Genomic DNA, 72,089 nt, shown 5'->3' on the forward strand with positions numbered 1-72,089 from the left:
ATCAATATTTGTTTCAATTCGCACACAGTTTGTACATCCATAATTATGGAAATAACTTATGTTGCCTTCTCTGATTGTGTGGCAGTTCAATGATGGTGCTTTTTTCATCAAAACCAGCAGCACTTTTGTCTAATTCTGATAAAAGAGACTCTTCTTCGTGCTTAAGTGACCATGGCATTGTGCATGTTTTTTTTGGCACTATATTATATCAGTTCAAGAACAAGTCAAGATCTTGGCAAGCTCCAATATGCCATGGCAGCTGTGCAGATACACAAACAAAGGCTGTGCAAATCAATATCTTTTGAAAGGATTGTAAGCCTCAAGGAGAACTCCCAAGCTGTTCAATGTCCCACTTACTGTATCTGCGTATTTTTATGGCATGGTGAGCTGCAAGAGGCTAGCCGTCTATGAGAGGGTCTGTGTGTTTGTCTGGTGCTAATCTTGCAAACTGCTGGACCGATCAGCACCAAACCAAACCACCAAACCACACTGCTAGTAGGACACAGACATACCTCCACTATTGTTTTGACCACATACTGTATGTTTTAAACGTATAATGGCTATATGAACGCTAAAACCTTGCCCAACTTAAACGTACAGTACATCATAGATATTTATAGATGACTGATGTTACAGGTTGGTCACATGAAGTCCGAAATCTTCAATAGTTACTCAATTGAGCTTCTAAATACTCAACAGAAGCGATATCTTCAATAGTTGCTCCATCATCCGAAATAATCTCCCCTTCCGACACCGCACAGTGAAACAGGTCTCAAAGTCACTCTTTTAGCACACAATCAATGGCAAACAAAGCTGATTCTGCCAATGTATCAAATTGCAAAACCAGACATAGCATTTTGTACGTACTATCATCATTTGTTACACAAGTAATAACAAACGTGATGAGTTGGATTCTCTTAATAATTATTATAAAAATGCTCTTTAGAAACACTGGCACATTGGCCTCCTTTATCTTACATCTTTCTACGTCTCTTACTGGGCTTGATAATGATGTAAAGTGAACACAAATTGATTTCTGGTCATATATATGGGTAATAAATATAAATATGGGTAGATAACATGCATTGCACACACACACACGCACGCCAGCACGCATCCTATGTACGTACGTACCTACATACACATAATACACAGAGCCAGTGCAATCTTATTCATAAATGTTTGTTTTTGTTTCTCTCTCTCTCTCTCTCTCTCTCTCTCTCTCTCTCTCTCTCTCTCTCTCTCTCTCTCTCTCTCTCTCTCTCTCTCTCTCTCTCAGGGAGGCTCCATCCTGAACAGTGACTCTCAGAATTGTCTGGAGCTGGTAAAGACCGGCCAGTCAGAGTTTAGCTTCCATTTAGCCATTCAGGACTGCTCTGGTCAGAAATGGACCATCACCAACATACTGACTGTCCTGCCACAGTGATTGCACTGTGGTCAGCTGAAGCACAGCATATTCTGTTTGTTCGTTTGTCTGTCGAAGTGAGTTCAAATGAGGAAGCACGCTGCTGGACTGAAAAGGAAATCCCATCTGGGTCAAAGACCGACGATGACAAGCATGCTGCAGGACTTGCGAGGCAGACGCCGCCACACAGCATTCATATTGAATATTGACAATGACCAGAGATGAGCATTAGGAAAAGAACAATGACTAATAGGGATTTGATTGCTCTAGTGGGAAATGGGCCATTGCCATCTACATGCTGACAGCTAGTGTTAACTAGGTGTCCGTAGCTGACAAACGAGAATTTATGCGAGATTATATCTTTAATGGGGAACCACACGGGGAAGGAGTCTGCCTCCATCAGAAATGGACCATCAGTAACCTAACAACCCTTTTATCACAATGACCTGAGAGTATAGGCTCACGGAAGGGGAAATTACTCACATCAGAGTTCTTAATGCTTTTCCACCAGGGGTCTAAATATGAGAAATATAGCATTCTGTCACAACGTCATGTAAACCACTGGTTCTCAACGTCGGGTCCGGGGACCACCAGAGGCTCCAAATGGACCCTTACAGGTCTGTAACTCTGAGAGGGTACAAATGGAACCAAATGGATGCTTACGGGTCCATTTTGTTCTATTTGCACACTCTCTGGCCCTATTTTGCGTGTCTTAAGTACCAGGTCTTATGCCTTAACTTAAGACCTTGAGGTGTGGCCAATGCTGTTTGGCCACTCAAAACAGCCAAACAGCATTGGCCAAGTTAAGTCATAAGACCTGGTACTTAAGACATGCTGAATAGGGCCCTCAGAGTTAATAACATTGACTTGTACAATGTAAACCATGTTTTATCCCGAAGATAAAACATGGTTCCATTTGAACCCTGTCAGAGTTACAGACCCGTAAGTGTACATTTGGAACCCTGGTGGGCCCCAGGCCCAGACTTTGAGAAACAGTGATGTAAATACAGGAGGAGGAGCTATTCTGGAGTCCCGGTTTAAGCGAAGATGTACAGAACAATTTATTACATTACATTTGCAGAGGGAGACATACTGTACTGTGCAAAGTATACTTTGTACTAAGTGTACTTTTATTCATTTCAGTGGGAAAACACAAACTGTTTGTGTCCTTAAGCTATAAATGTCAGTAAATACACTGGCACAGCACTGTGTGTGTGTGTGTGTGTGTGTGTGTGTGTGTGTGTGTGTGTGTGTGTGTGTGTGTGTGTGTGTGTGTGTGTGTGTGCGTGTGCGTGTGTGTGTGTGCGTGCACGTGCGTGCACGTGCAATGAACAAAATTGTCTATAATTATCGTATTCTGCTCTGTTTTATTCTATCAAATGTTTCCAAGAGGTTTCTTCCCAAAAACAACCTGTATTTACTGAGGAAGATTCACTGAGACAGTCTTTAAATAATGTGGATCCAGTGGGAAATTTGCACAAAATTTACATGGGGGGATTGATTGTTGGCACATAAACTGACATTTCTTTCCTTCAAAAGGCTGTAACTAACCAGCGCAGTGCTTACTAAAATGTGTCCTTACAGAGGGGTGGAACATCTCCTCTGATCCTGGTTGATTAATCCACTGTGTGCATCCCATGTCGAATCTGTGACCCAAAGACTTTTAATGTCCTATGAAAGAATATGGGACTGAATGGGTATTTGGTTGTGAGATTGGAATGTCTGTGTGTAGGTTTTGCTGATTTGAGACTTGCATATAGTGCACACTATTGGTAAATGATTGATTCTACATTTACAGTGCTTCAAAGGTTACCAGAAACTTTTTTAAACTAAGTCCAATGCCTAGTTTATGCTGCGTTGTATGATGGCGCCACGTGCTGAAAATAGCTGGCCTACAAGCTCTCAATGCATCACATGCGCGATGCGTTGTGAGTTTGTAGGTCGGCTATTTTCGGTGCACGATACCATTGTACGACAAAGTATAAATGGTGCTCTACCCATCCACACTTTGTTTAATCAAACTCCAGTCTTTTATCGGCTATATTAATAATTCAATGGAAAAACAGGAAGCCAACTCATAATTAATCCTATTATCACATACTCGCTTTTCCTTTTCCTGCTACAACTCATTCTCCATGCAGAGAGGTTCCGCAAGGACATCACACACTAAAGCCTGATTTATACTTCGCCATACGACGCTGTCGCATGCAGAAAATAGCAGAGCTACAATCTCAAACGGTGAGCTAGTGGATTTGTTATTTTCACCAATCCACTAGTATGTATGAGTATAAATTAGGTCTTGAAGTAACACCTGGAGCACTGGAATTGTATAGCTTGCATTTAGCTACTGTGTAGCATTTATTACCAAACACTCTGTTTAATTTGTGTTTTCTTTTTTTGTGGCATGGATTTTCTGATCCAGAAATCTCAACAGTATCTCAATTTATGAGAAACTGTTAACATTGAGTTATGAAGATGTCTAAGCTGTTTTATTAGTTTATTTAAACGTAATTTAAAATATTTATAAGCCCTTACAGTAAAAGGAATAATAATAATAAAAAGAACTGTTGATGACAAACCTTATCGTGTGACTATCTGTCTTTTCTGCTGATAATCAAAAGTAGTTTAATTTATTTAATATTCTGTTAAAAGCTTCCGATAGTAATCATTTGTATAGAGTTTGTTGTTCACTAACAGGGGTCTCCCCATCTCTCCAGATCTTAAAAAAAGAAATTCATAATCATTTTCTAGTCTTTGGGGGTAAGAAAAAAAAATCTGAAGTACTGTTGCCAAAAAGTTATTGTGTTTACAGATTACAATATTTACTTTGTGGCTGAGCCACAATGTAAATATTAGTAGTGTGTGAGTCTAATTGTCTGACCGGGCTAATCTCGCATAGCGATGGACTGAACCAAATTCGCTTTTCACATTCTATATCTATTAATGAAATTAATCTGCCCGGGCATAACTCTGGCACCATCCGAATGGCAATTCGGTCGAGCCAGCGGTTTCCGAGAACTGAAAAACCACGAATATCTCTTATCTGTCTGCCTGGGTATGCGAAGGATGCACCGAATCTGCGTAGGAGGCACCGAATCTCTGTGTTGCTGTTTTTTCGGGGGAGTGAAAGCCATTGGCTTACCTGATTAGCCAACTCGAACCATCGGCATCATAGATTGGTGGGCCCTCGCAAATATAAGTGGTAGTGTGTATAATAGAACTCCATTCGCGTATGCCCATGTACGTCATCAAGACGATATTAATAGACGCTGTCTTGCCCTCAGCGAGCAAGAATGCTATTACCTTTGAACATGTACTGCAGAGAGCTTGTTATTGGTCTAAACATTTTCTTTGCTAGGCATCAACAGATGACTTAACGGAATGTTGATTTCACTCTTTTGGGGGATGGGTGGAGGGGGCTAATGAGCTTAAAAACGAGCTGTGTCAAATTATACTCTTAACTTTCTTGCTCTGATACAGATTGGTTCATCCTTGAACGAATTTGTGTATTATCTTTCCTTCTGTTTAATAAAACTCTCATTAACATTCAGTCAGGATTAAGAGCTTGTTATTTCCATGACACAGTCCCAGTCTTGTATAAACAGGTGTTGCAGGTGTAATCTTGCACCTGCCATTTGTGACTACGGTATGTAATGTGTGTCTGAGATAGAGTGCAGTTAATGTCATGACAGACATCTGAGAGAATCCAGTAATGAGCACTCTGTGGGCAACATTTCCGACTGTCCTGTCAGACCTCTGAAGTGTTGGCTCCACTCTCTCTCTCTCTTTCTCTGTCTTTCTCTCTCTCTCTCTCTCTCTCTCTCTCTCTCTCTCTCTCTCTCTCTCTCTCTCTCTCTCTCTCTCTCTCTCTCTCTCTCTCTGTCTGACTGTCATTATTATAGCTTTTCCCTCCCATTTATTCTTCCTGCTTCATTCCCCCTTTTCACTTCCTCCCCTCTCTTTAATTAACTCTGCAAATCTTTCCTTCTGCTAAGATACCCGTATAAAGAGAACCCCCCCCCACACACACACACACACACACACACTTCACTGAAACCTTACTTAATTTTCTGCAATTATCGTCCCAATGTTGAAGACTCCCTTGCATCATCAAGTCAAGTAATTTATAGCACATTTCACACAAGGTAAACTCAATGTGCTTCACATAAAAATACAGCAATAAATTATGTTCAAACAGATACAACAATATAACCCCTGACCCCATCCACCCACACATTATGAAATGCTTTTATAAACACTACCCATCTCTACATTAGCATGAACTCCTACACCACCCCCGCAACAACTCACACGTACATATACAGAAACACAACACATGCCCACAGAGACTGAGAGGTTTGATTGGTTTTATTGCTTATAGCAGGTCAGAGATACGTATTCAGGAGCTAAACCATTAGGGCCTTGTAAACAGTAAGTAGAACTTTTAAATCAATTCTGTATTGTATTTGGGAACGATTGAAGTGATCTGAGTATAGGTATAATGTGTTCAGTTATTCTTGTCCCAGTGAGCATTCTGGCTGCTGCAGCATTTTTGAATGAGCTGGAGCCTACTAACAGCAAAGTCCAGCAAAAAAGGGCATTACTGTTATTTACAGTAAAAAATCGGCAGCACTGGTTCTCAGCTCCACTTGTTTATTGCTGTTCAACGATCCAACTCAAGTGCATGTGCCAGTTTTTCAGTGCCAGAAGGAGACAGGAAGCTTCTTACTTTGGAGATGTTTTTTAACCACATGAACCTTATCGTCCCTATTTTGGAGTGAACATTCAGTGAAAATTCGGCAGTTCTACAAACTCACACCCATTGCAATGCATTGTGAGCTTGTAGACTGGCTAGAGGCTATTATGCAGAGGGAAAGGATGAAGGGCCTTATGGACCCTTGGGGGATTCAACTACGTACAATATATAGGGTTTAAGTGGTTAAATGAGAGACAGTGAAGTCAAATGGGAATGGATCTCCTCTGACCTTTAGCACTTACTACAAAGAATTCAGTTAAGCTGTAGAAGGTTTTTGGACATGCAATGCAATTAACACTTAAGTATTAACAGGACTACCGTGGGAAAGTGAGATACAAGTTTATATAATCAGCGTAGGAGTGGTAAACTATATTGTGTCTCTGTATCAAAAACGGACCCTTCTGGAATCCAATACATTTGAAATGACCAAAATACAGAGAAAGTCTTTCAGATGTAGGAGGAAAACCATGAAGTGTTTCCATCGTTGGTAGCACACTACAGCTGAACCAGGATCACCTCATAAACATGTCACTTTGACTCTCATAACCTCAAAGTTATTGTAATGCAGCACATCTAATGCGCTATGTGGATAATAAACACAAGCAACCACAACAGTACATTAACACAATATAGTGCTAATGATGCCTGAGTAATAAGGGTAGCGAGTCACTCTGGGACTTTCAAAGGAGCTGTAATGATGCTTTGCCGACCCTTTCCCCGTGGCTTGTACATGTAGGCTCTCTCTTCTGCTGAGTAACCTCAGCCGCTTAATTGACGGGTAACGCTTTGTTTGCATGGTTGCTGGGTAACCACAGGAATCAAAGGGTAATAATAGCCTATACAGTATTAGAGCTGAGCACAGCCATCAATCATGAGCATTGAAAAGCGTTGCCCTGTGTGGAATTTTGACTCTATTAGTTCTGTATTGATGGGGGGTTTACTGCAAGTGTCTGATGCAAGCAGAAGAGCAGAGAAGGTAATGAAGGAAAGGAGACAGCCAGGGAGAAGGGTAGGGTGGGGAAATAATTAAGAAGAAAGTAGGGGTAGAATGTGGTTGAGAAAGGGGTCAGGGGGAGTCAGGGGGCGGTGTTACAGGCAATGGCATATTTTGGAGGAGACGAGCAAGAAAAGCAGAAGGGTTGGGAAGGAAGGGCAGGAATAAAAGAAGAGAGAAGATAAGGGGTGCAGAGGAAAGAGCAGAGGGTAAAAGGCAGGCAGATTAGGGGTGCAGGGGAAGGAACTCGAGGTCTTTTGGGATCTGATTATCAGAGGGGAAAAATGCTGGATCAGCAATATTTTGCCATGGAAATGAAAGCTCCCCTGGCAGGAAAGGCATAATCTCCTGTTTCTAATTGGACAAAATCTAGCCTCAGCAAGAAAATGATCAGAATTATGTCCAGGCTGAAATGACATTGAACTCTCATTTGAGCAGGCAGTTCACTCATTTTCTCTTTTCGTTGATACATTCCTGTAGGCCATATAAAACTACTGGGACACATTATGTGAATGTTTTATTCTAATTTTACGTGTAACACATGCTTAAGTAAAGAGTTTTAGTAATCAGTACAGTCAACAGATTGAAACTTCACCATAGTGTCCTCAGGCACAAATTAAAATGGACTCTTACTTGCCACGCTTCATTTCTGCAGACAAGATGAGCACTGTAAACCATGGTGGTCCAGATAGTTGTGTGTGTGTGTGTGTGTGTGTGTGTGTGTGTGTGTGTGTGTGTGTGTGTGTGTGTGTGTGTGTGTGTGTGTGTGTGTGTGTGTGTGTGTGTGTGTGTGTGTGTGTGTGTGTGTGTGTGTGTGTGTGTGTGTGTGTGTGTGTGTCACTTACACACACACACACACACACACACACACACACACACACACACACACACACACACACACACACACACACACACACACACACACACACACACACACACACACACACACACACACACACACACACACACACACCACTATCCATTTTCTGTTAAATTTGATATAGTCTATTAGCTCTGTTCATATTAAAGTCATCATGACACTGATGAAGAAGCAACTGGATGGTCTGTATTTCTATTTTGCCTTTATCCAAAGCGCTTTACATTCAGTGGTTACATTTCACACACCAAAGATGGAGGCAACCATACCTGGTGTGGTTCCAACCTGCAGTTAGAAGTTCAGTGTCTTGCTCAGGGACAGTTAAACACTAAGGCAGGAGGAGCCAGGGACAGCTACTGAGCCACTGCCATCCCTAGATGTTGACCATGGGATGGAAGATGGGAGAAATTAAAAGATTGTCAAATACCACCAGGATCACGAAGTTCTTTCTCTGTGTTGCCATTGTGCTGAATGTGTTACTGGTTGTTTTTTGTACATGTTTTCTCCACACAGAAAACAAAAGCTGGAGTACAATACATGTCTAGAAGCAGCAAGAAACTATTTCTTTCAACCATTTAGTGCTCAGACTGACAGGCCACACTTTCAGCAGTTAGTGAAGGTCAGTGAAAGGTTAGATGATGTTTGGGGTTGATAAAAGATCTGTCCGTTCTCACCAGGGAGTGGTGGAGTTGACAGAATATTTATCAAATGTCACCAGGAAGTGAAGGCCCTCTCGTTGTCTTTTTTGCTGACTGGGTAACTATCATGCTGTGTTCCAACTATCTCTTCTCATCAGATCATCAGAACTGCATACATCTACAAGAAAGGATATTTATTTATTTATGTTGTTTTGGTTGTTGTCGTCTACTACTAAACTCATTGTTAGCTGCCCAAGACAGCTACATCTCTTGCCAGATTGAATAGCTTGTTGGAATACAGTTTTCATTTTAAGAGCATAGCATCCTGAATTTCAGTCATGGCCCTACTGGACCCTATACAGTATTTTAATCAGGATGCTTAATAACCGAGGCACTCCTTGACAGATTGGGATTTCTGGCCATGCTACCTAAGGCCTACTGTATGTAACTTGCTATCTAGTAATGAATGAATGATTCACCTAAACATCTTTGACTCACTACTATCCACTTCAAACGGCTGCAGGCATAGTATTCAGGGCCCAGCCACACAAGATGAGACTGGATTTATACTTAAGAATGTTAGAAAATGTATAATTTAAATGTAGTACAGTATGTACTACGTGGGCTATTAACCAGGGTACATAGAATACATGAATTGTCTTTCTCTTTTTAAAACGATTTCAGTCTTATGTCTCTATTGAATTAGATATCTTCTGTAAGAGATTATGGGTGCTGTTTGTGAACACACAGAACAGACACTCCAAGGGAGTACAAATGGATTATGACGAAATGGTCCCACATTCTTGGAATTAAATTAACACTGAGGGTTTTACAGTGTATAAAGCCTGGGGCTGGAGGAACTATATTAGGTCTGAAATGCACAGGAGTGGAATATTGAAGCTAGGAGCTGTTTTAAAACAAGTTGGGCCTCACTCTGCTATGAAAGTCTCAGAGCAATATCTTTGGCCAGATGGGCAGGGAATATATTATGTCCTGTCTCTGACGTTCTCTGACAATATTTAATATTGCATATAGGCTAAACCTACTGGGAAATCATGTTGAAAATGTCAGCGGCACTTAAATGTGACTAAGATTCAAACAGTGACTGCCAATTGCAATTGACAAAGTCTATCTCCATCAAATGATTCCACTTCATATCACAAGTCTAAAGAGTATTTCCTTTTTAAAATCAATTATCATTTTGTACTTTTCTTTGACAGAAGCTTATTTCTTTAAAAAAATAGTTTTACTATGCCAAAACACAGACAATTTGAGATTTGGTCTATCTAGATCTGAACAGTTGAGACAGTGTAATACTGCCACCAAGTGGACACGTGTAAGCTGTACAATGACCGTCTACGAAGATTTCCAGCAGTGCTAAATACCACTAGTATGAAAATTACCATACAATTGGGCTGGCTCAGGGAGCATAATGATTCATATTGGTGAAGCTGAAAGACTTATTTTGAATGTTACATTATAGCGGCAAACCCTAAACGGAAAATATAATGGAGGAACAAAGAATTTCATGTCATTGGATAGGGGGGGAACTACATTTTGGTTGCACACATCACATGGTTTCCTGTTTTGGAGGTTGACAGCGATATAGAGACACACGGGGACTACAAATTTCACGCCCACTTTTGAGACAGCGCCGCTACTCGAGGTCCGTTAGAACGATGAACTGCAGCTGCCAATGCAATCCCTATGAGAGGATATGAGAATTAGCCTACTTTTGAAATATTCGTACATTAACTGGAGACGATATTGATTTAAATAAAAATATGTTTCCAAATGTATGGAGTGTCTTTGTCAACATATCTTCTTGTTTTCTTAATAGTTGATGTGTTTCACATTTAATTTGCCACTTTAACGAGTTACCCATAATGCTAACACAGCAGAGGGTAGACAGCAGACAGGCATTTCAGTGACATCACTGTCTTTACGAACGCCGAGCGCCGACCGACAGCGTACCCACTGTAGAGGCGGGAGAGGCGGTCGCCTGCCCAACTAAGATCTCGCCTCCCCTAAAAAAATAAATAACCCGAAAATGTGTCATTGCGTGCTTAATGTCCTCAAAGTCACGCATCCAACAAGCTTTGAACTGAGCAGATTGGACCTTCTGTTCCAGAGATAATGACCAAAACCTATTGAAAACGTCCACTTTCGACAGTTTTCTGGGTATTGAAAACCTTAAGGGATGCGTCCGTGATGCGACCACTTAAAGTCTGGATCTCCGATGCTAGCGGTTTTGACATACTGATGGAGTATATTATAGTATATTGTGGGTAGTATATCGAGATGAAAGATATGGGACATTAAAAAGGACAAATTAAACAAATGGGACAGATTATTAGAACACAAAAAAAATCGCTACAGCCTCAGTAGTTAACCAGTGAAATGACGGTATTTTACAATGCCTCTCATGGGATTGCATTGAGAGCTGCAGTTCATCGTTCTAACGGACCCCGAGTGTCAAAAGTGGGCGTGGATTTGTAGGCCTTCCGCTTCCGGCCGTGTGTCTCTATTTTATAACTCTATGGTTGACAGACAGCAGTGACGTCTTGTAGAAGTTTCGGTAATAGTAGGTTTTGGTCATGATTCAAAGTGCTTTGAGGAGATTAGTGAACCAAGCTGCTTGTGTTCAACGATCCCTGAAATGTGCGCCTCCTTCGCATAAGCTTGTTTCATCTGCATTTGTGCCGTCAAACAACAGAGGCTTTTCTGATCATGTGAAGGACGAAGCCCCGCACCAGTTTGACACTTCGTTGCTCCAGTTCCTCGCATGTCCACTGTCCAAACAGCCACTGAGGTAAGTAATTTAAAAAAACATGGAAATGTCATTATTATTGCCTAAATCAGGGGTCTTTAACACGGGGTCCGGGGTCCTAGGGGGTCCTCAGAGCTACTATAGGAGAGCTGCCAAATGTTTGTGTGAAAATAACTTTTTTTTCCTTTTCTGAGGGGAATATTAGCCGAAAATAGCCGATCTACAAGCTCACGCGTTGTGAGCTTGTAGAGGTTTGTTGTAGTGGAAAAAAGAGCAGATCAAGTACAAGTTTTCTAAGTATTGTTGAGGGTTTAAGTGGTTATTGGTTAACTGTCTGAAAATACACATTAACATGAATCCAACACAACGCTACACATTGACAGTGCTGTCAAACAAATCTATTGAACTATTATATGAAATTTATGGAAAAAGTTGAATCTGCAAGACTGCAACACAATTTTATACACGTAGTGGGTGGGGGGGGTCCCTGCTTCATCTCTCTCTCACCTAAGGGGTCCTTGGACTGAAAAACGTTGAATACCCCTGGCCTAAATGGTGTAATTCAGCTGTATCATTTGGTCCCTGCATTGATCTATGACGCATTTAGTATGTTTATGTTAAGTTTCAAAAGGGGTATAGTTGCTGTAAACGTTTAGGCTTTAAATCCCATTGCCAGTTACATACATCTTAAAATGCAGGATATGTTGTTCCTCCGCAGTAAGACTATCTCGATAACAGGCCCATGGAAATGAGTAATGTACAGTATTGCTCTTGTTTTCATCCTTGCTCAGGTACGACGAGAAGACCAACGAGTTGGTGAATGAAGAGCTTGGCATCGCCTACCCCATCATCGATGGCATCCCCAACATGATCCCTCAGGACGCACGTCTCATACAGAAGGACACAGAGGCGCCGACTGAACCCACACAGGGATAGAAACAAAGACGGAATCACAGAGCCTATAACCCAGAAATAGTGTCCTTTCTAATAGTAGGCTGATGTTGACCGACACATTCTGACCACAGAGACATACACATGACCTACATGTAAGGACTTACATCAGTGCAAAGGACTCTCATATACATTACTCTCATATATATATATATAAGGTACATTAGTCTGTTGAGAGGAGAAATTAATGTAGTTTTTGCTTTGGTAGTAGTAGTTTAAATAAGTGTGAAGATGGCATACTGAAAACATTATCTTATCGGACTACTGCCATTTAATTCAGATACAACTATAACACAGGACAGCCTGCTACAGTTATTGTATATATATTATCTGCCACTATGTTCGCCCTGTCCAATCTGGTGGTGCTGGTACCTATAGTGTCGCTGTGTGGCTTGTTCTACTCTGCTGCAGTGGATGAGAACTTTCCCCAAGGCTGTACCAGCAGCAGCAGTCTCTGTTTCTACAGTCTGCTTCTGCCAGTCACCATCCCAGTCTATGTCTTTTTCCACCTTTGGAGCTGGATGGGGATCAAACTCTTCAGGCACAACTAGGATGCTCCTAGTTGACGCACGCCTTGTTCTGTTCATTTAACCCATTCAATCCGGCAACGGATAGATTTCTTTGGCTATTCAAAAATAGCAGATATACAAGCTCATAGCACGGCACCTGCTATTTTAGAAAAATCATGAAACTTTGTGCAAGTATTTGATTTTTTTTTTTTTAATCTGACATTTGTAACTCAAATCTTTGCATCTGGGGGTCCCTGGAACTAAATATTTTACAAATGTTCGCTTAAAAATATATATATTCCAAGATTTACAAATTTTCACGATTTTTCTAAAATAGCAGATCTACAAGCTCATAGCGCTGCACTCGGTGCTGCGCAATGAGCTTGTATCAGCTATTTTTGAATAGCCAAATAAATCTTAAAATGACGCAAATGATGTAAATGGTAATGTGTAGCTTTACGTGTTATGCTTATTTGTAATGGAGGTGGTTATATGAATAAAGATTTCTTTGAATAAGGGGTTGGTGCATTTCTTTAACGTCAGTAAAAGAAATTGCTGCTGTAGTGTGTGTATACAGTATGTGACATGTATAATAATGTAGGGTTGGCAAGGAATTACTCTTATTGTGATTTACTTTACTTAGAACATCAAAATATTAATGGTCACAGCAGTGTTTAATATTATTACTTTTATAGCAGGAGGACACAGTTGGAAAATTGTCACTGCAATAAGAAAGTTGTTTTGTTTTACAATAAATTAACAAATGGCCATTTGTAAGTGGCAAGTAATTTTCTTCTAAAGTGAACAGCAATAATGCACAACATTAATTATGAAATAGTCCAGTATTCAATAGCTGAAACAATAACTTATTTTATCTCAAAGTGTTAACAAAGAACAAAGTTATCACAAAACTATCTGGATAACTTAAAAAAAATGAATCAATCAAAATGAAATGAAAATGAATCAATAGATTGACCATTATACATGAAACCAAACTTCAGGAATGTACATTTAATGTACATTTTGAATCAAGTGCACATTTCAATCAAACTGGGCAAATTATATACTTAATGTTTAGCGTAACTATGAGGCCTGGGTGCAAAGTTTACTATCTTTTTAACATCTAGCTGGTATTCCTCCAACTAGCCCAGTCAAATAATCCCTCCAAATTAGAACCCTTATCCTTTCTAATCCATCTCTATCTCTGTCCATCTCATCAAATACTGTAATTTCAGTGTCTTCCACTTTTCTTCCCCTTGTGAAGTTTCATCAGTGAGGATTTCATCAGTGGGGAGTCAGGTCTGTGTGAATGTCCATCTCCCTTCATTTTGAAGAAGAAGGATTCGTTGAGTCTTGTTTGGACCGCTCTGAGCTGTAGTAAAATGATAATTAATTTGTCAATTTCTGTTAACCTCTACAACAATGTTATATTTATGCAAAACACGCATAAACAACTGTAGTTTTCCAACAGAATAGAATGTAATTTTTAATATTGTGAATCAGATTTGGTGGTGGTAATATTGTGCATCAGATTTGGTGGTTTTCCCCAAGTATAGCTTTGTTATCAGAGCCACAAATACTTCTAGATCTTTTTTTAAACTAATGTTTAAATGTAATAATGATTATGGAATTTCTCACCTGTGTCAGGTCAAACTTGCCAGTGCGCTCACTGTCCTCACTGGAAGTGGTGGTGCCTGTGGACTTGGGCTCTGGCTCTGACTGGGGAGAGGGGGGTGTTTCATCTTTACACCTTTTCTTTTCTTCGCTATCTGTTGGGGAATATATCAGTTCCTCCTCACTTTCATCTTTGATCTCTATAGGTGAAGATGAAAGATGCTGGTTGCCATGCTTGTCGGCTACATCTTTGACACCAAGAGCTGAAGTCTTGCCTGAACAGGACAAACAACTGCCCAACTGTGCTCTTGTTCTTTGCGGCAGACTCAGATCTACAGGTTTCAAGTCCTCTGAGCTCTCCGTCACTTTACTTTCTTGGCAGAACCTGAGGAAAAATGAGAGCTCAGTGGTGAAGAAATTCTCTGTCTGTGTGGATGTGTTGTTTGTTGATATTGGGGGAAAGAGTGATGGTTTATTTGTAGGCTTCAAGCATGGGGGAGACATCTGGTTATTCTGGTTTGGTGTGTGGGTCTTCTCTGTCAGCTTTGTGACATCCTGGTCAGGTTTCTCTTTCTTGGGCTTTCTCATCTGATGTAACTGTGGGAGTTCATGCTGAGCATGCCTCTGCAAGTGCTTCTGATGTCTGTCTGACGCTGCATGATTTAGCATGAGATGTGGTGATGGTGGCCGTTTTCCCCTGAATTGCTCACTGAGGATGAGTGGAATTGAACTGATGCCCTCCTCCATGTTTTCACTACTGGATGGTTCAGACGATGAACATCTGAATGTCTTCTGGGTTATAAAGAGGTCCTGGCTCTGGCTGTATGCATCATCTCCGGTGCATTGAGAGTCATTGTCCTGTGGTTGGCTGTGGCTCTGCACGGTCTGTGTTCCATATTGCAGTTTCTCATCGTCTCTCATCACTTGACTCTCTGAGAAATTACTGTCTTTTTCTTGGGGTGGCTGTGAGATTACCCTAGGGTGTTTGGCAACAATGTAACCAGGTGATAAATGAAATGCCACTTTCTTTTTGGTTTTGGCTGTTTTGGGGGAGATGAAGTAATTAGTTATTGTATTAGGCTTTGCCTGCGTATCACTTTGTGAATCAGATGTGGCAGGTTTGATTGCGGATATCTGCTCAGGCCTTATGCATTGAGCAACAGGGTTAAGTGCACTGTCATCCTGTGTCAATGTAAAACTGTCATCCAGTTCTAAACTCACACTCTTCTTGTCTTTCTTTTTCTTCTTCTTCTTCTTTTTCTTCTTCATCACCTCATCACCTCTTTGAGGTTCTGGGGTTCTGGGCTTCTTCTGTTTCTTTTTCTTCAGGATGCTGCTTTCCTTTTCCAAGGCTGTGTCACCTTTGATTCTTTTACCATTTTTGTCTTTCTTGTATTTTTTCTTTCTCTTAGTCTTTTTCTTCTCAGGTGAAGTCCAGTATGTGTCCCAATCCAAGTCTGAATCTGCCTCTGCAGCCATGATCCTGTGTAGTACAAGGAGAGAGTTAGTGTGTGTGTGTGTGTGTGTGTGTGTGTGTGTGTGTGTGTGTGTGTGTGTGTGTGTGTGTGTGTGTGTGTGTGTGTGTGTGCACAGATCTCATGCAGATCCTTTCTAGCTAATTAAAGCACATTTTTAATTTTGAAGCACTTTTTCTGAATTCAAGCAATGGTGCTTAGCAAACATGCACCACCAAAGAGAGTACATCATTACAGAAAGCTTGCTATGAGATACTGTTCACACTGATCGCACACAGATATCACGTGTCCTGTTCAAATCCCATACACAAACAAAAACACAAAATATTTTTTTACTGGCAACATGTAAGAAGAAGCAGAAATGGACTGGCTTTAGCACTAGGCTGAAGATGTTCCGGTATGTGGCCAGCCAAGGCAAGCCCCATTACTATAACATTGTGAAAGCTAACAAGGTTGGCAATGTGCAAAGTTTTCTTTTACACAGAAATAGTAATTTTTTAAGTTTGTATTTGCTCCACATTACAAATAAACAGATTCAGACTTTATTTTGTCTAAAATCAGCACAGTGCCAGTTTAGAGGTTAGGCTAGTGCAAGAATCAAGAATTAAGAGGATTTATTTGTCACTCATACAGGTACAAGCAGCGGAATGTTGGTGTATTATGCATTTACATGTGCTGTAGTAACTTGATTATTGCCAGTACTGATTTCAGAAACGTCATGTAAACGTGAAACAGCGTTTTCTGTTCCAGGTAAAGGGATTAAGGGAGACCGAGGTAACAGCTTTCTTCTTACATTAACCACTTGAACCCTAGCACGGCACCCCTATCCTGAGGGAAACATTAGCCAAACATAGCAGATCTACAAGGCCACAACGCAGATCGGCTATTTTTGTCAAAGAGGGGGAAAGGAGCAGACCAAGCTACTTTTCTAAGTATTGGAGGTTTAAGTGGTCAACTGTCTGAAAAAACACATTAACATGAATCCAACACAACGCAACACAACACAACACAATGACAGTGCTGTGACTGTCAAACAAGTCAGTGAAACTAGAATATGAAATCTATGAAAAAGTTTAAAAACACGATTTTATACAATATATAGTGGTGGGGGTCCCTGCTTCATCTGAATCATCTCTCTCAGCTAGGGGGTCCTTGGGCTGAAAAACGTTGAAGACCCCTGCAGCAGTGTAAGATTGAAATGTAGCTACCTGGCCTGTCTGACCGCCAGGTCTGCACACACCCCTCCTCCTCCTCCCCCTCAGATGTATCGCTCTGCAACAATGTAGCCCCAAGTCAAGCCACCACTGAGAAATCAACGAAAAGCAACAATGTATCTTCTTGCTGCGGAGTTAAGTTAAGCCTTCGTCGTACGGCGGTGTCGCGCACAGAGAATAGCAGGTCTACAGGCTCACAACGCCTTGCCATGCGTTGTGATGCGTTGTGAGCTTGTATATCTAGTATTTTTTCGGCGAGCAAGCTACAGCGTCGCACTAGAGATTATATACCTGTATATATTAGTCAGATGTATGTGAAGAGGTTTCAGCTCAACACTACTCTATTAACCCCGGCTGTGTTTTTAAGTCGTATCTGAAATGTACTTGGCTTCTGAGCACACCGCGAGCCTTTGATGATGCGTTTAAGTCTAAAACGTCTACATCCCCCATAAAGAGTGCAAGAGAAACAAATGCAGTTAATGCACTAAAAGAATAAATCAAGATTACCTCTGGATTATCTTTTCCGGGTTTTTTGGTCGCAACAAAGTTGACATCAAAGGGACCGCTGTCACCGCTCATATAGGTGCACTACTGATGAACCCGCTCATTCAACTCTGCAACCCAAACATCGCGCCACCGTCACTCCCATGATGCCTCTGTCTTCCTGCCGGAAATAGCCGATCTACAAGCGACTCGCCGAAAAAAGCCGATCTAAAAGGCAAACTGGCTTGAAGCGAGCTTGCCTTGTAGATTGGCTTTTTTTCGGCGCGCGACACCATCGTACATTGGAAACATTCAATACAGTTACAATGTTTCCTTTCCACCAGTGTTAATTGGAAACATTGTAACAAACTGACACTGCAGAAAACAGTCTATCTATCACCTCCTCTGCTTTAGCATGTACTGCACATACTTTGTTTGTGGTTGAATAGTAGTAGACAAGCAGAAGTGGAGAACTTGTCATGCGATTTCAGTAGATGAGTATCAATGAGCCTCAGGTGTAAAGTCAAGAGTGTTAATTAAAATGACTGAGTTATAGTTATTAGGCAGTTACATGTTGGATTTGGCTATGGAAATGTTTAGAAGGGACAATTTGGGATAATTGATTGCAGCAAATAATACTGTAAATGAGTTTAAGTGTAGCTTTTAAACAGCCTACAACGTGGACTGCATTAATGAGTTTAAAATTAAGTTTAAGTAACCCATGGACTGGGGGATTCTTTATTTCTAACAATTTTATGCAAAAACTAAGTGAAAGTCAGTCAAAGTGCCTGACAAAACATAGCCTAATTGTTAGTTAGTTATTAGTTTATAGACCTAGGCCTATATTTAATTAATAACATACATGGCTAAACAAAATAGAGTTGATAAACTTTTGACACCCACTCAGGCAATCTCAAATTTCTCACAGTAGTAGACTGGGAAGTGTGAGTCCTTGGTCACCCATTGTGCTTAGTGTTTTCATAGGCCCTGTCCATGTGCTCCATTCATGACTCCCCTTTTCATGGTGGGAAGAAGTCTCTCTGATCCATCGTCTGAAAATGAAGGCCCTATGAGGTCACTGAACAAGAATGATGTGAGGCAGAGCCCACCAGTGCTCTTCAGTGGAAATAGGATGTGGGCCTGGCTCTTTGCGTCATAGCTTTGTTGACTATGCTTTGTTCCTGTAACGTAGCACCTTATGATGTCACTAGGGGGTGACACTGACAGTGACCACCAGGTCAAAATAGTTCAGTCACAGGGCAGGCAGCAGAACCGTGTTTTGTGGCACATGTGGGAGATGGAAATAATTATAGGCTACTTATGCATTGAGCAACAGGGTTAGGTGCACTGTCATTCTGTGTCAATGTATCCAGTCCTAAATTCAAACTCTCCTTTTCTTTCTTCCTTCTTCTTATTTTTCTTCTCCATCACCTCTTTGAATTTCAGGTGTGCAGACAAACAGTCTGGATATAACAGTAAGGATATCTTAAACATTCAGGATAGGCATAATGGCTACATTGTTGCATTTTGAAACATTGCTGATAAAGCAGAAAACAAAATGTCCTAATTTGTTTTCCAGGATTCCAGGACTCTTTCCAGACATACAATATGATTGATCAGGTGCAAAAACATTGGTCCTGTTTTAAAATGATATGACTCTAAATCCTGGGGAGAATGACTTATTTTACCACAGTATGACCTAGAATTACAGTATTTGAATTTCCAACCACATGCTAGAGTATTGAATTGTAGCCTGACCAAATTCAAACAATGATTAAGTTAATTATGTTATGAGGCATACTTCCCTAGAGCAGTGGTTCTCAAAATGGGGTCCGGGGATACAGGGGTCCTTGAGCGTGTTCCAAGGGGTCCCCAGCAAAATGAAGAACAGTTTAATTTCACAAATCGAATTTTGAGAATGTATAAGAATGTACGTTAAAATCATATTTCACTCTCTCCACTGTTATCTCCCTACCTACACAGTTGTAGAATTATTTACTATATCTAATCTAACAAAAACAATAGAGAGCTGCACCATTATTTCATAATGCATTATTTGTCCTTCTTTCCAGGGAAGATGTTAAACTCCACTTTATGAAAAGGGGCAATAAACTCATTGTAGGACACTCAACCCCCTTTGGACCAAACCACCTTGGACTAAGTTATCAGGTTGGTAAGATGTAATTGTTCAGCCAGACGTTAATTCCTTAATTTGGTCTTTTCCAAACCTATGTCTAAAGGATTTTATTCAGCCCTTGTTGAGTCTTGGGAAAACTTGTGCGGCTTTGGATGCTTAGCCAGTGGTTTGGAAAATTCAGCTCTGTTATCTGGTATCTGGTGGTATCTGTGCCCCCTGTTTATACCAACGATGCTCTCACACGACAATGTTCTTCTCCTGTGAAATGGAAGATTGAGTATATATACCAATAAACAAAATGTTGTTGTTTATTTGACCACAGTATGCCTTTAGAAAACATATTATTAGAAAATGAATCACTAGATGTTTGGATTTTGTTGTCGTTTCTGTCAGTGCACTAAGACTCAATAACTACGTAATGGCAGGTTCTTTGGCACAGATTAAGAGCACTGACCTTAACTGCATTGAACACTAGCTTCCCGACTGTCATAATAGGCAAACATTTGCAGAAAATAGGCAAACATTTGCAGAAAATAGGCAAACATTCGGTGAAAATAGCAGGGCTCACAATGCGTCGCAACACAATGTGTTGACATTTGGTGTAGAAGGAAAAAAGTAGGGGGCCGAGTACAGACCGCTGGGGAACTCTGGTCAAGGAATATAGGGTTTAGGTGGTTATTGTGCATATATTTGGTGAGGTAAAGTTACTCTGGCCATAGTGACTGCAGATTAGGATGATTCACAGAACATTATACACATCTGTAATATGGCTGCTGTGGAGAATCAGATGTATTAGACATATAATAGTCAGTGTCATTCAGTCCACACATAATAATAGGTATGGTGTTTGGATGACTTCCAGATCAGGATTGTCCTCATCTGTTTTCCACTGCTCTTGATGCTCCATTCGTCCGGGGCGCTACATTACTTCTGCCTGCAAATGTTCAACAAGCCTTACCCCTCGGGTTTTAGCTTTACACCTGAGGTGTAAAAAATGAGGAAAACCATCCGGAGTGAGCGGATGTCATCCGCCTCAATCCTACAGTAACATCCCTTAAGGGTTAAAACACATCTGTGCAGCAGGATTGTACAGATTGTGTAGCACCTTTCAATAACTTTATTTATCATGATGGTAGTTCTAAAGTATGCCATGAAATCTGACAGTTAACTTAACAGTAGTTAAACTTAAAAGTAAATATCAAATATTTAACCCATGTTTTACCATTGTGCTTGTGAGAATACAGCTATATTGGGCCCATTCCCTGTAGTTCCCTGTTAAGAAAAGTCGAATTACAACTGTACATCCCCAATGTAAGACCTAAATACGAATCACATTATCACTCCAAAAGAAAACATTTCCTTTTTGTAGAAGTACAATAACAGCCTTACATGCCCTCATAATGTGTTAATCACATTCTCCTATTATTCCTGCTGAGGATATTGAATTCACATCTGAGGAGAGAGTTTTTGTTGCCACGGTAATCGCACGTGGCAGGGAGACAAAGCCCTTAAATCTGTGTAGGCCTAGGTGGGATCTTTAGTGTCTTCCTTCAGGTGTGAAGGTGGTAAAATGTATGAAATGGGCCAAACAATCCAGGTTTCCTGCTTTAACACTCCACATGGTGACTCATTTGGCCATGACTGTATGTATATGTTTATGCGTGCATGTGTGCTTTGCATGAACTCTTTGCCATAGTGGAACGGTGGACAGCAGGCCAACACGAGCACCCACCGGAGCCGCCTTTGAATGGCCACACGCTCATGTTATTGCAGGATCATCAATCTTCCTTAACGTGTGTGTATGTGTGTATATGAAATGAATACGCTTCTTGAAAGATGGCACTTTTGAGACAGTATACACTCAGTCAGAATCCCTCTTCCGCTACACACATACACATACACGTACGCACGCACGTGGACGCACACACACACGATTACTTGCATCCAGATGTGCACTCAAAACCACCCAGTGTGGTGGTTGATGGCGAGTTTCTTCCGGGTCAGTGAGAATGACCTAGTCTGACCAAAACAAGGCTTCCTCTCAAGTTGTTGGACAATACTTCAATCCCCTCAGTCTGATTTATGGAGAGGAAGTGCCGACGTCTTAAGGCATGTCTACTACTCTGTCAAGAATAACGTTTACTCTTCCATATCATGCATGAATCCTGAAGAGACAGCAGCCAAAATGGAGATGGGGATGACATTTCACTCGGATGTACTGTATGTATATACATACACACACAGGCAGAAACATAAAAAACATGAACCCTAGCATCCCTATTTTGCAGTGAACATCCAGTAAAAATAACTGATCTACAAGCTCACATCATTGTGACGCGTTCTGAGCTTGTATATCGGCTATCCTCTGCAAAGAGATTTGGTATAGAGGGGGGAAAAAGGAACAGACTAACTATAGAGCCCGACCCCGGTCAACTAGTATTATAGAGTTAATTAACATGCACTATAGGCAATTGAGCAGGCACATTCACTCACACTGAAGAGAATTTATTTAAGAATGAATTCCTCAGATGTTACGTATTGATGTTTATTCAGAATCTCTGCTCGTCTTCGTTACAAATATGAACCGACTGTCTGCAACAGTAGGGGAAAAACAAACATAACTGACTTGAGTCACACCTGACAAAGACTGCCCGCTAGACTGATCGGCTACCTTATAACCATGAATGCATTAGTAAGTGGGTAGTCTCGTGTAGCCAGACAACTATTCCACAATCTCCGAATGCTATATAGAGTCTGGAACTACACCTCCCGAAATCCGAGAGAGGAAGCTGGCACTTCCGTTCACGAAAATATATTTTAAAATATCTTTAAATTTTATTTTTTTATTTCCATTTCTGCTTAGCATCAAGCTATATATGCTTAGATGATTTTGATTTATATTAGGATACATTTGCGCGACTGTAAAGGCGAAACGGAAGTGGGGAGGAGCCTTCACATCCGCTTTATATTTTAATTAACTCTCTGGCTGCCAAGAACGAGTCATAACGAGTCATTGTCACAACGCCCTGGCTGCCAGGAACGAGTTATAACGAGTTTTTGAAAAAAAACGTTCAGAACCCAAGATATCATGATCTGAAGATTTGCTGCTCCATTCACTTCTTGTTTAACTTATTACTTAAAAAGGCTGTATCTTGCTCTTGTGTACTTTTTTTTTTACTATGTATTTTTGGCCCAGACATGTTATTTTCAAAGGCAGACAATTAACAATTAACGAGGTCGCGATGACCTCGTTGACATTTGTGAAACCACACAATGAAACCCTCAGTGATTAGCATCCATCAGGGGATCGATCATACTGGAGATAAATATTCTGTGACTACTTGAAAAAGGTAAGAAAATTGAAAAATCGCTGGCAGTGGGCAAACGCAGCCAGAAATAAGTCTGGCAGTGAGAGATCATGATCAAAGCTTCCACGTCCCAGACTGTATGACCGGAAACATTTGAAAATTGTGGGAGGCAACAGTCTGGCCACGCGAGACTAGTAAGTGGGTGACTCACTCAAGGGGAATGACCTGGTCCTGGAAGACACAGTTTCCCAGGACTCTATACACAGAACGATGCAGTATGGACTTAAGAACACATCCTGGCGGGTCCATTATTGTTCCATTTACACTCTACCGTAACTTTTATAAACACGCACAGGTTACAACAGGCCTAAATGGATTAACTAACATGGTGGTCACCTTTAGTTTCACACATCCATATCAGGCCTACAATGTATAACAAATTAAGTTTATTACTTTGCACTAAAGATACAGCACTTGCAAATCGCTCCACTCCAGTTTATAGAACAGAACACCCATGGCATTATGATTTATGCATTTAGACTCATGACATGTATTTCTAGAAAGCAGCATGTGAGATGAGAAAGAGATAGAATGTGTCTTGAGGTTTGATGCATTAATAGGCAGTGGCCGACTTAATATAAATTGTAATTTGAAATGTTTGTGTCTGCATTTGATCTTGTCTACCTAAAAGGATATCAATTTCAATTAAACTCAGCTGAGAGTGTCCATTCTTGTCCTTTGAGAGCTAAACTAACAATCAGGAGTTTGCTCTGTAATGTTGCCAAATCTTGGTGCATCGCCTCCTAGGGAACCAAGAAAAGCCAGTGAGCATTTCTGGGAAAAGAAGGATTGAGTTCAAACTGAGCGGTGCTAGCTGTAATGTCAGGGAGAAATGAAGGGTGTACATGAGCTCATACACACGTTTGAGGTCCTCCTATCTGACCCTTGACCATACATAATAAATCCTGTCAATATATGGCTTCATATAGGCATCTCTTACTTGTATCTTATAACATAGAATAAATAGGTATATTTGACACTTTGCCTTTTTGGCAGCTTCTGCATTTCAAGATCAGACAAATATTTAAATGACCTACTTCACAATAATAGAAAAAAAACATGAACCTTCTAAACAAACATCTGTAATGAAATGTGTACTTGTGTTTTACCGTAGGCTATTTCTAATGGTTTGATATGACAAGAATCTATGCTGCTATTTATCTTCTCTGTCACTCACCTCGGGACATGCCGTCACCCTCTATAAAAAATCAAAGGAAAACCTAAAATAGCACTGCCATGCTCCCTAATTACCCTTCTGTTCTATTCTTGTGCCTAAGGGACCAGGTTCACTTACTGATGCACCTGACTTGTAATTGTTCTGAATGCCAAGTTGACCCTAATGTTTAGCATGTCATCCATAACTCAAGAGTATATGGCATACATGAGTTACGAGTTTATAATGTAAGATAATGGATGAAATATCTAACACACAGTCCCTACACCAAGAGCTTGGCCAGTCAGTTTTAGAACTGATAAATCCCAAACCCATATTTGGACTTTCAGATTCTTTCATGATTATGGTGAGACAGAATGTTTATCTGTCTCATCATAATCAGACCTTGTACCAAGAACTAATTCAGTCCATAATGGAGTAGACACAATTCTGTCAATATGCTTTGGCGTTATTGTGTTAGGCTTTTTCTTTTTTGCATTAGGTTTGCAGTCTTTTGCCTTGTCGCATTCCTGTGCACCGTGTTGCCGTTGCATGCCATAGGTGACATGTTTTGCGTTGAGCCAGCATGAGGTAATGAGAACGACAAAGTTAAGGATCCTAAGCTAAGGTCAGAGGTCATTGTGTGTGGTTGGTGTCATCTAAACAGGCCGTGGCCACCGTAGTCCGTAATAGTATCATGGGAAAGCGAGGCGAGGTCACAATCTTTAAGACTCAGGCCTCAGGGCCCCCCCTACAACCATAAATCTTGTAATACTGGTATGTAAACAGATTTAATTGCTAGCCACAAGCCACCTGTGACATTTGTTTATCAGCAGGTGCAATGGTTCAGCTAAGGGGATAATCAATATTTGTTGTCAGGTTCTTTGCTGCCGTGGTACAATTTTGATTGTTGATTTAAGTACAAATGAACAAAATAAGATTCACTCACTCATACAGGTATGTGCAATGTTGGTGTGACTGAATGAGGGCCTACAAAAATAAAATATTTAGCAATTATTAAAAATACAAAATATACTTAGGCCTATATGCTATTCATGCAGATAATTTTTTTTGTATTGGTGCATCTTAAGTTCAGCCTTTCTATCAATCTGTCTTTCATACAAATGTCACAGATGTTCAACTCATCCTGATGAAACTAAGAGTTACTTAAAAAATCCTGGAGCTGCTAGCGAAAATGCCATACCCTGACTTCTCTGACGATGCCGTCATGTTTTTTTTACCCCGGGTGGGTGACAAGGGGACCCACATAAGGAAGAGGATTCTAGAGGGTCTGTACATGGGATGTACGTATGGCTTAGCTCACACTGGACCCAAAATCAAGTCTCAAATTTCCAGGTAGAGCTCACTGTAAGACACCTTTTAACCCCTGAATGCAAATTGCATTTACCTCACTCTCACTGACAAAAAAAAAATCATATTTTGTTTTATTACAGACACCTAGTCCTAGTGTAAACAGAGCCGTTGTGTCATGACATCGCCATTCCTAGCTTCTGCTACATTTAGAAAACTCATGCCCTCACCATTGCCTAATGTGTTGTGGGTGTGACCATACTAAGTAGGACGCTCCTTCCCAGCATGTGGCGTGTGGTTGCGTTGGATGGATCACTGTCAGGACACCTGTGGCTCAACACTGACTGAGGGGTGAGAGGAGTGCTTGACCCTGCATGGTGGCCAAAATGAGTGTGCATATGGGAGGAGGGAGCAGAAACGTTTAACCACTTAAGCTCTGCATACTTTATCATTATGACAAACGACAAATGAGCTTGCGGATCTGCTTTTGCTATATTAAAAAAAAAGGAAAATATTGTACTTATTATTATTATTTATTTATTAGGCTGCTCAGGAACACAAAGATCTCAAATTTGTGATAGTAATCATTGCTATAGACTTCAGGAGGGTGTTTTTGGTTACTGAACCCCTGTTACTGTTTGTTCAGTAACAGGGGTGTCTCTCCAGCTCTTAAACAGACAAAATAACATAATTCAGGGTGGGATACAATTTCATTCAAGCAGGAGAATGAACTCATATACTGTATCAGGAAACAAGTGAAATTGAAGTGATGAAACAAATAAATGAGCAGACAAATTTGGAACTGCAACACTATAAAATCGAAGCTGATAAATGCAGTGGGGTCCGGGGACCCCAGGTGTCCTTGAGGGGGTTTCAGGGGTCCCCAGCAAAATGTGTACTTTCCTATGCACAACAGCTATTTGAAAATAGCTGATCTACAAACTCACAAAACTACACATGAGCTTGTAGATCTGCTATTTTCAAAAAAAATCTTTAAAACATTTGAAAATATTTGATTTTTTTTTTTTACTTTTAAAAATGTTTAACAACACAAATCTTGTGGGTAACATGGATCTTGTCATATTTTCAGATGGGGTCCATGGCCAATTAAGAGCATAGCCTATTGATTTGGGGATCCTTGACATGAAAAAGTTTGAGAACCAATGCCTTAATGGACAATAAATCTTCTGATGAAATTGGTGACCCACACCTGAAGAAAACAAATCTGTTTTAAGTAGGCTACTGAAGAATATTGCCAATGTTTGAATTTCAAAGTATAGACTATTTTTATTTGTATAGGCCTATTTTTTTTATTTTATCATTAAAAGCTATAACCTACTGAATTAACATCCAACATTTTAAAGAAATTACCTGAATCACTTCGTGATTTTGATTGAATACAATATGTCGTGAATCATTCCATAAGTGTTGGCTGTGAGCCGACTGACGCATGCAGACAACTTTTTAAAACATTTAGGGACGATCAATTGAGCATGACGCCATCGCCCTCGTGCGCAGTTCTTTTTTACCCCTCAGAAGGGCGTTTTCTCTGACGTCATGTGTAGTGTGTGCACGTTTAGTTTTGGGGGACTAATTAAAGCAAATGCTAATTCCCGAGTGCGCACGTATGTAACCAGGGAGACCCGATAATGGCGGTCAGGGTCGTAAATTCGATGTTTTGGCGCTATGGTTGAGAGGCAGCATAGCCACTGCAGACTGCTTGAATTGAATACACAGACAGGACCACAATGGAAATAAGCCCTCAGGGTTTTTTGTGTTATCCTTTTAGCATCAATGTATAATCATCACCACTGTATTTGCAAACTGTTAATAAAGTATTCAATCAATCAATCAATCAGATGAAAGGGGCACATGCATCTGAAGTCATATTAACGAAATATTTAAAAGTAATTATTTAAATGTAAATACATGGCTATAAGCATTGATTGTGACTATATGTCCGCAATGATATAACGTCCTATCTCATATATATAAAAAACGAATAGGCCTACTACATCATTTAGGCAATAACTTATGATAGCGACTGCACAGAGCAATTACTTGCAAGGGTGGAAAAAGTAGGTACTCAATTTGTTTTACTTAAGTAAAAGTAACAATACTGCAATGTAGAAATACTCTGTTACAGGTGAAGGTCCGGAATTCAAAATTTAAAAGTACAAAAGTATTGGTACCAAAATATAGTACAACAAGTAATCATTATGCAGAATGTCACATTTCACAAGTTACAAATGTATAAAAACCTTTTGAAAATAGCAGATCTACAAGCTCACAATGCCTTGCCATCATCATGTGATGCATTGTGAGCTTGTAGATCAGCTATTTTCAAATGGCCGAAACATATAAAGGGTTGAAGGGGGTAGCGTATGTTTTGTAATGATAATCAAAATCTACAAAGTAACTGCAGTGGAGTAAAAGTACAATATTTACCTCTGAGATCCTACTGAAAATCGGAAATACTCCAGTAAAATAAAGATACCTCAAAATTGCACTTAAGTACAGTACTTGAGTAAATGTACTTACTTTTACACCACTGATATAACTTGGATGTAGTTTGAAGGTCCATCAGAGCAGAGGTGCTGTCATGTGCTGGCCTAGGCCTATCCTATCCGACCAGCGGCTTGAGGGGTGACCTCAACAGCTAATGAAAGCGCGTCATCAATGGCAAGAACAGGACATATAAAAGGAACGTGGGGATGTCCAGATTACTTAGCAGAACTGATAGAAGCAATAGACAATAGGCCTACGCCTATACTATACCAAATCGGACTATCCACATTTTATAGCTAATCCACACGGCATTATTTTTTATTTTTGAGTTATTTTTACCCTTCAAAAGGTAAGATTTTGTACTTATTATCAAGATCTTAGAATATAAATGTGAGCCATTTAGACTTTATTAGCCATATTGATTTTGCCAGTGGTCTGCATGCTGAATGTTTTGTATACAGGCTACTTAGTGGTTATGATATGGTGTTCACATTTACTTAACATGTTGCATTTCACAGGTCATCATGTTCATAGCCGGACGTTTGAACTGTTTATTCATTTCACTCTGCATTCTACACTTGTCTATGCTCTCTGAGGGGCGATCACTAAGGTAATTTCCCTTATCATTTAAAAAAAAGTTAATAAATTCATATCAGGCCTACAGTTTTTTACAAGTTCATTCTACATTTCAATCCTTAAAATTGAGGCTAAAATATGGCATATGGCATATTTTATATTAACGTGAATCACATTAATATCATATTGTTATTTTCCATTGTAGAAAACGGTCAGTGACTGAGGTTCAACTCATGCACAACCAAGGGGTGCACAAGCACGTGTATGAGCGTCAGGACTGGCTCAGCAAGAGGCTCCAGAACATCCACGCCATCACATCCCGCAGTAACGCCGAGCGCCCGGGGGACAAGGGGGTCCGTGAGAGGAGGCTCCTTCCAGAGGACCAGCCCGAGCTGAAGGACTTAACGCCGGAGGAAATGGAATTCGCTTTGGGCTTTTTGGAGAGGCTCCTCGACTCAAAGAATTGAGAATGATTTTGGATTATTTGACCATATCTTTATGCCATTATGCTTGAATTTGTTTCATGCGTAAAGTCCAAGTAGCTGCTTGACAAAAGTGCTGCCTGGCTGCACATCATGCATTCTAGACTTTCTTTTTTTTTGTAAATCAGTTTGTAATTTTATTTTCTATGTATCTGACCGAATCTTAGCTTTTTGTACTATTATTTATTTATTTAGACATCATGAGAATAGGTAAGAAACAGGCCTATTGCGCCTTACCGAAGGTAGCCTGCCGAAGCCTAAAAGCTTCCACTATTTAAATGCTTGAAGCACTTTATTTATTTACCAGTTGATAAAGCTATTTACAATTTAGGCATTTAGCAGACGCTGTTATCCAGAGTTATCTAGATGGCATGAACCCAAGCAGCAAAATCTACTAAATAGCCTAGTGCATATTTATTACAAATTGAATTAATATCTAAAACGATAGGACCAAAAATATTTTTAATTGATAATGTCAATGTCAGTGTCAGCAGGTGCTTTGCCTTTTTCATCTGTTGTTGCCAAGCCACCACGAGACTAAATGTGTGTTCGTTTTGGACTGTATATAGGTCTGAGAGTTTAAACCCCTTGTCAAAATTTGCTCTTGTACAGTGTTTGCATACACTGGCTGGCACTGATAGAGAACACTTAAATTGCGAGATGTAAGATTAATGATATGCACTTATAGTTGAACCTAGAAGTTTAGAACTAGGTTATTCTTTTTTTATATCGAGTATGATACTTTTATAGACAACCATTGGCCTGAATAGATTGAACATTAAAAGATTTTTTTAAACCTTTGTTCTGCTCATTCAGAGATTTATTGTTAAATGTAGGCAATAGCTATTCTTTATCTGAGTCCATTAAGGCAGTGGTTCTCAAACTTTTTCATGTCAAGGATCCCCAAATTAATAGGCTATATAGGCCATGGACCCCACCTGAAAATATGTTGTGCCAGGAAGAGGGATCCTGTTACCCACAAGATTTGTGATGTTAAAAAATGTAAAAGAAAAAAAAATGTTTTACAATTTTTTTCATGATTAAAAAAAAGAATAGTAGATCTACAAGCTCACTTGTTGCGTTGTGAGCTTGGAGATAAGCTATTTTCAAATAGCTGATGTAGCCTATATAAGTACACATTTAGCTGAGGACCCCCAATGGACCCCTGTGGGACCCCGGACCCCACTTTGAGAACCACTGCATTGAAGGATGTCGTGTTTGAAGGGACCACCACCACCAGTCTCTCCTAAATGGCATCATCTGTAATGATTGGCCACAAGTTACAACCAGAACCGCCCTCTGCGGTTTCCTCCGAATCAGTGTTGCCATGTCGGCTTATTATAAGCGACTTAACCGACTTTGGGCTTCTTTTTCTGTAAAGTTGCTTACAAATTGGGAGTTGCGGGTTTCTAAAGTGTACGTGCTTATTCAGGCTTGCTTCCACATTTTGTAGTTATTATTTAAAATGTTTTGTGCCAGGGAGCATTTATGTATGTTGTTAAAAAATATTCCAAACATTCCACATTCTATTGCAAGAGTTTTTGAAAATAGCAAATATTTGCGTTGTGAGCTTGTAGATTGGCTATTTTCAAATAGCTGACACATATAGGTTTAAAAGTGCTCATGTGTCTTAAGTTGCTTATTTTGGGCTTGCTTTCCTAGACCTGGTTCCTTATTTCGCTCACAACATCTGGCAACGCCGCTCCGAATGTAGCAAATCTCGCGATATGTTCCATATGGAGTCAGCATTCAAACCAAAACAAAGGAGCAGCTGCTCCGGTTGTGTGAAGCTACAAGTTACTCTGGAAAATACCTACAGTTTAGTGGATCCTCTCTCTGTATTCAAGCTGCATTATTATCCAAGTGGTTGTTTACTGCTATAGATACCGGATAAAGTCTCCATATCAGCATGTGAGCAGCAAAGAGGTAAAAAACACAACTGGTTCATGTTTCTTTGTTGTGTTGTAGCCAGCTAGCTACATTTAGCTAACATTACTAGCTCACGGATACTGAGTAGGTCAGTTAATTTGAGTGTTATGTATGTATGTAATAGCTCTACGGGGCTGTCAAAATAGAAATGTAGCCTACCGTGATGCCTGCTTGCAAATGGGCTAGGTGTTGGATCTTAAACGGAGATCAACAATTGTACGTTAATTAGCTAGTTGGATACACTCAAACCTCCATTATGTTCCTCTGGAATATGATATGTGAGTGCAGATGACTATAAATCAAGTGTTTCCCGGGTTCTTGGTGGTCAGATGAATGGGACGGGTTTGACATAATTACGTTGGAGACATGGACGGGTGCATTTGGATACAGGAAAGGTGGGCACTAGGGACATCTGGGGACCTCGATGAAAAAAATGTCTATTTTGTCCAAAATGTAAAACAAATGTTTTTTTTAAATGAAAAATGGTCTTAAGTAAAGTATAGGCCTACATGATGCATGCATGGTACAACATTATCAGACTTAATTTTATCATACAACTTATTGTATGACTGGATATACAGGTTTTGTAGCAATTGTAGAAATATTAGACATTAAATGTCGAATGTTTAAGCATGTTCTAATCATGTGTACACTTTACTTCACTTAAAAAAAACATTTTGGACAAAATAGCCAATTTTACATCGAGGTGCCCAGATGTCCCTAGTGCCCACCTATCCTGTTACCATTAACTATAGGGAACTAATAGGAGGTACGATTATATAAATGGTGCTAAAAGGATAACACAAAACCCACCGAGGGCTTATTTCCATTGTGGTCCTGTGTGTGTCGGTTTTTTTAGTGACTGACTGGAGTATTATATTAAATGTCCAAGTCTGACCCTGAATGTGTAAGTTACTGTAGTGTCTGCTATAGGCAGGATCACTAAACCGTGGAGAAAAGTGGATACTTAGTTATCATAAGAGAGGAACAACTAATGCTCAATGGACTGGTATTATATAGAGCAGGGATGACATACAGCCATCTGGTTCCTAATCCCATCCATGCTCTATTTACAGTCCCATAAGATAATGATTTAGCCTTGAAAACATGAGGATATATATATTTTACCTGACAGCAATTTATCATCATGGCATGGGTGGTGTAGCACATGCTCAAATCAAGCTCAAAGAATAAGATATATTCATTATTTCCCCATCTTTCTTATATGAAAGAAAATGGGGAATGCATTGTCAAGTTGGATTGTGTCTTGTATGTCATTTAATCATATTAGACAGTTAGTTTAAATTCATATTGTGATCGCTATCTGTTTATTTCTTTGGAAGGTATTAGCCTTGCCCTTGGATCAAGACTATCATAGATGTATTTTATCGATTCGGACTTTTACTTTCGTATCGCTCGATAAAATACATCTATGATGATAGTCTTGATCCAAGGCTAGGAAGGTATTAGCTTTGATACAAGACTGTCATAATTATATTATATGACCGTCTTGTGATCCAAGGCTAGGAAGGTATGGTCTTTTGTGAAAGATCTGTAGATAGCCAGATTTTATTTATTTTGATCCTTCCTTCTCAGTGTCTGTCAGTCTGGCTGAATTTTAGGGCTACATAATATTACCATATATTGTATAATGGGGTCCTCTAGTGTCACAAATGCGACATTGCTTTCATTTGCTCTCGCCTGGACACCAGGGTCTACGAATGTGATCATCTGTGTGAATAATTTAGTCATTATTTAAAAAATGTGGGTACATTGTGGCAAAGTGACATGCATTAAAATGGTCGGTGTTGACTTTTCCATTTGTGAAGGATAATGTACCAACTTAACCAATTATTAAATTGATGCTGTAGCAGGTCCATTTGGTTAGATTTGTACAATGTCCAAGTTAAATGATTACTCTGTATTTTCCTGTGTAACTGAATGCGGATCCGGGTTGATGAGAGGAACCAGGACGCGGACAGACAGTTGGGACTTGGGAAGGTGAAGGTTGGATATGTTCTACAGTACTTCGGTCAAATAGACTAGGCAGCAGCTCCGCGCGTGCGTGCTTGCTCGTGCGTGCACGCCTGTCTAGTCTAGTCCAGTGGTTCTCAACCTTTTCAGGTCGCGACACCCAAAAACAATCATATGTGAACTGGGGACCCCCCCCCCACCCTGATAAGCACTTGGAATTGTAGGAGTCAAGGCATTCAATTTTGTTTGACTCTGTTCCACATATAAATATTGTGAAAATAGCAGAGCTCACAACGCGTGTGAGCTTGTAGGTCGGCTATTTTCACAATTGTTGCCTCTTTCTTGTATTATTTGACAATTTGGCCAATGTTTGACCCGTTTTTATAGTATAAAACCCTCCGAAAATCATGCGGGGACCTCCCTGGGGGTCCCGACCCACATGTTGAGAACCACTGGTCTAGTCCATGGATGTATTAGGGTCTAGTCGAGCACACGCGGCCATTCATATTTTCTCGTCCCCGTGAGATGATTCGCGTGTTGTGCGCGCAGTGTTCTGTCGCCTCTAAACCGAGACACCGTGTCTGTCATCCATTCCTCACCCGTATTACCTCGCTCTCCTTTTCGGTGGATGGCGCCTGTGTGTGTTTAGTTTTAACCGCATCGTGTGAGTCAAGTGCCGGGTCGTCAGTGTGAGTGAAATAATGCTGAAGTTGGAAAGTAATGAGCGAGGATGCTGAACGTGCTGGCAAGCCTGCTTTGTTCGGAGGAGCAGCAGCCCTTTGTGCCGCTGTCATCGCGCAGCTCGTCCCGTGCTGCTTTGTCTTTAGTTTGCCCGGTGATACTGAGACCGACTGGTAGGTGCACGACTCTGCGCTGCATGGATGTGTTATGTGATAATAACGAGGGAAATAATGTGATTTACTAGTATTATTATTATGATCATCTCACCTCCGATACGATTTTGCGGTAATCAAATGTATTGTATAATTACATTGACTGAATTGTAATGATTTAGCCAATGTCGTTTATATTTTGGATGCTTTTTTTTGCTGGATTTAAGCCCAGACATTTGCGGCTTACCAGCGTCTCTTCTTTGCCCATCAGTGTAGCGGTGTCAGCAGCCCTAAATAATAGATGGGACCCCTTCCTTAAGTAACAGGGCTTTCACCCTATGTGCTTTTTATAGACTTCAAGTACACACCACGTCTTTGTCTGACTTTTTGTGACCTAGATGGCGTGGCAGACTCAAAACACATTGCAGAAAATCATCTTTGCTCTAAGCTTTTTTGACTTCTGGTGATGATAGGCCATTGACCTATTTAACCGAAGGAAAAAAAACCTGATATCAAGGGGAGTGGTGTTTGGTGGTGGGGGGTATTACCTACAGGAAATGTGAAATGAGCTGCCAATATTTCGGTCTGTTCTATCACTCTGAAATCTTGGCTGCTGTGGATTTGCATTGCTGTGTGAAAGATGAGAGGAGCTGCCCTAAGAGAAATATTGCCTCCTCAGTTCCTTTGTTCCTCTCATCCCTGCTGGCCTGGCAGCCAGAAGAGGCTGATCTAGCCAATGACTGACTGACTGGCTGGCTGAAAGATGTGCATTTTGTTTTTATGATTCCATTTCCATCACATTGGCACCACAGTCCTCCTAATGCAGATAAAAGATACTGTACATCTGTGTTGTTTTTACACATGTAAACATTACACACAAACTAGAACTGGCCAACATATTTATTAGAAATGCCTGGTATGTATAACTACGTGAACAGTCTTGTTCCACATTTACAGTAATGGTGAATGTCTAATGTAGGCTCATGTCTTCTGTGTGTGTGTGTGTGTGTTCCCCAGCTGTTATGGTCACCCCATTTTCAAGGACATATCCTGAGTATGCAGCTGTATTGTGAGCATGCTACATTAGCAAATACACAAACAAGCTCTCATTTAATTTCAATATTTAAATAATCTTGTTCTTTTGATCTGTATACTAACATTAATCGCAAGGTTTTTTTCAACAGTATATTATACTGTAGAATAACGACAACAGTAACAGTATTATGTGTACTCTTTCCATGTTTAGTTTAATTTTATTTATTTATTTATTTTTTGGTTACTGTATTTTTTAATCCAGGCAGTTTATGCAGACATATTTGTTTGTGACTGTCATTTGTGTGTCCAACCAAGAAGACATCTCCTCACCAGTTCGAGATGGAGCCATGAAATTAAAACCAGGATGTTCAATGGAGCTGGGGTCAAAAGTAAATCCATGACCTTGAATTAAAAGGGCTTAGAAGATTTTAGATGTTAGTGGACATGCCAGATGTCCCCTTGATGGGGCTACTTCTTGTCAAATGTTCTGTCGCCTTGCTGCAGCCACTGTAAGCTGTGATGCTGTAGCTTGTCTCAGTCAGTGGGTCAGCCACCCCATTCGGTTCCCATGTCAGCCAATCACTGAGTCAGTATCTTAGCCAAAAAGCCAGACAATCTGTCTGTCAGTCAGCCAATCAGCCATCCTGCAAATCGGTAACCCTGCCAGCAAGTACCCAGAAGGACGTTTCTCATTACAAGCTTTTGAAACTCTGCCAAAACATACATAACCTAATAATTGAACTGGCATCTCACAAAAGACTTAAGATTTATAATTCAGCAGTGAGCACTACACCGTCCATTATGGATGTTATTGAGTCTGCTATGTTTTAGTGCCAGTTTCATTCGCTGAGCAAAAATGATCCATCAATGTATATGTACCAGTCAATGAGGCTGTACCACATGTATTTATTTTTTTATCATTATTTGGTAGGGTAGCCAAGCCATCAGAAACATAAGCCATGCATGATGAGAAATAAGATCAAATAGAAAGGTGACTTGTCTTTGCATTGTACTGTGTTGTGGTTGAAAACTGTGGCAACTGCATCTTTCACATACTACATGGCATATACTGTATACTAGTACATGCAGTACTTCAAGGTCACGGTGTATACACAACACAGATACACAACCAATTGACCCCTCCATCCTGTAGTCCCCTTTTGTCTGTGATGCAATGGTGCTTTAAATGTATACATTCTACAACGCACTGATGTGTCATTTGTAAAAAGAAAAAAAGCTTTAGCATCAATGCAAATAATAGTTAATGAAACTAATATAAAAAAATAATTATCTTAATTAAAAAAAATATTAGATATTGGGGGGATTTATATTTCCCTTTTATTCACCCAAATGTTTTTCAAATGATATAAATGACAGATCTACAAGCTCTATTTTTGTGCGACACTGGTACGCCGAAGTATAAAATAGGGCTTAAGGGGTTAATCAAATAAAACGAATCGATTCGACTTCTTTTACGTCCATTCATTGATACATACATCTTCGTTATGACCGCTGCACTGAAGACCAGGGACAATGCCCTTGTGGCTCAACCAGTTACTGCAACAATTAGTCACGATGTCCTGGCAGGATTTCAGTGCAGGACGCATTATCCAGTCATCTGTCATCCAGCACAACCGTAAAATGCATCCATTTTCATAGAATGGAGCATTTGTAAAATATTTTGTCCCCAGGCACTGTGTGTGTGAGGGTGAGTGTGTTTGTGCATTAATATGATATATTGTGTGTGTGTGTGTGTGTGTGTGTGTGTGTGTGTTTTGAAAAGGGCTAGTATTCAGAAAGAGAGACGAGAAAACAACAACCCTTCCAGGCCTGCAGTCGTGTCTTTGTGGGCATTAGTCAGGACTCAGCGATGAAACCATTACACCTTACCATTACAGTCAAAAGACTAGCATGTGTGGAGCAAAAAAATAAACAGGTCAACTAAAGCTTTCTTTCTATGCGTTATGCTCAGCATTCAACTCCTTTCCTTTATTTCACATGGATACACACTCTAATGGATGTCGGGTGTGTGTGTGTCGGTGTGTGTGTGTTCCAAGCTGCAGTGGGGTGGCTGGCTGGCTTTTGTTCTGCAGCCCTCAGCTCCACCACGGTTCACATGAGTTGACTGCAGACTTTCTCTCCACGGTCCAGCACGCAAAAAAGTGCTGAGCACTATGTGTTTGCGTTTATGGGTGTGTGGGTGTGCGTGCAGTGCACCTAGTCTACATCTAGCTATGTGCGTACCAGTTAATTGTTCTCAGTGCATCATGTAGCCCTGCCGCACGAATGTCACAATCTCACTTTGATTGGTAATGTTGTCCGACTTGTTTACTGGTAAATTAAATGTGTGTGTGTGTGTCGTCTTATTTTCTGTCCCAACAGTGACCAGCAGTGTGGTTTGTCAGTGTTGGACTGTGAACAGCGGCGGCAGCTCAGCACTATGAGTATGTACGGTGCTGGCGGAGGAGGGGCGGAGCATTACCGGGAGCAGCGGCGCCGCTCCAGTGATCGATCCCGGGACTCCTCCCATGAGAGGGGAGAGGGCCAGCTCACCCCCTGCATCAGGAATGTCACCTCCCCCACGCGGCAATACGGTAAGGAGGAAAGACAGGGGAGGTGAAAAGGAGGAAAAGAGAGCAAGAGATGGGTGTCAACTAGAATAGCGTTGGGATCCGGAACCGGATCCAACATTGAGGAACCGGAATCTGTTCCATCACATTTGCAACTGTTTCCGGAAGAGCTGATATGTGGACTTCGTGTCTGCTACACAATTACAATACCGGTGGCTCTCAAACTTTTTAATTTCAAGGACCCCCTATAGGAGTCATTATAGGGAACCGTTAAGAGGGAATTGCTAAGGAAATCGTTGAAATCCTAATGGATGCCAACCCTCGTCAAGAAGGAGCGATCCAGTGGACCATTTAGATTCAATTATGCTGGACGCAAGTGTCTGAATGTAATTGTTTATAGCCCCATTTATCAACTATATCCATGTGTGCACATCTTGTCTGACCGCATGCATGCTTGTGTGCACGTGCTCTTATTTCACATCTACCAGACCGTGAACGTGGCGATGGAGGTTCTTCATCCCGATCCTCCAGTCCCCGTCCTCCACGGGTGTCCCTGCCCTGTTCCCCGATGGGAGGAGCCCTGATGGTCGGGGGACACTTTGCTCGACCCCTTGGCGCTCCCGGATGTGACCCCCACTCTAAGGCCCTGGGCCATGGAGCCTGCGAAATGATCTACGTGTATGACCTTGGCAGTAAAGAGGGGTCTCGTGGTGTGTTGCGGACAGGAGAGAGGGTGACGCTCATCGTGGACAACACGCGATTTGTGGTGGACCCTGCCATCTTCACAGCTCAGCCCAACACCATGCTAGGCCGGTAAGGACTGGGATTAGCACAGCTATATCGGTGGTGTAGTGTCTATTGTGAGGAGGAATGTTTATTTTAATGAGAAACTAGGGATGTTTTACTGACTGACCAAAATGTTGAAGCTTTGTTGTCATTTTTAGACTTTTTTTTATAGATGCAACATTGTAATTGATTTCTGTTAGAGAGTTCCTTTTTTTGTGCTGTGGTCTGGTATTTCTTCTCTGCTTCTTTGTATGGTTGTGATCACGTCCTGGTTGAAGTACTTTTAAGTATTAAAGAAGTCAAGGCAAGCTTTTTATTAGATTTTGAATGTTACATGCTCATCAAATCTATGAGCAACAGTCCAGGTTGAACAGAAGACAACTAAATCCCATAGTTACAGTAATTCCCGTACCATCAATGATCACTCTGAAGACAAGCTCATAAGGCAATTCAAAGAGCTACATAAGGCATAAAAATACATTTAAAAGCATAAGAAGGCAATTGTGTTTTTTTCTTATTCTCGCACTATGGACAATGAACATGTATCAATCGTATATGAGAAATGCCATTGTGTTGAATATGGTTCCCTTAATTCATTTTGTGTGTTTTGTAGAATGTTTGGTTCTGGTCGGGACTACAACTTCACACGACCCAATGAGAAGGGAGAGTTTGAGGTGGCAGATGGCATCAGCTCCACTGTCTTCAGAGCCATCCTGGTAAGATCTGCTAAATGGTTCTCAAACTTTTTCATGTCAAGGACCCCCAAAATATGTATTTGGCTGCGGATCTCCATCTCAAAAATATTTTGTGCCGCGCTATGAGCTTGTATATCTGCTATTTTTGAATAGCCAAAGTATAAAATATGGTTAAAGTGGTTAAAATGATTGTGACACTATATTAACACATTTTGCTGGGGACCCCCTGTTAGGATTTGTATTATATTTTATTTTATCGACCACTAGTTGAGAAACAGTATGATGTATGATGACGCATCAATGTATGATGTATGATGACGCATCAATGTTGTCAGTTACTTGGAAGTCGGATGTCAAAAACTTCCACAGAAATGGGAGTTAGAATTTCAAGGGAAACTGTACCGGTTTACCTGGTTGAGTCATCATTAGTAGGAAATGTGCCCATATCAATCGCATGTGCTTGCTCATACATATGTTGCAATGAATCAGTTAACATGAGTTTAATATGGAAGGTTAAGAGAACAGCATAAGGGCAACCATGGGAAAGGAATGGATCAGTGGTTCTCAATCTTTTTCTGAGCTCTGGACCACTAGCATATCTCAGTTAAATAATGACTGTTAAGGGCTTGATTTAATTCACCTCGAATTAACAAATTAAATTAAGGCCTTACAGTCATTATTTAATTTCAAGCTTTTCCCCCCACACCATGCCCATATCCCCCCTCCCAACACAACAGTGGTCCCCCAGGTTGATTCTCAGTCAGGGTGGTGGTCCCTGGTTCATAATCAGTTGAAAACTGTAGGACAATCCTAAAATTCTTCCATTAAGTTTTCGGTGTGCGAAGCCATTTTACATTAAATTGTGCTATAAAAATAAGTCTTAAAAGTATAAATAGTTTTGTGATGTATTATTGTAGATTAAAACATGGAAACTTGAAGGTTTTTGTCAGAAGCACTCGTCCCAGAGGGAGAGGAGGGGTTATGGGTACAACACTCACCACGGAAGGAATGAGGGGATTAAATATAAGTGTTGATTATTAAAATGTGCATAATAAAACTTATAGTAAATTTTAAATCAATTGATGATGACCTAGACAGATGAGCAATGGGCATGAAGAGTACACATTGTACTATACAAGTACATACAAATGTACTTGATTTACAGTACATTAACCTTTTTTTGTAAAACTTGGAATTGTGAAGTGTCGATCCTCCTCAGGTAGAGGAATAGACCAATTTTTCTTCTATTCACAGCAGATGCTGTAGGCCTACACGTAGTTCCTAACTATCAATCATTTAGCTGGGGCCCCCCTGTAACCCCCTCAATGACCCCTGGGGGTCCCCAGACCACGTTGAGAGAACCAGTGCTATTCACCTGTTTCCTAGGCTGTGTGTTTTCCACTTCCTGTCGATTTCATTGGATATCATTGGTCATCTGACCAGTTTCGTTGGATTTCATTGGATCAAATCGACAGGAAGTGGAAAACACAGCCTAGGAAACAGGTGAATACAGTATTAGGCCTGTCACAATTATTACATAATCTTCCAATCGCAATTATTTGAGATAATCACAATTATTCTTGCATAATCGTTTCCATGTTGAAAAATATCCATACATTTTCAAATATTAAAAAAATGCAGAAATAGCAGATCTACAAGCCTTGCAGCTTTTTTTTGCTATTTTTACATGTATAAAATTATTAAATAGCTTATAATGTCAATGTCTTTGTAGCCTATATTTAAGTTATTTGTCATATCTGCCCTGTGCAAATTTTTATTACGAAGACTAAAAGTCAAACGGTTCCCATGTTCAATGCCAAACACACAATTAAATCGTAAATCGCAATTATTTGAGTGACGATTAATCATCAACTTAAATTTGTAATCGTGACAGCCCTATACAGTATGCCATCCTGTGTGGCATACACACCATTCTTAGTGTCAGCCAGCCATCCCTGTCCTCTCTCCCTGCGTCTGTTGCCGCATTACGCTGATGGCACGGAGCCATGTTTTATGTAAAGGGTATTCTAAGAAGGGAGAGAGCTTTCTTTGTCGCTGCACTAGCGACTCCCAAAAGGTTGGTCGAGGGCAACTTGGCACAGGTGTTGTAGGGTAATAGGGTGTTCCTCTGCACACGCTAAGTCCTCCCAGTGGAGCTCTTCACTGGCAGGTGAGAAGAAGCAGCAGTTGTTTCCATGTGTATCAGAGCCAGAGGAGGCATGTGGTTTTCCAATACCTTTCCTAGGACCATCCAGTAGATATCAGCAGGGACATGTGTGTGGAGATAGCAGGAATTACTACTAAATTGGCGGAAAAGAAGGGGGAAGATTTGAAGCGGGGAAAAATTAATGTTAAACTGTGGGCACAGTCGGCTCTGTTTCTGTGATTACTACATGTGGTCGTGTTGCCGTGCACGTAATGTGTGCACTCTACAGCAGTATTGTTACCAGGAATTGGCTGCTAATACCATGCAACGCGCCAGCACTCTCCTCCTTTTTCTCCCTCCTGTTGTCTTTACGTCTGTTCATTCTGTCGTTCATGGTACGATTACAGCTCGTACAGAGACAGACTGGTTGTATGTAAAGGAGAACAGTAGACGTGTATGGGTATGATTTGTGTGTATATGTTGTCAGGTCTCACATCTAGCGGTGTGTTTTCATTAGAGTTTTAATATTGATGCTTTGTTAGTTGTTGTCTGGAGCTCTGAGTAGTTTGATCTGTGGTTTTGAGACACTGACAGGCGTTATAAGTGGACTCTTGATGTAGGGTTGTAGTATGATTATAGGGCTGAATAATGTGCTGACAATTCGGGCTGCAACTATTGATTATTTTCTTACTAGTGAATATTCTATTGATTATTAATCGAATAATCAAGTATTTGTATTTTTTTTTTAATATATTTTTAAATTGATCATTATATCAAGAATCAACATGAAAAAAAAAAATGTTACTGCTAAATGATAAACCACTTTTTATACACACACTATTTTTATACTGCTGCGATTGTCAGTATTCTTTATTTCATTTATATGATCAAGAGAACAGCAGGGGAGCGTGCACAGTAACATCCTGATTCCCGAGTGTTAATTTAATTTAACAATTGAGAGTGTAGAAATTGACCCGTAAGGGTTTCTGTGCAGAGGCAGAGGGAGGGAGGGAGGGAGGAAGTGACGTTGGCTTTAGCTTTCATCACCATTCACTCTCCACCTCTCCCCCTCCTCCTCTCCACTGCTCTCTCTCTCTCTCTCTCTCTCGCACACACACAGACACACACACATACATATACACACACACACACACACACACACACACACACAGACTTTCTCTCTCTCATTATTTGGTGCCTGTATGTGAGCAGAGCAGCTTCAATAATGGCGTATTGTTTGTTCTCCTCCTGTGCCTGCATGTGCGCGTGACCGCCTGCCTGTGTGTGTGTGTGTGTGTGTGTGTGTCTGTATGTGCCTGCTATTGCAATGGCAGGATTACTACAAGTCGGGGATAATCCGCTGCCCTGATGGCGTTTCCATTCCCGAGCTGAGGGAGGCATGTGACTACCTCTGCATCTCCTTCAACTACAGCACCATCAAGTGCAGAGATCTCAGTGAGTACCGCTGATAGACACACATTCCATGCTGTTGTTTTGTCTTTCATTCTTCATACGTTGTTGGTTGGTGGGTGTGGAAAAACCTGTGCTAGTAATGCTGGACCGCGACACGTTGTGAGCTTGTAGATTTGTCTCTTTCTGGCGAGCGACACTTGTCCTATGACAATGGATGAAGCTTAATGGAGAGTATGGACAGGCATTTGAGCTCAGTCCACCGCTAGAGATGGACTCATGTGATTGACCTGTCATGTTGGTGTATAGTTCTCCACGTGCGTCGTGCGCTAATAATAGGTTGTCTGTGTGACCAAACAAACCGCTCAGCCTATTCGTCATGTAGACACAGCTGGCTGTTTGCATTGATATTGTTTGCGTGTCGTCGCGTTCGCCACAACAGCGACAGTGTTGCGTTTCATGTAAACATAATTTTGTTAGTGGGTTACAGGTGTGTAGGGGTCTGTGTGTGTGGGAGGCTGTCTTGGCTAGCGAGCTGCTGTGTGTGTGTGTTGCATGTGTGAGCTGAGCTCTAAGTAGGTCATGATTAGCTGTGAGATATGAGATATGATGCTTGCTATGTGGTAGCAGCCCATAAACACACTACAGCTACTAGTTGTCATTCTTTTTTCTAAGTACTCTTCTTTTGTGTTGTCCTAGTCACAATCATTACAGTTAAAGGCTATCTAATCGCATTTGGAAACAAAAATGTTTGGTCTACAATTGAATCTTTCATTTGTCTTATTATTGGCATCGTCACTCCTACAATGATTCTCTATAATGCCTTATGCCTATATAGATATTTTAATTTAATTTGGTGAACTGCATTGTTTTTGAGTCAAGAGGGAGGGAATGTGACACAGGTTCTTTGTTCCCATTATATAACTATAACTCTGACTCTGCCAAGTGTGTCAACAAGAAAAAATCTAATAGAAATTGTGATTGTACTTGCCCCCCCCCCCCCTGTCACAATTATTACATGATCACCTACTTGCAATTATTTGAGATAATTGCAATTATTTTGCATAACGTCCTAATCGTTTCCATGTTGAAAAATGTCATACATTTCCATGCATTTTCTCTCAAAAGTAGTGGAAAGAGCGGATGTACAAGCTCACAACATGTTGCACCGTCGTGAGCTTGTAGATCTGCTATTGCCACTATTATACTTCTTTAAGTAAGCTAATAAATATAGCAGTCATATCTTTGTTATTTAACTTCAGTCATATCTGCCCTGTGCAGCTTTTGTTTACGAAGCCTAAAAGCCAAAAATAAATGTAATTTGTATTTATACTGTATGTTCCAATGTTCAATGCCAAAAACCGGACAATCGTTAATCACATTTATTTGTGTGACAATTAATTGTCATGATCGTGACGGCCCTAGCTGTGCCTTGAACCTAACACCCTTTTGCTCCATGACAACCCTCCACCCATCAGGCGCCCTGATGCACGAGCTGTCCAACGATGGAGCCCGTCGTCAGTTCGAGTGCTACCTGGAGGAGATGGTGCTGCCTCTGATGGTGGCCAGCGCCCAGAGCGGAGAGAGGGAGTGTCACGTCGTGGTGCTTACTGACGACGACGTCGTCGACTGGGATGAAGAGTACCCTCCCCAGATGGGGGAGGAGTATTCACAGAGTGAGCCATTAACGCTTATAATATCACTTATTACGCATACTATTTCTTGTAGTAAGCAACCATATTTGTGACATAATTTACTTGGAATTATGTCACAGTATGGTCGCGAAAAGACGTTTCAGCTGGTCCTTAACCCATTAAGACCTGAATTCTAAATCCCAACAGTTTTCTAAAAAAGCGTATGTTTCTATATCGGTGGTTCTCAAACTTTTTCATAATTGTCAAGGACCCCCAAAATTATATGTATTTGGCCGCGGATTCAAAGATTTGCACACATTTTCACTATTTTTCTAAAATAGAAGCTTGTATATCTGCTATTTTTGAATAGCCAAAGTATAAAATAATGGTTTAAGTGGTTACAGCAGATGCGTCCCTGGTTTTAATAGGTTAAAGGATCTACACCATGAATTAAAAAATAAATAATAATATTTAATTTCATATTGTTTATGTCCCTCAAACGTTTTTCAAAAGGTTTGAGCCTAAATCAAGCCTCAGATATACCCGTATTTTCCGTACTATAAGGCGCATCTGAGTATAAGGCGCACCTTCAATACATGTATTATTTTCATATATAGGGCGCACCGCATTATAAGGCGCATCCGCACTATAAGGCGCACTGACGGTGCGGCTTATAGTGCGGAAACCAAGGGAACCAATATTGATACATAAGGCGCATCGGATTAAAAGGCGCATCCGCACTATAAGGCGCACTGACGGTGCGCACTGACGGTACTCATTCCAACTAACTTCTCGCTGGCTTATAAAGCACTTTCACCTGCAATACCACATTGTCCTGTTTGGCACAGGGCGCTATTGAGCCAGTTTGTATGCATGTTATCTCCTGGTTCTGTGTGGAAAAAGTTTTTTAAAAAAAAATGTTTTTTGGGTTGTTTTGGTTGGAACTGAAAAACGGGAGGGATTGTACCCTGACGTCACGTCAGGGTGCAAATCAGTTTGGCCTGTTTTGAGACCAATTTACAGAAAACCCCAGATTTGCTGTGTAAGCCTGAGTGTTCAAACTGGGGTATTTTTGGGGATAGAAGAGAGGTAGGGAAGCCCAAAAACACACAAAAAATAAGAAAAAGTTCAAATTCATGGTGTAGTCCCTTTTAAGAACACAGACAGACAGAGAACATAATGAATAGGAACTGATTTAAAGGGAGGTTCCACCGCACCTCAAGCCAAAATCATACTTCATCAGCCAAAAGACACTTAGTAAGAAGAAGGCACTGGAGCAACTCAGACAGTTGAAGCCTTTTCTTTAATGCAGCAGCCAGGGTGCAAGGCAGGAAAGACAACGTTTCGATGTTATTACATTACATTTTTTTTTTTTGGTGATACGTTTTTTTCCCGACTCTGTATTTGTGTGATGATGATTTTGAACTGTTTGGTGCTATTTTATGTGTTTATGAATTGAATACAAGGACTATCGTGATATATCGTCGGTGAAATTTCATGCAATATATTGTGATATCACAATATATCGAATATCGTGATATTATTGTTATCGAGGGCCTAATATCGCCACAGATATCGTATCGTGAGATACCCATATCGTCCCACCCCTAATATATATATATAGTATAATATTATATAGTACTCGTATCGGCAAGTACTTGAAATTAAGTACTTGTACTCGGTCTGAAAAAATAAATGGCATCAGTACAACCCTTGTAGAAACCACAGATGAATGATCAATATGTTGCTGTTACTATTGCTAGTTTTTTGTGTTTCTTGTGTTCTCACATTCCTCATGTGCTTGGTTGTCAACAGTTATCTACAGTACCAAGCTGTACCGCTTCTTCAAGTACATAGAGAACCGAGATGTGGCCAAGTCAGTATTGAAGGACAGAGGACTGAAAAAGATCAGACTGGGGATAGAAGGTATGGATAACCTTGTAATAACTTAACACATTCACTGCCATTTACGGACATCGCCATTGACGGATATGTCCGTCATTTTGGGGAAAACGTCCAGAACCCAAGATAACGTGATCCGAAGATTTACTGCTCCATTCACTTCCTGGTTAACTTATTACTTTAACATCCTGTATCTCGGCTCCTGTGTTTCACTATGTATTTTTGGCCAAACATGCTATTTTCAACTGGGTAAAACAAGAGAACTGGTGGTCACAATGACATTTTTTTCCCTTTCACTTAAGCACAGTGAAACCCTCCGTGATTAGCAACCGCCAGGGGATCGATCATACTGGAGATAAATATTCAATTTATTTCAGAATGCTTAAAAATGCTGGCAGAAGCTACCTGCCAATAGTAGAAAGCCCCTGGCAGTGAATGTGTTAATATATACAGTATATACTGTATACACAGTATATTCTTATGAAATAAAATATTTAAAGCATTGATTTAAGGATTCTCAGTTGGCCTGTTTGTATGTATATTCGTTCATTAGCAATATTATCAACAGCAGACAATCTTAATCAAATGTAATGTTTGCAGCAGTCTTATAATGTTATCAAATTAAATTAAGGTAATAGAGTGCCCCAGATGCAACCAGATTTGATCTGCAAGGTGAAAACATGTCCCTTCCCAGCTCAGCCCCAAAACACTTAGCTCAGTGGTGGTCCCCTCAATGAAGCATTCCACTCCATGCTCGGGGAGTTCCTGATGAAGAACAAGTGCCTTTGCCTCAAAGTTGTTTTGCATCATACATAACCTGTTTCTTTATATTGTTTTCTACATTTGTATTTAAACTTGGTAGTTGGGAACGATGCAAGTTGGGGAACGCATGCCCCACTCGTTTATGCTCCCTTGTGATGCCACCTAGGGAGCACTCCTATGCCACCTACAGTAGACCGCAAAGCAAAAGGCGATGCGGACTCCCCCAGCTTACGTTTTCCTTTCCTTCACCCATGAGGTCTCATTCCATTGTACACTCTACCATTTATACTGGTGCACCGGCACAAACGTGACAAAAAGCTTGTCCAATCCGTGAAGCCGATAGGTCGTTTGGCCAATAAGTGAAGCCGGTGCATATACGCCCCCACAGAGAGATTCAGTGCATCCTTCACAAACCCTCAGATAGATACGGTGATACCGTTCTGGAGAACCGTCAGTCCGAATTTCCACCTAGGCGACACACGCCAATTTAGAAGTCGGGGAAACTCCTCCCTGTCAGGCTTGCTAGCTCCTCATGCATTGAAGGAGGCATGAGCTCAGTTCTAGGCTCTCCCTAGGCTGGCAGAGGGAGAGTAGCGATTACATAGGAAATTGGCACTGGGTGAAAAAATGGGTTGCAAAATCATGGGATAAATATAAAAATAAAAAAATGTAATCAAAGCGGTACCTAAAAAGAACAATTATAAATGATTTTTGTATTGTTCAACTGACCATTGACCTTTGCCCTCGCCAGGTTATCCCACTTACAAGGAGAAGGTGAAGCGACGTCCAGGAGGTCGTCCGGAGGTCATCTACAACTATGTCCAGCGTCCTTTCATCCGCATGTCCTGGGAGAAGGAGGAAGGGAAGAGCCGTCATGTGGACTTCCAGTGCGTCAAGTCCAAGTCTACCACAAATTTGGCTGCGGCCGCAGCAGACATACCTCAGGACCAGTTGGTGGACATGCACCCTCCAGGACAAGTAGACGAGCTGGACACTCTGCCAGGACACCAGCCCCAACTGAGTCCCAATGACGGTTCGCCAGCACAGGCGCAAGACGTTATCAGCCCCCAACAGCCACAGGGTCACGACGGCATCAATCATCAGGCTCTGCAGGGGGCGGCAGGGCACGATGGCGTCAGCCATCAACAAATGCAGGGGCACGACAATGCCAGCCACCCCCAGCCGCAGGGTCAAGACAGCCCCAGCCAGCCCTCACATAGTCAGGACCATAGTAACCAGCAGCAGCTACAGAGCAGCAGCCCCACTCAGCCCAACAACAACTCTGTTCAGTCCAGTTACCACTACGAGCCAGACCCCGACTCACCGTCACCTTCTGCATGAGACTGGCTGTCTCCCCCCTCCCCTCCTCTTCTGCACCTTTTGCGCCCCTCCCCCTCCCCCCACAGTCACCACCTCTTTGATCTCCTCCAGCCCGGAACTCGCCTCTTCCTCACGAGAGGCAGAATGCCACTTTGCCTTTTCTTGCACCTCTGCTGCAGCCTTGACAAGTCTACAGCCTCAAAAAAAAGAAAAAGATTGAAATTTAAATTCTGGTGAAATTTCGCCGGTAGGTTGGAAAGTAACCACTGGTTTGTTTTCAACAGCCAAGGATGTTTAAAAGCACACACAGTAGTAAAACACTAGGCCTCCATGTTCCATTCTCTGCTCATGGATATGATTTTTGTATTATCTTTTATTTTATTTTACCCAACCAAAGGAGATTTAAGTGACCACTTGAACCCTAGGCGTTTCTATTATGAATACCGTATGTCATAATAGGCGACCATTCTCCAAAAATAGGTCTACGAGCTCACAATGCGGTGCAACGGCGTGAGCATGTACATCTGATATCCGAAGAGATTCGATGTAGAGTGTATAGGGTTTAAGTGGTTAATTTTAATATTTTGTACTTGATCACAGATACAATGTACTGTACATTATACTGTATGAAGGTAAAGTAAATTTTGTGTGAGACGTGTGTGTGTGTGTGTGTGTGTGTGTGTGTGTGTGTGTGTGGCTGCAGATGGGAAAGTGAATTTAATTATTATTGAAGAAACAAGTTTACTTTCACAGTGTTTGTGAAGGCTGTGATACATGGATAAAATATGAAGTTTTAGGCAGCATAGATAGCCATTTACTTTTGAAATGTTTTTTTTTGCTCCGTTTCTGTTTAAACTCACATGGTTATCTACATCGACTCTGCCCCCTCGGAGGGCGATATTTCCCCCCCAATAATTTGCTTTGTATCATCCTCAATCCCCATATGTTCAACTACGTGTCACATTTGGTTTTGACCTTCTCCTGCTTGTGCCCCGGTTGACCTGGTGTGAAAATGTTCACTAGTCCACAGGTTGACCACTGCACGCTGAGGTGCCTCCTGCTGTGACCACACAAGGCATCAGAACAGAAGATGATAAAACATCCGTTTTGTAATAAAAAAATATTCACAACACATTCCTCACCGATGACTGTTTTTGTTATGCTCATCGAACCTAATAATGATTCAATAATTTGTAATGTGGGGTTAACCCATTCAATCCGGGAACAACGCATCTGTCGTTTTAGATTTCCTTTGGCTATTAAAAAATAGCAGATACTGTATACAAGCTCATGGTGCCGCACCATGACCTTGTAGATCTGCTATTTTTTTAAAAATCTTTGTGCAAAATCTTTGTGTAAATCTTTGAATATAAAAAAAAAAGAGCAAATATTTGTTAAATATTTTGTTCCAGGGACCCCCCCAGACGCAAAGATTTGAGTTACAAATGTTCGCTTTAAAAATATATATATATCCAAAGATTTGCACACACTTTTACGAATTTTCAAAAATAGCAGATCTACAAGCTCATAGTATATCTGCTATTTTTGAATAGCCAAAGATATCTAAAATGACAGAGATGCGTCCCCGGATTGAATGGGATAACCGGTTGCCAGTAAGGATGACAATCCCATAAGAATTGTTAAATCGCATGTATCCTGATGGCTGGGTGGATTTTATGGCCCAGTTTGTTTGAATGACGCAGCTGTAATTGCCTGGCCTCCAGTCAGTTGGTTGGCTTATAATGCTGCAATACCTCTCACACCGTCCAATGCAAATGGTTTGCTTTTGCTGCAGCCAGATGGCAACATAGTGTAAAAATATCTGAGGTGCAGTGATAGGCTGAATGGATGGATTCGTCGCTGTTATGTGTTACGCTGTATATGTCTAAAAATTGTACTTTTCAGGATTCAAATAAAAAAATAGCAGATCTACAAGCTTAGTATGATGAAGTAAGGTATTAATTTATTAAACATAAAGTTTAAATATGGAAATAAGAGGTTTCTGGCGAGATGTAAACCAGGTAAGAACCAGGTTCTTGACAGATTAAATGCATGTTGTTCATGAGTGAGAGGTCTTGTACAGAACACGATGCAATTCACATCTGAGAACAGTTTTAACCCCATCCCAGAAATTCAATTATTTTTCCAAGTATAAAAGCTGGCGGTTAATCTCCTAAAAACTGGTTCATTTAACAAAATAAATGTATGTACTGTATTCATGAACGAGAGAGGTTTACAGAGAATACACATCTGAAAATCTAATGTTTTCTTCCCATGCGTTAAAACACCCAGTAGCAAGTCCAATGGAAAAAAATGATCAAACTTGCACTCTCAATAACACGGTTGTTGCCCAACTGATACTGGATGTTGGGGGCCTATACTGATATAGGCTCAGATAATCAGATATGTATACATAGATATTGTGTATATACACACACACACACACACACACACACACACACACACACACACACACACACACACACACACGTGTACATGTAGGCATTAGTTAGACAGGAATTTCTGTAGAGGCAGATACCTCAGAAAATATAACAATCAACCTGCATCAAATCCCAGTTTCACTTCTAGCTTCAACACTGCTGCTTTCAGTGAAGAAAAAAAGAATAGAAAACCTCAATAAATAATTAGGTTAATTCACAACCAAGCAAAGCCACATCAAACAAGGTTCTGCAATGTTTTTATTTATTTTCTATGTATTTATTTCATTTTATTTATTTATGTTTGAGGTAACATATACTTCTGTAGTCAGTCAACATAAACAAAAGGCAGAACGATTTACTTTTGTCACTGACAATAATGTATGTATTTACATGATGGATAAATAAATGTGATGTTATTAACCAATTTCAACTTGTCACCTGATATACCCCACCCTTTGCTGTTATTTTAAAATTGGTGTGGTCTAAAAATTACACATTTTGAAGGCATAGGTTTGTTAATCATGCGTGCATCTTCACATATCTGAAACTGACCGGGTATTTACAGGTTAAAGACAGTTTACCTGACAGTTATTGTTCAAGGTTCTGATAGTCAAACTCATGGCAACGTATGTGTGGTCAACTCAATGTTGTGATACTGACATGATACTGACCATGATACAGACACGATACTGACCTTGGTACTGACATTTTCTTTTTCTTTTTTTCTCCCCAATTTAGTCATTATGTCAATGAATTCCTCCCCTCACACATTTGTGTGTTGTCGCTACAGCTGACCACGATACTGTGATGATACTGACATGATACTGACCATGATACTGACCATGATACTGATGTCGTCAGTATCACGGTCAGCATCATGCCCTGTCACAGGGGCCTGATGTGACAGGGCTCGATATCCATATACAATTCTACTTATAATCGTAACAGATTAAAAATGTCTCTCCCTGGGAAGTAGGCTAATAATTATGTAAGAATCACAATCACATACTAACAGACAGTCCAGTTTAATGTAAAATCTGATATTTGGAAATCGATGAGATGTTTTCTAAATTATATAAGCAACACAATACACAATAAAAAATAAAGCCTACATTACTAAGTATAGCGAGGGAAGAGTCAGAATCGAAAATGACAGAAACAAATAATTTTATTTTAAAAATATTTCACTGCTGATACATACAATACACTCATCATACTCATATATATTTGCATAAAGTATACTCTTAACATGATAATATTTAAAGATTTGATACATTATTGTCAGGTGGGGAGGGGTATATCAACAAGGGGACCACTTTATTGTAGTGTGTAGTGTAAAAACATTGAAACAGAAAACCACTATAACAGACACAGTAACCTCACAAGCCACCTGTATTAGAATGTCGTTGCTGTCGGGTGGACACCTTACAGTATACGTCCAAAACTGTTACTTTTCTGAGTTCAAATTCAAAAAATAGCAGATCTACAAGCTCAAAACGCATCACAAATGCGTTTTGAGCTTGTAGATGTGCTACGTTTGCCACTTGTGACGCTGTAGTGTAGTATAACGAAGTAGGACATTAATTCAGAAAAAAACACAAAAAGTTAAAATATGGAGATAAGAGGTTTCTGCCCGACAGCAACAAGATGATGACAGGGGAACGCGTAACATCGTATAGGCCCTGCCCAACCTCAGCGTTTTTCCTGTCTTCTCAATTTGACCGTTCCAACAGTGCACTTTCTGATTAAGTAATAACCGTGTGAAACTGTGCAGAAGCATAGACCAGTGGTTCTCAAACATGTTTGTATCAAGAAACCCCAAATTGATCATTTTTGGCCATCGATTCACCGCTTGAAAAAATGTGGTCTCCCAAAAGAGATTTTGTCAAGATTTGTCACTTTTTTTAAAAAATAGCAGAGCTACAAGTTCACAAGGTGTCCTGATGTAACACCTTGTGAGCTTGCAGACTGGCAATTTTCGAACAATCGAAAACAAAATAGGGTTAAACTGTTCCTCATTTTACTGGGGACCCCCTCAAGGACCACTGGCCTAGACAATAGGCTGTTTCGATACAGTTTTGAGGAAACTGGTATGACCATAGAGTGGGCTGCTTTAAAAGGATGCCTTTCTCGTCCTGCCATGAGTTTCTGCCACTAGCACCATTTGGCATCCACTAGCAAACAACCTATTTTTATTAGAAGGGATACACAGGTCCGCAGAAGGGACCTTTGAAATCAACTGGAGAAAAAAAACCGCATACAAATTGTCTTGCCTCTGGGACTCATGAGATTCCCCTAGGTACATCATCCCTAAATCTAAAAACTCACAGGCTTCTTCCCACTTTGCAACAAGGGGCCTGTTAGATCTAGAGGGCTGGCGAGGTTGAGAGATAGGTTGTGTTGAAGATATTAAGTAAGTAGGAAGACAGACAATGAAAATAAGAGCTCCAATCAGATACTCTCAAATGTCACTGACTGACCCTGTGTTGTCATGGGATGCAATACAAACAAACTATGTTAGATCTACCCCCATTGCAAATGATGGATCTTTTGGGTTATTAACATTGCCTTGTTTTCAATATCTGCCCCTCTGCTTCTAGACCTGTTTCCAACCCATACTCGAATTTGGACTAGAAAGATAGTTTGCACTGACGGTTAAATGTACCCGCAAACAAAGGTTCGGTAAGTGCCCAATAGACCAAATCTGCAGATTTGAAAATCAATTTAACTCTAGGGCACGGTCACACATACACATCAGAAACAGACCGTTCTCTTCCCGTTATGGCACGTTGACGCATCACGTTCAAAGTGTGGAGTTCGACATTGATAACTTTGACCAGGTGTTAAACAATAGGAAAGAAGGGCATGGTTGACCGCACATGGTCGAGGTTTTTGCATGAACGTTTCTTTCAGTGAGACAACCACTCCAACGCAAGTCAAACGAACTACACACCAGCTAATTGATTTCTGTGCGTGCCAATAACGCTCTGCCCACAATCTGCAAGACAACATGGGTAATTGACTTATTTGATGCCTCGTTGCCTACTCCCTTTCAGACGTGTACTGCATGTGTGACCGTAACCTTATGCCTCCAAGTTCTCATGTTGCAAGGACAAATTATGTGAGGCAGTTCCTTAGACTTGCAAACCCCCAGCAGAGCAAAACGAGAATCTGTTTAAAAGGCATGTTCAGAGATCCTTGCACAGTTGTGCTGCCAAAGATGGCGCTTTTTTTACAGGTCTTTTTTTTTTAAATACAGCCTTTTATACCACATCTCATAAATGTAATTGAAACATCTCACTGGCTCAGGGCCTGCATTTATAAGAAGTGCTGATCCAGTATCAGCATTACTTTCCAACTACAAATGAGTTCATCAGCACTCCTAGTTTAGCCCTGCTATTTTCACTGACTCTATAGTCAGCAAATAAACTAGTAAGTTGAATGTGGGCCAGGACCATTCTCTGAGTCATGGGAGTATGAGCAGGGTTGCACTATAAGCTGAAGAGGTGGACATTTTGTGAGCCCCACACCCCCCTTTCACCACCACAGTCGAGGTACTAGGGGGTTAAATGGCAATTTTGCTAATAGCTGGAGGCACACTTTACCTTATGTGCATTTCCCCATTTAGAGATTAATTGGATAATATGGCAATTTTTGGGGAGCGCAACACAGGCATACCTATTTGTTTGAAATAATGTTTAGTCGTCTATACGGGGTTTCCTTAATATACAGTACAGTCACAGTTCTGACAGGGGCCATGGTAGGACACTGATGTCAACTGATCTCCCTATGCCCAACTCCACACCCTGTCCACCTTCTACAGCCAGCCCTCTCTCTGAAACATTCTAGCAAGTAAGCAACAACATTCCAGAACTGTCCACACTGCAAAATCCTGAATGTCACTTCAACTCAATTTTACACTCAAGATTTTTAGAGCGCAGGAAACGGAACCTTGGAGAGGCTGTGAATTGGCTGGAGTGAAGTAGTCGGGTAGGGGGTTGGTTGGTTGTAGGTTGGCATGGCCTGACGGAGCTCAGAGTCACTGATAGATAAGAGTTAAGTCACAGAGGATTTCAGTGGCTGCCGTGATTCAACAGCTATCATCCTCGTTCATTCAACGGCCACCGCCAAGTAACAAGTGACACTGTGTCCGGCCGGCCTGCTTGTACAATGCTGGGCATCTCACCATGGCAATGTCACATGAGGAGGACCTCGTTAACATATTTGCAGCCAACAGTTCGGAATTAATAACAGCAAGGGTGGCATCCCGTAGCGCAACCTGACAGAACTCTTTCCATCAGTGGCTCTGGGTCTTATGGAGGAGTCATTCTCTCCCTGTCTTGCGTTTCCAGATCTCACAATGGCCAGGGGAGGTCACTGAAGTCAACGGGGCCCCCTAGGCCGGCGTCAGCCTCCAACAGAGACATGATGACAGCCATGGCTGCTTCATCGTTACTGGGGCTGCTGGAGCCGGGCTCATCCATGATGTCTATACTCAGGTGGGAGTTGTCGCCTTGATGATGTAAAACAGAGGAGAAAAACGTATTGATTAACCCTGCTCAATCAATATAGATAGATTGAATTATATGACAGTGGGTCTTGTGGTATTCTCTGTACGTGTGTGTGTCATACTCACTCATAATAGACTGGTTGGAGTATGGGTATCCTATTGAATCAGGACCAGGGATGATCCCTGCTGATGGCAGCTCGGGTGTCCCTCCATTTTGAATCTACAGATAGAACGCATAGCTCAGTTTTCACTGGAGACAGAGGCACGCCATATAGAATAGATCACCTTTCAAACACGGGGGACTACAGATACTGTATACAGTATTGTGTTTCACCTCAACAAGGACGTTTGTACATGCACATGAGTGGTGAGTTACTATCTGTACTACCCTAATTAACCCTATCCTCATTAAAGTAAATCTGTGCTTACCCTAACACTGTAATCTTTGCAGAAGATGTGTAAACTCTAAACAAACACACAAGTCCAAAAATACAATAAAAATGTTTATTCTAATAGAAAATGACACAATTATTACTCAAAACTTGTCTGCTGCATCATTAACATTTTTACAATCTTATAAGTGAACTATGTCAATGTCATATCCCACAGTGGGTCTTAAGGCCTATTTTATACTCTGTCATATGATGGCGTCGCGCTGAGAAAATAGCAAACCTACAAGTTCACAACATGTCACGAGTCATGAGTTTGTAGATCTGCTATTTTGCTATGTTTGATCATTTTTGCCTATATAATGACATGCCCAAAATAGGGACGCCAGGTTGAAAGTGGTTAATCAGCACACTATGTGTACAATTATTAAAATGGTTAACAATCCTATTTTGAAACCAGACTCTTCCCATATTGCTCACGTCGTGTATTCCTAGTCTACAGAAATAAGAACGTGCACAGATCAGGTGTCAACCACACAATGACCTTGATAGCCCAAGACGTTGTAGCACACACTGACACTATACTTGACAGACACAGCGGTTTCACATGACACAAACTGTACTACTGTATAACGCCCCGAAAACCACAAGACGCGCAAGCATACGCGGCCGGACGCTGCTTTTCTTCCACTCCATATTAATGAATGCAGCCGTTCTCGCTGGCCGTGCACGGCCGTGACTCGTGAGACTGGCTCGCGCACGTGAAGATTTTCTTTCCGCTCTGGGCGGGGGGGAAAAAACGCTTGTCCGCCGGCACATTCTCATAGAAATACATTGTATGTAGGATGGTTAGACGACCCGCTGTGGCTGGGGTTGGCGAGAACAGTCACGCACAAACCTGCACACGCAATAAAGAGTGAGTGCGGATGCTTTTTTGGTGGGTTTGGTGCATAAAGGGGAAAATAGGAAGCGTATGTGAGGGCTCCACTTCAAGAATAGGTTCCAGACAGATACTGTACTCACTGGGGATGTTCATAATTGTGTGTGTGTGTGTGTGTGTGTGTGTGTGTGTGTGTGTGTGTGTGTGTGTGTGTGTGTGTGTGTGTGTGTGTGTGTGTGTGTGTGTGTGTGTGTGTGTGTGTGTGTGTGTGTGTGTGTGCGTGTTACCTTCTTGCCCCCAGGGGAGCAGGTATCAGGAGGAGGGGTGCTGGTGATGTTCAGTGGACTGGAGGCACAGCTGGAGGGAGATGAGCCTCGGATCCTGATAGAGAGAGAGAGAGAGAGAGAGAGAGAGAGAGAGAGAGAGAGAGAGAGAGAGAGAGAGAGAGAGAGAGAGAGAGAGAGAGAGAGAGAGATGCAATGACAATGGCAGAGTAGGGCTGCAACTCATCATTTTTATAATTGATTCATCTGTCAATAATCTTTCAGATGATTCAACTAAGCTACAGTATAAGGTAATAAAGTGTATCGGAGGAGACGTGGCTGTCTACACCCTCCCCCTCAAAAAAAGAAATATGAAAAATATCTAAAAGAAAAAGAATTGTGTATGGTTTTGAATGATGCAATAGAATGACTCTTGCTTCACGTCATCCGTCTAAGTAAAGTACAGTCATAAACCTTTATTTAACTAAAGAAGCAAAGGGCAGTGGGTGGGTGAGTGACTTTTTCCTTGTTCAGTGTTCAATTCTGTCAAGTGGCTGGCTAACTGGTAGGAGATTGGAACATTACTATCGCATCTGGAACTACCTCTGTATTTCCATCACTTCATCAGCAATCATACGTCCGATCTTTCCAGCTCCCGCTCTCGTGCCTCCTGGGATTCCTGGCACTGTCTGCAGCGCCCGCCTTCCACCACCTGCCAACCAATAGTAACACAGCATGACAACAAGACCAACATTACTTAACCACATTAACCCTGGTGTCCCTATTCTGGGCACATTTTCAATAACTTTCAAAAACGTTTCACTTTTTCCCCAAACATTTTTCTAAAGTAGCGAAAATAGCAGCTCCAGAACCTCAACCCCAGTGAGCTTAGGTAGTTACTGTATAGGCGATATTCATCGGGACATTAAATTGGTAAGAAATTGAAATAAAGTAATGGTCACAAGAAAAAAAAATGGTCCAAAAAAGTTACCAAAACATTATGATCAAACTTGGAGAGTAAATATATATATATAAGGTTCAAGTAGTATTTTACCCTCTGAGGTGAGACAACTGTCCATACTCTGTGGAGAAGCTGCAGACTGAGGGTACTCTGACCCTTCCACCAGGGGACACCTGGAGAGCACAAATGCACAACAATATGTCATTATGGTCAAAGTAGTAGGAGAAAAATAAACACTTAAGGAAAATATCACTTTAACGACTTCCTTCAAGCAATTACATTTCAACTATAAGCAAGAGGAGCTTATTCATAGACTTGCTGTTTATGCTGGAAAGGTATGTGTGCTTGAGATTCATTTGGTATGACATTCAAAATTAGGCTTTGGCAATGAACATCAGAAAAATGTCATCTTAAACAGACCTCATATTAAAAGTAAGACATTAAAAAATATATATATAACTGAATCTTTCAAAATAATTCTGAAATAAATTCAAAATTGTATTGTAAAATAATCATGAAAAATACATCAGTTAATTTGTCTGTGAGAGTGAGGACATGGGGGCGGCCATAGCTGAGTGGTTAGTGAGCCCGCCTAGGGAGCCAGAGGCCCCTGGTTGCCCCAGGTTTGATTCCAGGCCAGGCCAGCATATGTGTCGATGAAATGAAATGTGTCCCTGAGCAAGACTCTTAACCCCTAATTGCTCACAGGTTCTCATTGGAAACAAGACCGCAAGGACTTTCATGAACGACCTGTTAAAAAGGAATTATCCTATGACATAAGGACATGTTTTGTCAATGTCTTGTTTAAAAAAAAGAAAGATCTATGGAGAGTTGTAATGTTATTGTTATTGTTAAACTTGTATTCTCCAATAAAAAGATTTACTAAAAAAAAGCCTAAGGGTGGATTCAGTAATTGCACTAACTCAATTAACTCAATGATTGTAATAGGATTTTAACCACTTAAACCCCAGCATCCGTATTGTGAGGAAAATAGCAGATCTACAAGCAAGCTTCTAGATCTGTAAGCTACTTTCAGCTATGACAACCCTGAGGTTGTATGTGTACTAATCTGGTGTCTGTGTTCCAAAGTGATTGGGGGGGCGGATTGTTTCATCAGTGAGTGGAGATCTGGCCCACCTGGGTTTCCCTCACTATAAGAGGCTGCAGGGCTAGGCCTTCATTAACCCACTCCTCTCTCTCACCGTGCTGATCACTGGGAGCACTCCACTATTGTGCTTTTGATTTGGTTCATTTTGTTTTTCACACACACACTACATAATACACTCATCCATACACTACTTAACACCACTGATGTTACTGACTGACTGTTAATATAAACATTAGAAATGGACTGTTGTGTGAGCTTCCCCCTTTGTTACAACTACCATTTACCATTTGTAACAACAGCAAAGATATTTAATGTAGAGCGAAAACAGAGAAGCCACTAGAACAGAGCCCTGGGGGACTCTGGTCAACCAAGTATAGGGTTTAAGTGGTTAAAGTGCAAGGACACTTTGGTAGAGGTTTAGGTTGTGTTCTTACCTTGACATGGTGTAACTAGTCCAATTAGCGACATATAGTGCAGCATTGAGCAGTTGATTAGCAATTAATAATCCCAAAATTGCGTCTCATTGACTTCCATTGCATGATGAAACGGCTCTTGGTATTTGAAGACCCAGATCCGCGGATCCAGTTCGGGACTCCTTCCTTCCTTCTTCCAGAGAAAATGCCTGAATCTACAGGAAGTTTGGATTTTTCTTTTAAACTAATCCCTCAGGTGTTTTTGTGGTGTTACATATTGTCAGAATCAGCTTTGTTTGTGTTCGTTTATGTGACTTCGGGAGCTGTTTCATCATACAATGAGACGCTAATTCCGGATTATTCATTTCTAATCAACTGCGCAACGGAGCGCTATCATGTGGCTAATTGGACTAGTTACATCATGACAAGGTAAGAAACGCAACCTAAACCTCTACCAAAGTGTCCTTGCACTTTAAGAGAAGAAATGGCATGTGTGTTACTTACGACACTACAGTGTTGGTGGAGACGATGTACTCCACCTCCTTGGTCCACGGATTCATGAAGCTGAACCATCGGCTTCTCAGTGTGATGAAGGAACCGTCTTTGATCTTGAACTTGTAACAGTTGGTGTTGATCTTCTCTCTCATCTGAAGGACTGTTGGCAAAAACAAAAACCAAATGGATAGACACTCACTCAAGGTAGACTCGCTAAAACACTCTTTCAAATATTTGTTCACGTGTTTATTAAATTTCAGAATCATGGTCAATATCATGTCAGTATTATGGTCGTTATCATATCAGTGTCATGGTCAAGCTCGAAATGCGTCGGAACACGACGCATTGTGAGCTTGTAGATCGGCTATTTTTGGCGAAGAGATTTGGTGTGTAGACGGAAAAGGTGGTCAAAGCACAGTTGTAACTCAAGTCCAGTTCTCTGAGACTATAGGGGTTTCAGTGGTTAAGTATGAAGCCGTATCTACCTTGTCTGTGGCACTCTGCTAGGTGACCAATGTCGTCCTGGTGGAAATACTCATAGAAGGAGGTGCCCAGCAGCTCCTGGGGCAGGTAGGCTAGGATGGCTGTGGCTCTGTACAGAGACGCAGGGAGCACATGTTCAGTGAGTTCTAGGGGGCTGTCACCATTACGACATTTAAGTTGACGATTCATTGTCATACAAATACAAACGATTTAACCCATTAAGACCTGAGGCGATTCTTTAAAAAAATCTAAATCATAACAGTTTTTGGAAAAAAATCCCAAAATGTTTTTTTCAAGATTTTTCAAAAATAGCAGATCTACAAGCTCATAGCGCGGCACTCAGTGCCGTGCTATGAGCTTGTATATCTGCTATTTTTGAATAGCCAAAGACATCTAAAGTGACACAGATGCGTTCCAGGTCTCAATGGGTTGTGTTTTTGGCATTGGACATTGAAACAAAAATGAATACAAATTACATTTCTGTTCGCCTTTTAGGCTTAGTAATAAAACATTGTGCCGGGCAGATATGACAAATAACTTGAATATAAAAATAAATTACTCTCATATTTAATCATTTTATAGTTTTAAAAAAAATAATTTAAAAGCGGAAATAGAAGATCTATTTCTGCTTTTTTTTATATTTGAAAATGTATGAACATTTTTCAACATGGAAAGAATTATGAAAATGATGCAAAGATAATTGCGATTATCTCAAATAATTAGACGATGATGTAATAACTGTGACAGGCCGAGTCTGCTGGTACAGCTGCTACTGTTCTGAGGCTAGGAGTGAAAACGATGAAAATGAACAAAAGGCACAATTTAACCACATGAACCCTTAACCCTAGCGTCCCAATTCTGGGCTGATATGCTATAATAGGAAAATATTTGGCAAAAATAGATCAGCTATTTTCAGCAAACAGATTTTGTGTAGAGGGGAAAAAAGAGGGGACCAAGTATAGACCACTGGGGAACCACCCGATCGTTAATATGCTCTCTCTACACCATTGGTTCTCAAAGTGGGGTCCGGGGACCCCCAGGGGTCCTTGAGGGAGTTCCAGGGGGTCCCCAGCTAAATGATGGATAGTTAGGAACCAAATCGACCCTTATGGGTCTGTAACTCTCAGAGTTAAATACAAAAATGTTACAATATAAATTGGGGTCCCAGAGATAGATTAAATGGGGTTCATGTCAAACTGGGGGTCCTTGGAATTAAAATGGTTGAGAATCACTGCTAGAGCCGTAAAAATCTTCTCTTATCTTGTCCCTGGCATACCTTTTCAAATGGGGGTCTGCGGGCTTATAAGTGTCAATTTGGGGGTCCTTGACATGAAAAGGTTTGAGAACCACTGCTCTGCACCATGAGTGTGCACTCCTCACCTCTGGTCGACAAAGACGAACTTCCCGTCTATGGCGTGTCGCGAGACGTACTCCGTGGGTTTGACCCTGATGTCGGCCAGGCTGGGCTGCGGTACGATGTGGGGGTGCAGCCTGCCGATGGCCACCAGGCAACTCAGGTTACAGCCCTCGTTGTCGGGCTCGTTATCCTCATCCAGGCCCATCTTGGTCGGAGGCCAGCTCTTCAAGTAGCCCGTACTGTGGATGGTGCAGAAGCTCTTTCGATCCGCTAAGGAGAGTTGGGACACGTTTAGTCAGGGAGAGTGTGTGAAGCAGACGGAGGAGGAAATTATAATTACCGATAGAACAGGAGACAGTGGAAGGCCATCCCACACTGTGGGTGGTGGAGAAATAAGGGTGAGAAGGGGAGGTGGGTGCTGATGAGGCAAGACAAGGAGACAAGAATAATTCAGTGAGTAATATATTTATAGAAGCCATGCTAGGATAGGTCAGCTTGGGCGGATGTAGGCGGCACAGTGGAAAGAAAGGAAAAATAAAGAAAAGAAAAGAAAAGAGAATTTTAACCTTGTGATTTGATTGTTTTCTGGGTACCGTTATCAAATAGAAAAATCTGCTTTTTATGTCTTCTAAGTTAAGTATCTAGTTGAATCCAGAGACCATCTAAAGGGGCGCTTGACACTGCACTGACCACAATTCATCACTGTCAGGCAGATAACATTAATTATGAATGCCCTATTTTATACTTCATCACAAGACAGTGTTGTGCAAAAGTAGCAAAAATAGCCTATCTACTTTTCTAGTAGATAGGCTATCTGAACCGGGCTGGTTCAGATTCTATTAGGCTCTGTTTATCATGTATAATGCCTGAGCGAACCAAGAAGACCTGTACTGGTCAGCTGATCAGGAGGAGAGAAATGCAGCTGTGAAGCCTGATCTATGCTTCGTCGCACTACAGTGTTGCACATCAAAAATAGCAGACCTACAAGCTCACAACGCGGTGCGTTGTGACACATTATGAGCTTATAGGTCTGATATTTTCGACATGCAACACCATCATGTCACAAATAGGCTGATCTAGGATCATGATAATATAATAACATAGCATTTCCCAGCCGGCCACAGTGGCCGGTGATGTTTTTATTTAACGGTCAATTAAAATTTGTATCGGTCAATGGCGGATATATATACCGGCTAACGGAAACCTTGGTGTCTACCCTATCTCTCTACACTCTGTTTCCTGTCTACACTCACTTGCATGACCTGTCTTTTTTTTTATAAGATAATGAAAAATAAAAAAATAAGTCTGCAAATATACTGGTTACTACGCTATTCCCTTCATTGTCCATTGGCCTTAATCAAGTAATAAGCAGGGAAAATATGCAGACAGCCACATCCTTTATCTGTCCAGCAGGTCCCATAGTAAGTCAGACAGGAGCCCGATTGCGATTGGCTAGTTCTGGTCTTTAGTCTCACGGCATGCATACCCCATAGCCTGCAGGGACTATTGCTCTGTGATTATTCACTCACAAAATTGACAGTTGTGGTTGACTGATTTGAAAGATATGAGTGAATTGTTGTCCTTGGCCTGCTGAAAGTATGCACAAGAAATATGACACCGGACACACGCCCACACCGGAGATTAATAAAAGTATGTGTGTCAAAACATCAGACCAGTATTTCTGATCTGATCAGAGTTGGCAACAGCATGATTGAAAGAGGAAAGGTTTTGTTAAGACCCGATTCCCTTGTGAAAAAGAACAGTTGGCTGAGAATGTTTAAGTCATGGAACTAGACACCTGGGCGGCAGTGGCTCCGGACATACTGTAAGCGGAATTGGAATTGGAATTCCCAGCTGCATTTCAAAGTGTGAGGCAATACATTGTCCTCTATGCACTCTATTTGTTGTTTGTCGACAAGAGTTCATGCTTACTCTGCTTATTCGGATTTCGCACTTAGTCGCTCTGGATAACAGCGTCTGCAAAATTCCTAAAAGATTGTACTTGTAATTCTAAATTGTGTCCTTGAGCAAGGCAATGATCCTTAACTGCTACCAATGAGCAGGTTGGTGCCTTGCATTGTTTCCTCTGCTGTCAGTGTGTGAACGTGTGTGAATGAGTGAATGTAATGCACAGGCGCTTTGGAGAAAGGTGCTATACAAATGCACCATTTACTATTTAGATCAAATACTGTATCAGACCATTCATTCATATAATCATTCAGGAGTCAAGCATAGAAGTGCCCCTATTTGAAATCTAGTGTTTGCAATCAAAAGCACTTAGTTTAATGCTTGGAAAACCAAGTAATATGACTGTCAATGATATCTTCTGTTATACAGCCTGATGTGAATGTAGGTTATAGTTGCAACGTAGCCTAATGCCTATAGTTTCTCAAATGTTATTCTATCATTTGTCATCCTTCTCGTGGTGATTTGGACATTGTGTTGTCTGTGTGCGGTTTATGTTTACTGTAAATGCAACCCTGCTCACATTTATACTATTTTTATACTAGATGTGTGGTTAAATATAAGTCAGATTAACACACAACAGTGTCTAAAGTGGCCTACTTCCTTGGTTGTGTAATGCTCCTATGCTAACTGAACTGTGATTCCTGGCTCATGCAGGCATGTTGCACTCAAAGGGATATTTCACTTTCAAACATGTTTTGGGGTCATTTTAACGTCTACTCAGGCTTTTGTGAACACCCCGGACAGTTTTTAAGTTGCTTGATTCAGTATTTAGATATGATATTCATTTCATCAGACACGCCCCTTTCCTATACAAACCCATTGTAACTTCAAACTCCAATTTAACCATGATAGATTAGATTTATCGAAAACACTCGTCCTTGGTTCTGGTGACTCATACTGTCCTCCTAATATGTGAGTGTTTTTTCTATAACTTTTTTCATTATTATTATTATTTATTTTTCATTTTCCCAAAAAGATTACGCATTAGAAGGACGCAAATATCAGTCACCAGAACCAAAGACGGGTGTTTTCGATAAATCTATCATGATTAAAATGGAGTTTGAAGTTGGGTCCTATGCAATGGGTTTGTATAGAATAGTAGATAAATGAATAGTGGGTTTATATAGTGATAAAATGAATATCAAATCTCTAACTACTGAATCAAGCAACTTAACTTGCCTGGGGTGCTCACAAAAGCCTGCGTAGACGATAAAATGACCCCAAACATGTTTGAAAGTGAAATATCCCTTTAGGGCGCGCTCCCACCGCACTTTTATTTTACCTCTGGGGCGGAATCTGCCAATGCTTTGTCAATGCAAATGCGTGGATTCATGGTCTTGCGCATTTTTTCCCAGAATCCACGCATTTGCATTGATAAAGCATTGGCAGATTCCGCCCCGTAGGTAAAATAAAAGTGCGGTGGGAGCGCGCCCTTAGGGTGCAGCCTATGCGGGCGGATTCTGCCAATGCTTTTCAATGGGAATGGAGTGGTTTGCTGCCATTCGCGGATTTCCGCCAAAAAAAAAATAACTCTCCGTTCCAATTGAAAAGCATAGGCAGAATAAAAGTTCGGTGTGACCTGCATCCGTAAGGAAAAAATGGAAGGAAAAAGATTCTGGATGAAATCACAATCACACAACAGAGATGGTGTGAAGATGCAAAGCAGCACACAAAACAAAATGGAGAGAATGGAGTCAGGGCAATGCAATGTCTTGAAGCCATTTCTTACAACAGCCAGCGCACACGCTCACCAGCTGAAAACAAGTCAGCTTCCTCTGTTGTATGTGCAATGTGCGGTATAATGCCAGCAGGAATGTAAACGAGAAGTTGCCGTTTCTCAATAGAACAACTTTAACCACATAAACCTTAGCATCCCTATTCTGGGCATGTCATAGAAGGCGAACATTCTGCAAAGATAGCCGATCTACAAACTCATGTCGCAACGCAGTGGGTTGTGAACTTGTAGATTGGCTATTTTCAGCGAAGACATTTGGCGTACAGTCCAGGGAGGTGACAACGTATAGATCCATGGTCAATACAGTAGGGTCTAAGTGGTTAACCCTTTAAGACCTGAGGTGATTCTTTAAAAAAATCTAAATCCTAACAGTTTTTGGAGAAGAAAAATCAAAATAATATTTTTCAAAAATAGCAGATCTACAAGCTCATAGCGCGGCACTCGGTGCCGCGCTATGAGCTTGTATATCTGCTATTTTTGAATAGCCAAAGAAATCTAAAGTGACACAGATGCGTTCCAGGTTTAAAGGGTTAAATGCAAAACAACCACATTAACTGCTTAAACACTGCATCTCTGGCCAAAGATTCTACAAGAGTTATGTATATAATAAAGCTCCGCCTCAACTCGTTGCTCTGACACCACCTGGTGCAGCAGCTAATGTGGGCAGCAAACACTATTTTGTGAAGAAAATTGTTTTATTGAGAGAATACAGATTTTCATCACAATTTCATTGCTGCTGCCTTTATACACATTGACAACAGAAGAAACTGACACGTTTTGAGATGTGGATTGCGGTTATATTTGTGCCACTGGCTGTTTTTAGAAATCGGAAATAGTATATCGTCAAATTATAGCTACTAAAGTCTTGACTGGGCTGGGTTGAAACTAGAAAAAATAACAAGACCACATCAGAGAGTCAGAGAACGGCTGGTGAGACAGCCTTTCACTTTAGAGAAGTGTCAAGAGTTTAAAAGGGAAGAGGAGGAGGGGGTGGGGGACAGATAAGAGTAACACTGAGGCGTCATTTTTCCTCCCAACTAACTTCTGCAACAGCCACGTCCCATAACTATGGTGCTGATTTCATTGGATAGCGTCGCTTGCGAAACTCAGACATTCAGTAACAGCGGAAGAGAGACGAGTCCGACCCAGACAGTTTCACAACTCTGCTGCCCTGATGTTAACTGTGTTATCAGAAAATAGTTTCTGATAGCATTTTAGAGGAGACATAGGCCATGCAGTTGCTCAATATTCCATTTCCTATTTACGGCGAGTTTGTTAAAAAATATTCAGGGGAAGAAATACGTTTCGAAATAAAATTTCTAGATGCAGACGATGCCAACTCAACATAGTCTCATTTACTTTCACCGTCAAGTACTATGTGCAGTTTCTAAATAGATTATAACCGATTCTGATTCATGCCTATGCTCCCTCAGCCCTATGTTCCCTCAGTTTAGGGTTAGGCTTTGGGTTAAGGTTGGGGTTAGTGTTAGCTTTGAGGTGGTCTCGCGTAGCCAGACAACTATTCCACAATCTCCGAATGCTATATAGAGTCTGGAACTACACCTACCGAGATCCGAGAGAGGAAGCTGGCGCTTCCGTTCCAAGAAAATATATTTTAAAATATCTCTACATTTTATTTTTTAATTTCCATTTCTGCTTAGCATCAGGCTATTTATGCTTAGATGATTTTGATTTATATTAGGATAAATTTGCGCAACTGTAAAGACGAAACGGAAGTGGGGAGGAGGCTTCACATCCGCTTCATATTTATATCATGATCAGAGCTTCCGAGTCCCAGACTGTATGACCGGAAACATTTGAAAATTGTGGGAGGCAACAGTCAGGCCACGCGAGACTAGCTTTGAGGAAACACAGGGCTGTGGGAACATACCAACGGATTCCCACCCTATTGGTGTGCAACTCGATCGACGGCGAGGTCATCACAGCTCTTTCCCGCTTCTGTCGGTGCACCTACCTTGTTTTAATATTATCAGAAACAAATGTTGTTGTTGTGCTTTCTGACAAAATAGAGATCGATTGAGAACTGACTATGGTCATGTGGTTATGACACTGAGATCAGCCAATTAAACTAGAAAGTACTGTTCCTGAAAAAACAGTGTGTGTTCACTGTGTGATGTCATATTGATGCCCAATTATGGAGTTCCACTCGGCTCCATATTTGTACAGGTATTCGGTCGGATCAGCGGTTCTCCATGATTTCACGCAAAGACAATGCAAACAGACGAGTACAGGCAACCACGTGGGGTAGTCCTGGAGGCGTGGGTATGGCAGAAGTTGGTTGGTAAAAAATGACAGGTAACAATGAGTTATGTACCTTTCTTCTTGGAACACGTGGAGGGGAATTCCTTGTCTTCTACTTTGACAGAGGGCCTGTTGCACTTCATCCTGCAGAAGAATGATCGTCTGGCTCCAGAACAGAGTCTGGATGGACCTGGGGTGATATCTGTCTTCACCGGCAGACCAGCTGGAAATGTACATTTACAGTCAAAGTCTATTCTATCGTATTCATTTGTCAATGACATTTCTTATTATATTACTATCAAAATTTCTCGCATTGTAAGCTACAATTTCTGGGAATGACAATTCGTCATTGAGGCAGCTAATTTAGAGGCAATTATTGATCTCACACAGTGGCGTAGGAGTTATATTGTGCAGTATGTTTCAATGCTTCAAAATAAAATCTAGAAAACATTTTCCATCACACCGACCCTGTATGTTGTGTGTATGCTTACTTTTAGCGTCTATGAGCCTCTCGCGTGGGGCCGTATCGGAGGAGGACAGCTGCTCTTTGACCTTTGCAATGTCCTTAGGATGAAGGTAGTCAAACAGACTCTGTCCTATAAGGTCATTCTGGGGAGGGTGTAACAGTGATAGAGGACAAAAAGAAGAGGAAAGAGTGGACACAAGAGAGACAAAGGGGGAGAAGAGAAATTATGATATAAACAGGACACTTTGTTGAGAAGAGCTTGATTAAGCAAACAATTTCCAACAATAATTGTGTCGGTGTGGTGATACACTCTTACCTGGCTGTAATTGAGAATCTTGAAGACTGACTCTGAGACAAAAAGGATCTTCCCACGATCACATCCAACCACAAACAGGAAACCATCAGCAGCCTACATAAATCACAGTAAATGCAGTAGTAAATTAATGCAGGGTTTCATAAATGTCTTCACAATCAAGTACAAGCATTACAAGATTGACATGGTGTTACAAAGTTTTGCTGTTCACTCGTTCATCTATATTCCACATCTAAAGATTGGGTGCCAGCTTCTGATAAAGGGGCATTATCTGATTATAGATAGATAATAGTTGTTGTTTTTTTGCATCATACATATTATGGCCTTTTTATTTTCACAAAACATGATGACACCATTGTTAAAGTGATTATATAGTGACAACATTTTGAAGCAATGCAGACAGACCACACACAGCCTTCGGCTAAGGAAACACAAAACTGAGAACATTATGAACTACTGTAGAAAAAGAGCAGAAATCTCCGCCAGGAGGCACATCATCATACTTCCCTCTGTCTGCCTGGATCATGTGATGACAAATTGACAATGGGGGCAATGGGGGATGGATATAATAAACCACTGTCATGACATCATTATGGTGTAACCATATCTGCCAACACTCCAGATTTGTGCGGGACTCTCCCTAGTTTTAACCCTTTCTCCCACTGTGCGCCCGATTGGTGATTTCTCCCGTTAATCCCCCGAATTCATGCACAATGAATGCGTAACCAACCCTGCCTGGTGTGCACCACATGTGCTGGCTCAAGCCCACTCTACTCAGTTGTCGAAAATGGATGAAACAGTTCCCGAGAAGACCTGTGCTTCTAAACGTTTTAATTTCAAGGATCCCCAGTTTGATTATGCATTAGGCCACCGACCCCCATTTGATAAACTTTTCTATCTCTGGGCCGAAATTTATACTATAAATAGTCCATGAGCCAGACAAGATTTCATTATCGAAAGAGTGGGCAAAACCAAACCTATATTAAATTGTTCATAGGGTCAATACGAGTAAATAAATGTATGATAACCTTTCCACAGGAGCAGCTTTTTCATGGTTATCACACATTTTGTTATTTTCCCCATACGTACATGACAGGTGAAAAAAATTCAATTTTTTTAAAAGAGTTATCATAATGAAACTTCCTGAGTTGATTACTTGCATGAAGACAATGATTTATCGTATTACAAGTTTTCTGAAATTGTATATTTAAATATGCAAATTAGGCATTTAGTAGACAGAGCCCCAAAATTGAGCCAGATATTGAATATTCCCTCGTTAAAAACCTTTGACTCCAACATCTTAACAAAATGAAATAAGAATCTGGCTCTGGCTTTGTCCAATGTTCCAATGTTGATTCTGGAAAGTTATGCAAATGTGGGCATATTTTCCGAATGCCTAATTTGCATATTTAAATATACAATTTCTGAAAACTTGTAATACGATAAATCATTGTCTTCATGTAAGTAATCAACTCAGGAAGTTTCATTATGATAATTCTTTTTTAAATTTTGTAATTTTTTCACCTGTCATGTACGTATGGGGAAAATAACAAAATGTGTTATAACCATGAAAAAGCTGCTCCTGTGGAAAGGTTATCATATATTTATTTACTCGTATTGACCTTATGAACAATTTAATATAGGTTTGGTTTTGCCCACTCTTTCGATAATCATTGCTCAATTTTGGGGCTCTGGCTCATGGACTAAAAGTCCTAACTCAGAGAGTGCACAAATGGTTCCATTTGTACACTCTACTCTCTGAGTTACAGTCCTGTAACTCCTCAAGGACTCCTGGGGGTCCCCAAGCCCCAGTATGAGAACCAATGTTCTAAATGTCAGTCTACTTGTTGCAAGACCTTCGGCCTTTCTAACACATCCATATCCTATCCGCTAGACACACACATGCACACACAAAATCACACGCACACGTATGCACACACTCACTCATACTCTATCACAATATTTGCACTGATGTAACATTTTTTGTAAATTTGTAAATATCAATACTTTTATTGTGAACTATGAATTTAAGTCTAATTAAAATGTGTTTTGATTTCACATCCTTGAAATTAATCAATTCATCTATTCTGTAATAGGGTTATATTGATTCTTGAGTGTCAATACAATATTCAGACTAAACTCCTTCCCAGTGCATAATGCATTTTGAACTTACTCTTAGTATCAGGTGCTTCAGTTCATCATCTGAAAGGAAGGAAGGCTTATAGTTGGCCTCTGTGTATGGGTTGGCTGCACCTGAGGACAAAACACACATTTTGTCAATGGCCATTTTCCATTCTGGTTCAACTGAACGGATACGACACATGCAAATTCTGATTTTTAATAATGTACTTTAAGTTAAGTAGGCTGCAAAGCAAGAATTCTAGTCAAATGAACTGGATAGAGATCAAAATGGCACAGCAGACTTATCACAGTTAACAGTGATAGTAATTCATTCCGCTCAATCTTTTATAGCTGTATTGAGTTAGAATTTATCGCTCATCTATCCACCCACCCCCCTCTACATCATCTATGGGCCCCTGCTAACCTCTGAGCGTCTTCATATGCTGAACAGCCATGCGCAGGACGGTCAGCTTGTCCAGTTTGCGGGACATGGCGTTGCAGGTTGGCACCAGTGAAGCCAGCTCATCGATGAAACTGTTCATTTTGTCTCGACGACGCTTCTCAATCTGGCTGTGGGCCTCTCTGTCGAGTCAACAACAAATATAAGAGGTTAGCATGAGGATATAACGCACAGCTTTCTGAGGCTATGACTGTGATACAAGAGGGTTTTATTTGTGTCTCACTCATACAGTTAAAAGCAGCCACATTTTGGTGTGGCATGTTCCGCAACCAGCTGTGGAAGGGTTTCGTTCTGGCCATGGGATTTTAGATACCCGCCAGAGATAAGATCTGAGACTAATCCTTTCTTAGGCCTCAACAAAGTCCACAAAATCTGCTTTGCACTTATCATAATCAAAAACCCTGATTAAGGACTGGTAGTGAAGCCTATAAGAGCCTAAAAGATGTTGGCATTTCACTTACATGGGTAAGAGACAATCTTTGCTGTTGTGTAATGAGCATAAAATCACATTTGTTCTTATACAGGGTGTCTCCAAGAATAGTTTGGTTAACACTCATTGCAATTGATGGAGATACATACAGTATAGCAATAACTTTGGACTAGACTAAAATAGCACCATCTGCTGGCTGTACTGCTAATAGCAAGTGTATGTTGGACCTTGCACCAAGGCTATGCCTTTGCATATATTCATCTAAAGGTGTTTTTTTAGGAGTAAGCCTTTTTTTCAGTCAAACCTTTCCAGAGCTCTTGGAATTTGTTGAGTTGATTTTAAACAAATGGCCATCTGTTGATATCCCTGCACTAACTTGAGATGAGATTTACATTTCTTCAGTTCCAAGGCATACTTTTAGCACGAGACAGGAGAGCTGGCTTTGAAGAATGATTTGACTTGACACACTGAATGCTAGACCGCATCCCAGATCAGCAGTCATTTGTCAAATATATTATACGTTTTGTCTCGCGCCAATTAATTTGGTCTCCAGCAATTTCTTCAACAGAGTTACAGATGTACAGGTCAATGCACATCATTTAAAGCAGGTTGAAACCTCACTATTATTTCAAACAATTTCCACATTCTTAACTTCACTTAACATTAGTGAATTTTAAGTTCATCATCACATAGGAATAGTTAGTCTTTAACTGTGTGGGTTAAATCAATTTCATCCATCCTTTTAATTTTGTCATCCACTCAACTTCCATCTACCCATTTATAGAGCTGTTATCAGTTTATCTCTCAGAGTTCCCAG

At 40.9% G+C, this 72,089-nt stretch overlaps 4 protein-coding genes across 12 annotated transcripts in view; 3 read left to right on the top strand and 1 right to left on the bottom strand.

The window, feature by feature from the left end:
- LOC308091895 (polypeptide N-acetylgalactosaminyltransferase 18-like) overlaps positions 1-1,426 on the top strand; it is a gene marked incomplete at its 3' end in the record, with an annotated part of 163,321 nt that extends 161,895 nt beyond the window's left edge. The window contains exon 11 of the mRNA XM_080437641.1: positions 1,280-1,426. Within this exon, the coding sequence (XP_080293767.1) occupies positions 1,280-1,426 (147 nt within the window). The remainder of the gene's footprint in view (positions 1-1,279) is intronic.
- A 10,962-nt stretch (positions 1,427-12,388) lies between these two features.
- Positions 12,389-13,381, top strand: LOC308091414 (phosphatidylinositol N-acetylglucosaminyltransferase subunit Y-like). The gene has a single exon (XM_080437029.1). The coding sequence runs from the start codon at positions 12,730-12,732 to the stop codon at positions 12,940-12,942; it is 213 nt and encodes a 70-aa protein (XP_080293155.1). The 5' UTR covers positions 12,389-12,729; the 3' UTR covers positions 12,943-13,381.
- A 17,603-nt stretch (positions 13,382-30,984) lies between these two features.
- On the top strand, positions 30,985-49,413 carry LOC308091392 (BTB/POZ domain-containing protein 10-like). Of its 2 annotated transcripts, none has more exons than XM_080436989.1 (8): positions 30,985-31,147; positions 37,375-37,586; positions 38,051-38,375; positions 38,962-39,064; positions 42,524-42,644; positions 44,078-44,275; positions 46,049-46,159; positions 47,649-49,376. In XM_080436989.1, exons 2-8 carry the CDS (start codon positions 37,433-37,435, stop codon positions 48,236-48,238), a joined length of 1,602 nt encoding a protein of 533 aa, XP_080293115.1. In that variant the 5' UTR covers positions 30,985-31,147; positions 37,375-37,432; the 3' UTR covers positions 48,239-49,376. The 2 variants fall into 2 exon arrangements, with proteins under 2 accessions (XP_080293115.1, XP_080293114.1); XM_080436988.1 differs by lacking the exon at positions 30,985-31,147 and adding an exon at positions 33,642-33,978 and having other exon boundaries at positions 47,649-49,413.
- A 2,395-nt stretch (positions 49,414-51,808) lies between these two features.
- LOC308091288 (basic helix-loop-helix ARNT-like protein 1) overlaps positions 51,809-72,089 on the bottom strand; it is a 36,470-nt gene continuing 16,189 nt past the window's right edge. For 6 of the 8 annotated variants that reach the window (XM_080436771.1, XM_080436770.1, XM_080436769.1 and 3 more), the window contains 14 exons: positions 70,807-70,964; positions 70,435-70,514; positions 68,265-68,357; positions 67,974-68,091; positions 67,556-67,705; positions 61,858-61,935; positions 61,541-61,787; positions 60,163-60,269; positions 59,687-59,837; positions 57,755-57,834; positions 57,304-57,412; positions 56,725-56,818; positions 55,295-55,388; positions 51,809-55,171 (listed from right to left, as the gene is read on the bottom strand). In XM_080436771.1, the coding sequence (XP_080292897.1) occupies positions 55,014-55,171; positions 55,295-55,388; positions 56,725-56,818; positions 57,304-57,412; positions 57,755-57,834; positions 59,687-59,837; positions 60,163-60,269; positions 61,541-61,787; positions 61,858-61,935; positions 67,556-67,705; positions 67,974-68,091; positions 68,265-68,357; positions 70,435-70,514; positions 70,807-70,964 (1,717 nt within the window). In that variant the 3' untranslated portion in view covers positions 51,809-55,013. The remainder of the gene's footprint in view (positions 55,172-55,294; positions 55,389-56,724; positions 56,819-57,303; positions 57,413-57,754; positions 57,835-59,686; positions 59,838-60,162; positions 60,270-61,540; positions 61,788-61,857; positions 61,936-67,555; positions 67,706-67,973; positions 68,092-68,264; positions 68,358-70,434; positions 70,515-70,806; positions 70,965-72,089) is intronic. The other 2 variants (XM_080436774.1, XM_080436773.1) reach the window with 1 other exon arrangement.

The sequence above is a fragment of the Gymnoscopelus braueri genome (assembly GCF_963280865.1).
Source record: "Gymnoscopelus braueri genome assembly, chromosome: 9".
NCBI classification, from domain to species: Eukaryota; Metazoa; Chordata; class Actinopteri; order Myctophiformes; family Myctophidae; genus Gymnoscopelus; species Gymnoscopelus braueri.

Bases quoted from the DNA above. Each gene is read 5' to 3' on its own strand.
- LOC308091414 (XM_080437029.1), top strand. From the start codon at position 12,730: ATGTTCGCCCTGTCCAATCTGGTGGTGCTGGTACCTATAGTGTCGCTG.
- LOC308091392 (XM_080436988.1), top strand. From the start codon at position 33,845: ATGAGCGAGGATGCTGAACGTGCTGGCAAGCCTGCTTTGTTCGGAGGA. The intron at 38,376-38,961 runs GTAAGGACTGGG...TGTGTTTTGTAG, and splicing joins CCCAACACCATGCTAGGCCG to AATGTTTGGTTCTGGTCGGG. The intron at 42,645-44,077 runs GTGAGTACCGCT...TCCACCCATCAG, and splicing joins CATCAAGTGCAGAGATCTCA to GCGCCCTGATGCACGAGCTG.